Genomic DNA, 72,089 nt, shown 5'->3' with positions numbered 1-72,089 from the left:
GATCATTCGGTTTGCAGTTACTTTTCCAATGATCTAAATCTTTAAAAGGAATACAATTCTCCATATTTTTTTTATCTTTATTTAGTGGGATTTAAGGAATTTTATTTTGTATAGTTTTATTTAATAGCCGTTGAAAAGCCATAAAAAGGAGAAGAAATAAGTATTCTACCTAACTTATTAATTATTATGAAATAAAAATATGATTCGTGTGGAATCAATGGAATTTTATTAAGCTTTTACAAAGAAAACATTAATATTTCGGATTTTTTTCAAGACCCTTTTTATAAAAAACGACATGTTTGTTGTAAAAAATAAAATACAAGATGGGGAAATAAGAAAAGAAAGGGTGAGGAGGGGCATATATAATCCACGAAAATTATTTTAATTCAACTTAATTCCAAATTTTTACAAAGTCGGATTCTGGAGCAATAGCGCATAAAAGATTTATTTTGGACCTCGTTCAGAAGCGGTTTTGGGCTTTACCACAGAGACTCAGTACAGGTCATATTTTGGCCGAAAAATATATACGATATCATTCTCCGTAAAAATTAGTCAGGTATGTTTTTTAGAGGCCTCATTTTATACATATCCCCATTTGCGGGTCTTCGACCCTCAATTAACCGGTTTCGGCCGGGTCCCTCTATTCATATTCATGTTTTTATTAAATCATAAAATTACATTATATTACACCTAGAATAAAAATTATTATACATATGAAATCAGACATATTGCAAATATAGTTTCCCAAATAAAATTTCAATGAATGAATTATACGAATATTATGTTTTTATAAATCTCGTATTATCTCCCAACTTTGGATCAAATAAACAAATATCGAGCTGAATATGCGCAACATTTTTAAGGGCATGCCTCCAATTAATCGTGTCTCATATTTGCCCTCAACCTTATCTTTTATAAATTTAATTTACTAGTTCTTCTTTCACAATTTACTAATACGTTGCAAAAAATAGATTAGTGTATGTAGTTGTTTTTACAGAGTTGGGCAAAAAGTTACAAAGAGTGTTACTTTACATAACATATCTCCCTTTTTAAAAATATAACGAAAAGCTTTTGTAATCATTATATTTGTTAGTATAACTTAAAATAACGCTAGTTTTTAGTTACTTTTAAAACATTACTTAAGATTTTTTTTTAATTTTAAAATTTTGTTTAAAATAGAAATATATTAAACTTTAAAATAGAATGTCTGATTATATTTGGTAACAGAAAACAAAAGAATCCAATAGAACTGCGAATAGGATTTCTTCATTTTCTAATCTTTAAATTAAGAGATTTAGTTATATATCGTTTTTTATTTTCTTAAACAATGACAACCATTGAAAAAGTGATTATTTTAGCATAAGAAGACGATGAGAGTATTTTGTTAAAACGAATTTTATAGTATAGATTATGAAACAGATTATTTAAAGTTTCATTTAAAATATTATACTTTTTTATTATAACATTTTACATAATATTAATTTAAAGATAAAACCGATAAAAATTATTTTTTAAATTCCAAAGTTGTAGTGTAAAAAAATAAATTGAGAATCCTATATTTCATTGATCCATCAAATATGCAGCATGAATAACTAAAAATATTTATTACAATACATTTTAGCCATCCCATAACCCTTATTATTTTGATTTGCAAATTTGTTAAAGACGTCGAATGCTTTAAAATGACAATCTTTGAATTTCATTAAATTAAACAATAAAATATTTTTAAATTACTTTTCGTTTCTTGATTAAACTGATTATTATTTTTTACCGAAAAATGAATCAATAAAATTGTTTATCGCATTTTTCTATTTTCATTTATTCTTATTTTTAATACAGTATTTTTTTTTAAATTTTTAAATTTTAATTTTATAAATTCTTAATAAACGCTTGATTTTTATGTTTTAAATTTATTATAAATAATAATAGATATACACATTTGATTATTTTTATATTTATTTTTGGTTTGCAGCTATTTCACACCACCCAAAAAAGGGAGTTATTTATTCAAACGCATCCATGATATTGACTCAAAAAATCAAAAAAAAAACTAAAAAGATTTTGTCCGACCAGATTCATCGAAAGACAAGAGTCGGTGAAACTCTTTATTGAACTATATTAAGTTGTCTTTGCAGCACTAGAATTTTATATATCAAGCAAGGAAAAAGATTCAGCAGATGCTGAATCTTTTACAGGCTATTATTAAGCCACAGTTTTTAATTTCAATTAAATGTGTTTATTTTTTATTTAATTATACATATGATTTTAGCAAAATGCTACAAAAAATTGATTTGGATTTAAGGGATATTATGAATAGAGCAAAGGATATTGTTGAAATATTAACAAATATCAGAGAGAATATGGATGAAAAATTTTATGAAATATATGAAAAAGTAAAGGAGATTGCTAATATGTTTGGAATTGAAATTTTTAAACCTAGAGTAGTCTCTAGATAATCCAATCGATCAAATATTGATGCATCTACGATGAGGATTTTTATAAAATAGAAGATTTAGTAGGTTCATATGATAAGTTACTTTGTGATGTCGAATTTTTGTATAAAAATCTTGACAGAATAGGGTATTATTTGAGACCAAAATATACTCTGCAGGCCCTTTCCATGTGTAATTGCATTTTAGCTTCCCTACCTAATATCAAAACATTATTAATTATTTTAGCTACCTTGCCAATTAGTACCTGCACTAATGAAAGGTCTATTTCAACTTTAAAAAGGTTAAAAACTTATTTAAGAAACACAACCGGTGAAAAACGTTTAAATGGATTAGCCCAATTGAATATTTATAAGGAGATTATTTTAGATAAAAATTTGATTCTAGATGAATTAGCAAAATCTCAGAGAAAAGTAGATTTCTCTTTTTAAATTCAAATCAAAAAATAGCAATAAAATTTTATTAGTTTTAATATATAATCAATTTTTTTTTGTAAAAAAAGTATTATTTATAAGATAACATCATCATATTTTTTTAAATTCCATTATTTGCATAAGAATTACACATATTTTATAATTGTAAAAAATTACTTTTATATAGAGTCTTTATACATTATAATTTTTAATATTAAAATCTTGTATTATATAAAATATCAACATTTTGAAAAATCCAAAAATATAAGCAATTAAGTGTTCAAAAAAAAAGGAGGTTTGGGGAGCGAAGCCCCCCCCCCTCAAAAAAATTTGCCTAACCCCCCCCCCCCCCCCATGATAAAATCCTGGCTACGCCACTGGTAACCCTGGTTGTGTGCATATCATAGCACCAAAAATCTTATAGACACATATTAAGCAATAATTACACTTGGTTCGAGTTATTATTATTTTGTATTATTTTAATGTTAATTAGACTCCGCATTATCACATATCATCAGTATTTTAATTAACCTGACTATTAAATCTTTGTAAAAATGGGAAAATTAAGATAATTCGTGTCATAATTTGTCATTGTCTTAATTTGTCATTGAATATATTTTCTAATTATTCAACTTTCTTCAAGGTATCAGAAATACCTTAGATATTTATTTCATCAAAATTCTTCGGATACAAATATTGCACATTCATTATAAGCTATTTATTCACCGAAAATCTTTCGACTAAACCATTTATAATTTGATTTATTGTAAGATGAATTAAAAAAATAGAGTAATCGGATCTTCGGACATTCATCTATGCATTCATCGCTATACATCTTCCTTGTTTGACTTATCGTTTTTAGCATTTCATTTTTTTATTCAGATGTTATCTGGCAGCTTTAAATCAGGAATATTTTAATTTTAATTTGTAGCCATTTTTAGAGCTTAATTTTGAATAAAGGCGAAGGTTATAAAAGATACCGTAGGCTTGGCATCTTGATCATTTTCCAAGCTGTTAAATGTTCTAAATTTTTAGTTTAAAAATATAATGAGAGCCGTCCTTTTATTTCAAAAAAATCAACGGATTTAACTACTTGCATAGATTCTCAATCAAAGATTTAACTATTGATAAGGTTGTTTTTACCTTGTAGAGATCGAAAGTAAGCTCTTCATTATTTAACTATCTAATGTCTTTTTCACGTGCTCACCACCTTGTTTCACCTATTTTTTGAAGACTTGGCTGCTACCTTTTGCCAAATAAATTATTTACGCCAAGATCAACTGCTGCCCTCTACTCTAAATTTACAAACTAAATTGTTAGCACCCATCTCCCTTTTTTAATATTAAATTTCTAATTTGACCTAGAACAACATTAATAACTAAAGATGTAAATTAATCAAAACTTGACTTTCATAAAAAACTCATATAATATAGCAATATCTAAATGATAATCCTCAAGAAATGTATTAAATGATATTCTAAATGCTAAAATAGGCAATATAATTAAAAATAACTTTTAATATATTTATAATAAAATATATAAATATGATAAGAGAAAAGGCATAAATATTTTCTGATAGGCCTCTTTTTTTCATTTTTTTAATGACCGACTTAAAAATCGACATTTTCTCGTGGCCTCGTGGGCAAAATGCCCACTTGGTCTTATGACTAGTCCTCCCCTGTTGTGAATTATAAAAAAAATATTTAAAACTTTTTTTCAAACATAAAAAAACGGGAGGAAAAGTAGATCAAAAAAATAACCTCGGCTTAAATATCATTTTAACGAATATATGTAATTAAATTTATAAAATGATTTTCCTGTAAAATATAAATGTTAGTTTTTTTTTAATAACCACAAGCTTAACAAGATAAACGAGTTATAAAATAATTTTGAGAATGGAAATTTGAAATATTGGCAGGTTACATTTAAGTTAAGGCTATATGTGGACCTACTTGAGTTTGCATCAGATCTGGCCAAACTTGATTCGATAGGGTTCAAAGACATTTTACCGGACTTGGCCATAATCGGACCTTTATTTAAAATTTATTTCGAACTGATCGGACTATGAAAAATTCTATACATGTTTTTATAAACATTATTTTAAGAATCAAAAAAAATTGTAGTGTCTTGGTTGGTCTTATTTCCAAACAGAAGTCTGTTTAGCCATCTTTTCTTTATAGCTTTCTCTAACCTGCCTAAGTGGAAAGAGGCTATTAAGATTTAAGTATAACACTCATTTAATTTATTTTAAATAAAGGCTGTATATATTAGTGATCTGCTCGGGCCTAATTTTTCAAGCCCGACCCTCCCGAAATTTTGAAAAAGAATTTTATCCAGTGCAGTTTGATCCCGAACGATGTTATTTGTTTTGAAATTCCCGAACTGAAACAAAAAAAGTTTATTGTCCACCCGTCCCGACTGAATTTATTTAAAAATATTCTGCAAATAAAAATATTGGCCCCTTGTTTCGTTATTGTTCCACGAAATTGATGATATTCTATTTAAAAATTTAAGCCCGATCCGGCCCGACCCACATTTGTTTTAATATTCTGCAATTTCTTTTACCGCAAATGTCGTTTATCAGTAATAAATTTATAACGAATGTAATATTACGAAACCAATTCTGCGGAACTTTAACACGAAGGCAATATATCGCTAACCATCAAAATTTTATTTTCGCAAAATTTGAACTGCGAACATTTTAGAGCGAATATATTATGGTGAAACTTTTATAGTTAAACATAAATCGCAAATACTTTTTAGCGGGGATTTTATTTCGAACCCATTACAGCATTAGCAAATATTTTAACCAGAAATATAGTCGAGAAATAATAAATTAAATGCGATTGCATCTAATAATAAAAAAACAGCATATTCAATAGTAATTTACTCAAATAGGTTAATAAAAAAACAACATATTCAATAGTAATTTACCCATATAGGCTCCCTAACCATCAACGAGAAGAATATTTCATTATATATTTGCTATTATTAAGTAAGTAAGAGTTGGCTTAGATGCAACCTTTTTCTGACATGATAAAAAAAATAACCTAAAAATTTATTCCTGTTCTTTCTCAATTATTGTCGTAAATACGGAGAAACATATTGAGTCCAATTTTAAACCATGTAAATTTACTTATCCACCCACCCACTTCTACCTTTCCCGATTCTATAAATTATAAAAAGGCTTATGAAATTAAAAGTAAATTTTAGCAAATATTATAAATACGTCATTTGAAATTTACATGATGATTATCAGAGACCTGGAGAGGTACCATTTGCACGGCCCGATCAGGATTTTTTTCAAAAATGTTTTTTGGTCCGGCCCAGGTTTTATATTTTCGGCACGGCCCTGATTTTGAAAAAATATATTATATTTATTTTTAATGTCTATAGCTAATAATGGCGATTTATACGGTCCGGCCCAGGTATTAAAAATTTTTTTATTTTTGTCCCAGCCAGGCCTGTGCACCCGAGCCCGGCCGGACTTAGGGCCAGGTCTGCAGGCCTCTGATGATTATTTTACTATTTATTTGCCTCACTTTCTTTAGATGCATTTTAGCCGCCGGGAGAATTTAAACCTTAGGGGATCTCATTAATAAATTTATTACATTAAGTTATGACTTCATTGTGAAATATTGGGCAAGACTTCGCATTCTTTTAACATATTTATAATCAGAACTAATAATCCCGATTTCTTTTCAGTTAAAGATGGATGTTATAAAACCAAGATTGTTATGGCCTGTTAAAAGTAGACCACCTCCACCTAACTAAATGATTGTACAATAATTACAGTTTTTTTTAACTCAAGCGAAACTAGGGCAATTTTCGGAAATTTATTAGAATTTCAGATTTCAGATCATAAAACTAACGTTTAGTAGTGTGGGTTTCATATTGAATTTGATTTTTGTATATATATTTTACAGTATAAATATATTTCATTTTTTGTCCTTGATTTTCGTAGAACAGTGACATACGAAAATAAGAACTGCAATATGAAATTATTTTGTATACGAGGCAACATAATATTATAAATTTGAATTGAATAAAAGAGTTAAAGCCGATGAAATAATATTTATTAAAAATCTTGAAAACTGAAAATTGCAATATTTACATATTTTTTTGCAACATATGTAATTCTTCTTAAAGCGCTATCTCCGAAACAGACCACTTATATACTTGGAGCCTGAAACGAATTCTGATTCTATCATGAGCAAAAAGAATATTTCAAACGTTCGAACAAAGCAAAAAATTATAGGATAATAAAAAAAATAACCAATCTTATTTTGGCGGACAAAATATAATATATTCAATTTTAGAGGAAAAAAATTGGATATTAAATTTTTTTTTCAACCGTTCTAATTTCCTCCTTCACAATATAATATTTTTAATTTGAATTATAAAAAAAGTGCTAATATTTTTTCCATGTCAATAATCCCTGACAAAATTTTTTATTTAAATAATTTAATTTTAAAAAAAAACTTTAAAAATTAATTTTTTTTAGAAATAAATAAATTAAAATTTTTAGCTTTTCCTCCTATTATCAAATATATAAATAATAAATTAATCTTGGTTAGTATTAATAAGATAGAGGTAGAAGTCGTAAAATTAACCAATAGAAAAAACACATAGGAAAATGAAATACGAAAAATAGGATACATTTCTTTCTTTCTCTCTTTTTGCCAATTTTTCTTGATAATAAAAAAATATTTATAATAGTAAAAATATATAATATTTATGGGAGTAAATAACAATGAATCAAATGAATGACATAATTTTAAAAAACAAAGTTATAATTTTATAAAAGGAAATTATTCATTATTTATGTGCCGCCGCTTTGAAATACGCTTACATACTTAAAAATTAAACAAGAAAACACACAAGCCAATTACATATAATATATGAACAATTATATATAATTTTAATTTTACCACGAGCGTATTATGGAAAATCAAAATTATAAATGATTCAATGATTCTAGCGATGTTAATAATATTGTGGTATATAAATTATGTTGCATAAATTTTTTTACTATAATTAATTATAAACTCAAATTCGTAAATATCTAATGAACTTAGCAAAAAAATTATTTTTGGTTAAAGGATTTGTGTTTGACCTAAAGGAATTTGTAAAAGAACACGAATATGTAGGGATGGGATATATAGATTTTAAAAAAGAGGAAGACTAAAAATGATACTGAATTGAGTTACTTGATTAGAAAAGGACATAATAAAATACATTATCTGGCGAGTTAAAAATAAAAATTAGCTACCTTTCGCCTGAAATTAATAAATAATCATAAAAATGGTTACAATAGCTTTAATGATGATAGCCAGCTTCTATAAATATAAAATAAACATTTATAATTTAAACAAATAAAATATTAACCCGAGTGATATTGATTCGTAAAAAATCGTTGCGATTTGTCAGAATATCACTCTGATATGCTTTGAGCACTGCATTTTTAAAACCATTGAAATACACATAAATCTCGTCTAAGATCCCTAAAATACTTATTAGTTCCTTTATCAATTGGCATGAACAATGATTAGATTTAATTTATGACATTAGCGCAAATAAGAGCTTCCTTTGAGATCTCAGCTCTAATCAAAGTCTGTACTCCTATGATACTTCCATTCATGTTTAACACCATCATAGCTTTGCCCAACTAAGAATTCTAAGGGTATATTCATGGAAACAAGTTTGCATATTATATATTTTTAGTATCAAGACCAGTCTTGTTACCATTTAAATATATCTTACTAACAAAGCTATTTCTTCTGATTTTGAAGTATCACATGTACCATCTATTCTAATTGAAATACACCTGTTAAATTCAATTTCTTTTTTAATTTTTTTATAATTAAATTTTTCATGATTTTAATGAGAATATTTAAATTATTATACGACAATATATTGGAATAATTAGGATTATAATCCCTTTTGTTTATTCTTCATTTTTTGTGAATATAGGACAGGTTCCAAATCTGCAATTAGTTTAATAATGTCTTCAAAAGCTACTATTTCAAAGCTTTTCTTTATATCGTTAAAAATTTTGCCTACCATGTCTTTTTCTATTATGGTCTGTCCAGTCTGTTTATCATCTCTTATATTATGCCATGTACAATTATTAATTAAGCATTTGTATTTTTTTGGTTAATATTTTAGGGAATATTTTGAAATTCGATAAAATAATTTTATAAAACAAATCTTTTGGTTATGAATGGGTTTGGTAAAACAAAATTAAAATAAATTAAAAAAAATAAATAATTAAAAATTTTTTAAAAAAATGTACCCATTCAAATTTTAAAAAGCAGTTGATTAGAACCCCCCCCCCCTTGCTGTAAAGGCTTTGGATGGAATAAGATCTGGCGAGTAACAGAAGGTTAGGGATCACTGAGGGGGGGAAAGTATAATACAATAACATCATTAAAATCGTATGATGGTCGTATGTTAGGAGTTATTAGCATCATCACCATATAGGGTTGACCTGGGTACTAGACATCTGGAAATGTAGGCTCGACCGGTACCGGCCTGAACCTGGCCCAACCTGAAACCTATTTTTTAGAAAAAATTGGGTTCGGGCTGGCTATGGGTCTAATATTTAAGGCCGTGTCGGGTTTTGGTTTTTTTTAAAAATATATCTAAATTTTTAAATTTTATGTTGAATTATATATGCAAAATAAAAATATTAGATTTTATTAGACGCCATATAACATATATATTTTATTTTGAGTAATCATAAAAATCAATTTCTATATTTAAATAAATTCGGGTCGGGCTCATATTTTTAAATAAATTCGGGTCGGGCTGGTATTTTTAAAAAAATTTTGGATTCGGGCCGGGCGGGCAAAAAATTTTAAAATAATTTTCGGACTGGGCCGGGCTTGATAAATTAGGCCCGATGCAGACACTACTGGGTACCCTTCTTTTGGTGATTTCTATAATTCTTATCATGCAAATTTACATCCTCCCTCCCTTCCACCTATTCCTTCTTTATATACAAATATATATTTTCTTAAATTGATTCAAATAATTAAATTTAATGAAAATTAATTTTTATTTTGTCTATTATCCCTAATAGAGCAAAGGTGTTGAAATATTAACAAATATCAGAGAATATGGGTGAAAGATTTCATGAAATATATGAGAAAGTAAAGGAGATTGCTAATAGTTTGAGATTAAAATTTTTAAACCTAGAATAGTTTCTAAACAATCCAATCGTTCAAATATTGATGCATCTACGATTGAGGATTTTTATAAAATAAACATTTTTAATCCCCTTGTTGATACATTTTTATTTCAATTATAGGAAAGATTTAATAGTCATAATCTTATTTTAAAAAGCTTTTATTTTCTTTTGCCGATTAAGTCTAAACTGTTGATTACACTTGAAACACGAGAGGATATTAAGAAAATCTCAGAGTTTTACGCTGATAATTTAGTAGGCTCATTTGATAAGTTACTTTGTGATGCCGAATTGTTGTATAAAACAGAATAGAGTATTCTTTGAGACCAAAAAATGTTCTGCAAGCCCTTTCCATGTGTAATTGCACTTTAGATTCCCTGCTTAATGTCAAAACATTATAAATTATTTTACCTACATTACCAATTAGTACCTGAACTAAAGAAAGATCTTTTTCAATTTAAAATAAAAACCTATTTAAGAAATACCACCGGTGAAAAACGTTTAAATGGATTAGCCCGATTAAATATTTATAAGGCATTCTAGATATTGAATCTAGATGAACTAGCAAAATCTCAGAGAAAAGTAGACCCCTCTTTATAAGTTCAAATAAATTGCAATATGATTATATTAGTGACTGGGGTTGCTCAAACCGATTTTTACAAAAATGGCTATATCTCCTGGTTTTTTTATATAATATAAAAAATAATATATGATTAGATACCAAAACTATACTCTATTAAGGTGCCTTATGAAAAATTTTAAGAATATAATCAATTTTTTTAAATTTTATTTTTTTGTAAAAGTGAAAATTTTGTCCAACAAGTCCCAATAGCGGGGTGAGGCAAACCACTTCAAGGGGGTGCGGCAAACCACTTCAAGGGGCTTCCTAAACCATTGGTTCAGGCCATAATATTTGAAATGCATTTTATTTATTATTAATACGTATAGAATAATTTTATTGTTTTATTGTTCAAAATATATAATACTTATAAATTGGAGCTAATTAATTGAAACTTAATTTTGGTTAATTTAATAAACATTTTAGACATTAAAAATAAGGATTTTAAGGAGAGATTATGATTTCTTAGCATAAATCATAAATACCACTCATAAAACAGCTATGAAATTTCCTTTTCAAGATTTTGAAATTTTTTTCATTATTCCCACAAGCTCTAAATTGACAAATTATGATTGAAATAATATCTAGATATAATAATACTCATAAAACTTTCCTAAATTATAGAAGAGTGTTTAAAATTTGCCATAAAATTTAATTTACATATAAATGATTATATATTTTAATAAAAATAAAAATTCTGTCATGTAAAAATCTTTTTCATCAAAATTTTATTTCTATTTTTAATTAAATATTTCATAAGATTTTTTGTCTATAGATGTAAACTAATAAAAACTATATTAGGATAAAATTTTAACCTTCTGGTATATTTAATTTTAAAATGAAATTAAGTGATTTGTTAAACCCGGGGTTTACCTAACCCAGTCTCCCCTATTTATAATCAAATTTTTTCGTAAAATGAATTCTTAGTTATATCATTTATATAATTTTTGTAATAACTCTTAAAATTTATGCAATTAATACTATTTTTAATCAAAGTACTATGTATTATTTATATTTTGATAATATCGTTATTTTTTTAAATACGATTATTAGCATAAGAATTACTTATATTTTATGAATTGTTAAATTATATATTTTTTTTAAATAGTGTTTTAAAATTTTTAATATATTATAATCTGTATAAAATATCAACAAATTTATTTTAAATAAAAATAAATACATGATTAAATAAAGAAAAGTTATTTATGCTTAAGTATTTTTATATAATAAATAAAATCTATAATGAAATACTCTCTAAATTTTGTTATATGCAAATATTTAAAATAATTTTACATAGTCTAAGATATTAACAACTGAGTGTTCATAAAAAATGAGAGGTTTAGATGGTTTTTAACCCCCCCCCCCCATGATGCCATAGGAAAATCTTAGCAAAATAGCAACAATTTCTATGATCCAATTAGTACTAAATGGTAATATTTATTATGATTTTAACCTTATATATTCTATAAAATAGAATTATTTCATATTAAATTTAGCTTAGTGGCCAAAATGTTTTAGGTATATAACTCAAACAAATTTGTTGTTTAAAAGGATGTTCTGTTCTTTTTATGTTAGACTAATGAAATTTTTAAGTTGCATGTCACATTGACTAACTATACTCAAATTTGCAATGTGAAGATCGTTATTCCTTCGTTGTGCTCATCAAGATCTCGGCGCACGAATTTCTAAACCAATTCCCAAAAATCTTGAAATAAAATTTAACAACCATGAACTTAGATTTGCTCAATACTTTTGAACAGCAATATTATCCCACCTTATAAATGCACGAGATGCTACTATTATGTTATCTCAGCGAGACTGTTTACAATGTAGTCGAAGAGTCACTCGTCACACTCTCTGCAATTTATTTATTAAATCAGCTCTGAAATCCATATCTTCCCTCTACGGCTTACCATAGGTCATTTATCTATAATCGGAGATGGGATTAGTATAACAAGGCTTAATTAGCAAGAATGTAAACTTGTAGCCTGAGTACCTATCGACCCTCTCGCGTCCTCAAACATAGATAGGAACGTCTCGCCGAATATAATTATCCTCATGACTATCTCTATCCTAATTCTTTACACTTTGACAATATAGACGCAAGCACAAAGTTTTATAAAAAAAACTTGGTAAACTAATAACCCTCAAAACTGAAGACCCGAAAGAGGGTTTTTACTTCAAAGACTCGCCATTCAATTACTAAATCAAACTTTTTTTGTTAGGTGAGCTAGATTCTTAACTAAGGAATTATCTCAAGGTATATAATTGCTTTTTTTACTTTCATGTGTTATCTTATTATTAACTTATTAAAAAAGTAATATATATAAACATAAAAATAGAGAATATAATATTGACAAAATACCAGTAATTTATGTTTTTCTTCCCAGAAATTTTTTTTTACGATAATAATTTAGCAAACAATAAAAAAAGGGAGATTTAATATTTATTGCAAAGCAAAAATATGTAGTACGTTAATGGGGAAATTCGTATCCTAAATATTTTAAGTTTCGGATTTATAGTATATACTCGAGAAAAATCATTTTACAAATAATGAATTTGTAAAAAAATTATTCACACGGTCATGTGTTTACGGAATCAGAATTTTAATTAAATAATCATAGGATTCTTACAAATTAAAATTCTTATTTTAAAGACAATGGTTAATATGCCAAACTAAGATTATTAATATTTTTAGACTCATTATTTTATTTTTAAATGGGATGCAAGAAATTTCAGGAGCATAATAAACACACTCGAGGAAAGAAGGCAAATTTAAAATAAATACAAGTGCTCAAGCGATGGGAAGGGGCTCTTAAAATTTTTTGAGAGAAAGGAGGGATTTCTGAAGTTGGCATCTCCTAATTTTATTTGGATAGAGATTTTAAAAAATGAAAAACATTGGCAGGCAGATCAAGTATTTGAAAATTTCTTATATTTTTTGCAATCTCTTTGGAATAATGAATTGGATTGAAATTTTTGAAATAATTATTCCTTCCCCACTATAATTAGGTAAACTCAATCAGAGACACTCGATTATAGTTAAGATAAGTTGTTTGATAGATAAAATTCATTAAAATCGGGACAGTTTTCTCAAATTTTCAAGGGTACAAATGAGACCGGAGTTTTCATTAAAATATTTTTTTTAAATGAATAAAAAAATGTAAAGGTAAGTAAGAATAAAGGTAATAAAAAAGTTAGAATATAATAAAAATAAATAAAAAATTATCATCAAATACCTGCCGCCTTCGATTAAATATAAATTTTATTATTTTTTTTCTAGCTCTTCCTCTTTTTATAAACGTTTTTTTTAAAAAATTTATATAAATTATTTTTACATAATATATAATAATAAATATAACTTCTTAAAAAAAATATTTTAAATTTTAATGACGGATAGTTATTGATCACATTTTTAAAAATATTAATTTACATTAAAAATATTGTTCATTTAGAAAAAAAAAGTATTCAAATAAATTCAGTTATTATCGGTAATCACATTTTTTTCAAATATTAATTTATTTAAAAAAATTTATTGATTTTGAAAAAAAAAATTTATCTAAAAACTAATATTTTTAAATTTAATAAAAGCAAATTTGAATTATGAATTTTAAAGAATTTAAACATTATAATAGGGAAGAATAAATAATTATTAAAAAAAATTTTTTAAACTTTATTTTATTATAATTATTATTCTTTCGATAAAAATTATTTTTAAAAATTATTTTGCTTTATTATTTTAATTATTTTTATTTCACATCCATTCCTTCAAAAAATTTGACGTAAATTCCAAACCGATATTTTATTCTTTTTTTAAAAAAAAATTGATTTTTAGACTAAATCATGAAAGGGAGATTATCTGTTCCAAGGATTTTCCCAATCAATCTTCTTCCTACCTGAAAGGAATCATTATTCATTAAAGCATCTCATTAAAATTTCTTAGATTATTTCCCAAAATAAATAAATCGATCAAGAAGAAAAAGAAACTGAATAAAATTGGAGCGAATATTTTTGTAGGGAGAAAAAAATAATCATAAAAACGAATTTCGAATTTTCTTATGATATATGACAATCTGGACATGGAGTGTGCGATAAACGATGAGCAATGCGCCGATAAATTGTGCAAAGGTAAAAATATGTTTTATAATAAATACAATGGAAACTTGTCTAATTTTATATTTTATAAAGAATCAATTTTGACATCACCTTGTAAATATTATTTTTTTAGCTTTAATATAATTAAATTCTTTTTTTAAAAAAAATTGGTACCATTTTTGTTTATGAACAATAATCAAGGATGCAAAATAAATAAAAGTTGCCCAAAAAATTTTCTCTCCCCCAACCTAAATTTGGTTTAAATTAGAATTTCTTTCTCATCAATGAATCAAGTTTATAAAAGATTATTATAGATATTATATTCCTATAATTAAAACGGGCTTTAAATACATTTATTATCAATTCGATTCTACGGCCGGATTTAGGTCCATAAAAAAAATCGGACCAGAATTTAGTTTTCATTGATCTATTATTAATGTTAAAAGATTTTAATACTTATTTTTAAATCCCCCTCAATTACCCCAAAAATGGTTTACTTTTTCAACTGGAATATGAGAATAACTTCGTGGGCATTGTTAAGGAGGGGCTATTCAACATGACTAAATTTAATTCGAGCAACCTTAAAGATACTTTCAATTTGATTCCATGTTCAATATTACAAATTTGTTCTTGCTTTCGTCAAAGGTAGTGTTATTAAACGGCAAGATTTGAGCTGATTTTTTAAAACGACGAACTTAATATTTTATCCAATAAAATTTTGCCCACGGCTGTAGTTCAAAGGTGTGGACATCTATTATCAAATCTCGTGGCTTAGGTAATATTTTTGTGGCTAAAATATTGAGTTAGCCGTTTTTTAAAAATCGGCTCAAATCGAGCCATTTAATAACATTAGCCAATACGACCTTCCTATCATAAACTTATTGGCATACTAGCTACATTGGCAATAGACCTTTTAAAAAGATCAAAAATTCCGATTCCGATATTTTCAAAAAAAAAAATAGGCTCGCGATTCAGGATTGACATTTTTTTAAAAAAAGGATCATGAGACATTTTTTAAGTTAAATTGGTGAGAATATGAATTTGTTTCGGATAGAATTAAATTACAAGGATATATTTTTAGAATTTTTAATTTTTTTTATTGCACAACTAAAAAGAAAATGTTTTAGAATAATACGATGATAAATAACATACTATCAAGTTATTAACAAAATGAATAATAATTTAATTGAGGCAAAAAGTTTTCCTTGCTGTTCAGATTCTTTATAATACATGCGACATTTTGATGTTACGAATAATTCAAATAATTTCATCAAATTATTGATTCATTTGTTATATTCGAATCGAATATTTCTTTATTCCAGGCGCGTAACCAATGGGGGGGGGGGGGGTTGACTTTTCGATTTCGGCTAAATGGGTTAATAATTATAGTATTTTATAAATTTTATGTATAATATTGTATTTGATAAGAAGTTATAAAAATTAGTTTTTTAAATTATTTTCTAGTCAATATTTTATACACACTACAATTAGTATTTTCAATAAAAATTTTTTATTCTACTTATATTGTATGAGAATTTAAGCTGAGGCTATTTTTAAGCAAATTTTATTTAAAAAATGACACTAAACTTTATTTCAATTTTACATTAAAATTTTTTTTTTATTAAATATAATATTCCTAACTTAAAATGATAAAAAAAATTGTGATATAACCTTTATTTCTTCTTTAAATCCATTAGCGAATTATAAATAAAGGTTAAAAATATTAATATAATTATTATTGAATTATGAATAATTTAATAGAATAGCTCTAACATATGACCGGCCAGAAAGCCAGGGAAAATCTGGCCCAAGGCCAGCTAAAAGGAGTTTTGGGGGCTTCGCTCCCCTCCCCAAAAAATCCCCCTTATAGGAAAATCTTGGAGACGCCACTGCTTTATTCATATTCAAAAAACGAATAATATACTATTCATATTCCTTACTATTCGATTCTTTTTTGAATAGGCTTAAATATAGAAAAATAATTTTTTGGAATAAAATGAAAAATTAGATACTTTGAATTTGAATAAAATTTATTGGACATTGTAAACTAAAGCAGCCCCTCCCCCACCCCTTATAAGAATGTTTTTTTTTTAAATTTTCACATTGTCGCGAATAATTTTAATAATATATTATATTTAACACAAACGTTTTCTTATTTTTACATTAACAATATATGATTGATTAAAAATTCTAACAAAATTGTCATTATTCTTTTTATTTTCCACATTTTTTTATGTATCATCAAATTTATAACATTTACAGGTGAAAAAATGACAAGAAAAACTAGAGGGCTCATACATATTAATGTCTTTAAAATATTTTTTTAATATTATTTACATTTCACGTTTTTTTAAATACATTTTATTAATTATTAACTCTTAGGGGCTAGGTTTTGAAAAAGGGATATGGGTCTTTTATAAACCAAAAATATCTCAAAAGCTTAAAACAAAAATATTGAAATGACATTATATAATAACAAATAGCAAAGTCTTGCACAATTAACCACCTCGACATGGCAACGATTATGATTAAAGTCGAAATTAGTTTTTGTATTATATTTTTGAATTTGCCTAAAATTTATCTCATTATATTTATATCTATTATAGATATCTTTTCCAAATTTTATCGCCAAAAAATTAATACTAGTTTTAGCGATTGCTCAGATTAGAATTTATACTATACCAACCTTAGTATATATATTTATATCTAAAAATTTCAAAAAATTTTCCTTTTGTTATACTATAATTGGGCTTATAAAAATAATAAAATAACCTTTTTTATGTCTGTTTAAAAATTTTTTAAAATAACTACTTTTATTGTAATGTTATCAATATTTACATACCGATACAAATACAATAATATGCATTTTGATTTTCCTACTTTATATGATTCTTCGAGGTCTACAAAATTGAAAATTTTTCTTAAAAGTTTATATTAAAATATAGAATCAATAATAATGAATGTTATAAATTTAAATAAATTTATAATTTGATTTTGTTAATGAGATCAATTCAGCAAAACTTTAAGCAAATAAATTTTAGAACGAAGGTAATATCGCGAACCTGATTCAAAAAGTTTTCGCAAAACATTTAAAGCCAAAGCAATATCGCAAATATATTAAAACACTTTATCACGAACCCTTTACAGCGAATTTCTTACGCAATTTATTTGCGCGAAGTCATTATCACGAAACAATGGATATATTACGAATGCATTTATTAAAAGATAAACAAAATTTTCAATTATAATTTAGATATACGTTCTTAAATCATAAGTGCAAAATTTTTAAGGACATTTCATTTCTTATTGTCTATTAAATAAGCATTAGAAATTTCTTCTTTGTCAACCACATCCATCATTAAATGCTTGAAAGTAAATTGATGCTGTTTGATAATCCTTATCCAATCATGACTAAATAGAGGTGTTTTAAAATTATTAAAATTACACTTTATATATTATTAGACAATATTGTAGGAAATTTTAAAATATAATTGTTAAATGTTTGAGCTACATGTGTTCCTATATCGAAACATGAATGATAAAATTATTTAACAATTAATTAAATAAAACTTAAACAATATTAGAAAAATTTAAAAATGTAAAATAGTTTAAATTTCGCCTTTTAGAAAATACCAATTCAAAACAACAAATAATTATTTAGCCAAAACATGCTAGCGCTTCTGCTTAATTTGTAATCACCATTACTCTCTTCCTTTAACAGAAATACAATTAATACAAATCAGGAATTGTTAATAAAAAAAATATCTATTAATAAAATATAACAGCTAATAAATGTGTTAAAAATGATCAGTCAACAAGGGAAAAATTAGTAAATTAAAATATTAAATAAAAATGTAATAGATCAAATAAAGTTAAGATTCTACGATATCGGATTTTATACATAAGAGTGGGTATGACTTTATTACACTAATTTAGTTGATTTTTTTTTAAAACGACTAAAAATAAATTACTATCCATGCCTCGATCTGGTTTCAAATATAAAATATTCCATATTTTGTTATGCAACACACTTCTTAACCTTTTAGATTGGGGGGAGGGGGTGGTCTGGGGAGTCAGTTTCTATGTTTAAAATGTTTCCTAGTTATTTTTTGTACCAAAAATTTACTTATAATATTTGTTAGAAAATATCAGAGACCGGCAGAGGTAACATTTGCACCGCCCGGCTCGGATTTTTTAAAAAAAAACACTTTTTAGCCCTGCCCGGATTTTTTAAAATATATTACATTTATTTTTAATTTTTATAGCTAATTGGAGATTTAAAATATATGGTTTTAAAATATACCGGCTATATTTTTTTAAAAAAAAATTTAGGCGAGGCCCTGCCCAAGTATTAAAAAATTTTTTTAGGCCTGACTCGGTTTGGGTATAAAAAAAAATTAAAATCTCTATAATATATTTAGACTATATATTTAAAATAAATTATCTTTCTTAAAATTATTATATTTATTATTTTGTATACTGCAGGACTGGCCATGAAGGAGCCGTAAAATGGTATAGTTTGTAAACACTAGGCTGGACCGATTTTTTAAAAATAAATCTACATTTTAATAATATCGGTTGAAAATGTTGGAAAATTATATAATAAATCATTTAACATTCAATATTTTCAATTTTCTAAAATGATTTAAAATAATGAAATTTATTTTTTTTAAAAGATGAACTTTGAATTATTTAAATTTTTTTTTGAACACCAAATAAGAAAATATATATAAAATAAGATTTTTAGAATAAAAATAACTATATAAATATATCTATAATTTGGTCGGAGAATTAAATATTTCGAGTTCACCTCAATCAAATTAGAACGATATCTGTATGTATTCCTTACCTTTTTAAATATAATTTGGAACAAATGGAACTAATATTTACTTTCCTAATCTTATATTTTTTTAAAAGGCAAGAAATTTGAAGAGGAGGCGGGGAATGAGAATTAAAAAAGAATAAGAAACTTTGATAGGGTATACACAATTTTTTATAAAAGTTATTTTTATCTTTGTTACGAAATATATAGATAGATAGATTTAATTTTAAACGACCCATTTCTGGGAAAAATTTTAAATTTAAATTAAATTTTATCTTAATTTCTGTTTAAGTTTATATCTATTTTTTTTACAATATATTATGAATAACTACAGATTACAATATTTTGATAATGAAATTCCACTTCATAATCCAATTTCAATTTTATTTTATCGATAAATTTTAATAGTGAAAAAAATTAATTAATTAAAAAAATATAGTTTATTTTTAAAACTTTATGTTTATCTTTTATTGGATGTTATATTGAAATTAATAATTTATTATACCTGAATAGTGATAAAAGTAAATAATCAAAATTATAAATTGAAGATGGGTGAAAATATAGATAGGACGGATGTATTGATAAGTTTATGAGAGTTATATCCGTTTTTTAACTTTTTTATAAATTAAAAACAAATATTTCTATATACTTTTTGTAAAATTAAACATAAATTTACATTCAGAAGCTGAAAAACTCGGAATCTAAAATCTCTTTATAAAAAACGCACTTGATTGGGCCAAAAAATAGTGTAATTTTAAAAATCCCAAGATTTCAAATTAAAATCTGACCAGGCCATTTAAAATAAAATTAATTTGAAATATATCAATTAATTAACTGGAAAATTATATAAGAAAAGTTTAATTATTTAATGCTCATATTTTCAATTTCCCATTCAAAGAATTTACAAATACAACCAAAATTTCAAAATAGAGTAATTTAAAAATTCAGAACAAAAATAGAAATCGTGGCCCAGCCTAAAAAATTTCGGACCTGACTTGAAAATGTAGTGTTTCAAATCCGGGCCTGGTAATGTAAAATTTTAGCCTTTCCAAATCTCTGAGATAAATAAGCGAAACTTGTGAATAAAAGAAGCGAAAATGTAAAAATTCCTTCTCTACCGCTAATTTTTGAATTATGGGGTGTATTCCGGGTAGGACACCACCTATGTTTATACGATGCATATTTAATATAAAATATTTTTAAAAAATATACGGGTTAAATATTAAATTGCTCAAAAGATATTTTTTAATAATAGTACATTTTATTTATCTTTGTTAGTATTTTATTTTTAAATTTCCGCATTATAATAATTTATTCATTTATTTCAAACGATAAATCTGAACATAATTCAGGCAAATGAGGCTAAAATATTTTAGAATTTTGAATATTAAAGATTTTATATGATTCCTTAACCCAATGATCAACGTCAATATTTAAATACAGCAATAACACAAAATTCTGGCAAAACTAAAATAATAAAATGTTTAATTTTTTATTACCAAGATATAGAAGTAAAAAATTTGTTATATAACCTATGGTATTAATACTGATAAATAGAGCAAGTTCATTTTATGTATTTAATATTGTACGTAGGGGATTTAAGCGCTATTAAGCTCAAATCATCCATAACATGGATAGGCCTAAAACGAATTATTTGTTATTTGATATTCTACGAATACGAATAACACAATTATTCGATTCGAAATTTCGAATCGAATATAAATAATGAAGAAAATTATTCGAAATTATTTATATATAAATATTCTTTATTATTCGCAAATATTTTATTGCAAGTAAAATAAAAAGAAGTAATTAAATTTTCCTAGTGGATATCATTTCGTTTTATTTTATTTCCTATTATCAAATATCAAATCATAACAAGTTATATTTGCTGAAAAAGTTTAATGGAAGAGGAAAAGCTTCAAAGTAAAATATAATTATTTTATTTTGATTGTTTCTCTTTAATCATTTTTGATGTTATGAACAAGTCAAAACATTTTTATAAAGTGTGCCTCTTTCCCATATTCTCGAGCTCCTGGCACATAAATAACTAAATTTTTTGACTAGTTCTTATTATTTGATTAGGAAAATCCTTTTCCCATTTAGTAACCTTATTTTTGGCAAATTTTTAAGACAATCTAATTCAGATAGTGCATTATAATATCTTCATCCTCTATTACATTGTCATAATCACCTTTAAAAATTATATTAATAATTAAATAAAGGAAATTTATGCTACTAAAGTATTTTTAATAAATAAAATCTATAATGAAATACTTTTTAAAATTTTGTTATATTTTATATGCAAAAATGACAATTAGTTTAGAGAATCCTTAAAAGTGTCATTTTTAAACATCTGTAAAAATTTTTTTGCAAAATATTTTATAAGCTTTAGAAAAATTTTCGAATCGAATCGAATATTCGACGAATCAAAACGAATAGATTTTATTATTCGTACGAATACGAATAGCGCAATTATTCGATTCGATTCGTTTTTTTGTAGGCCTAAACATGGATTCCATATCACGTTAGTATTACATTACTACATATATAAAATTAAACATTATATCTCGTTTGTCAAATTAAGATGGGTTTATTTTATTTTGGATTAGCGAATTTTTATTTATTTATTTTATAGCATTGGCAGATGAAACATTTTCCAAATTATATTTATTTTATTTCATTTAATCGGTTTTCATCTCACCATAAAAAATTTTCATAGTTTTTAACAGGAAATTCTCTCGGTTATTTTTATACAACATACGCCAAGAGCTTCTCAAACAGGGGAAAATTTTTAAAAAAACTTTCTCTTGAGTTTCCGAATTTCATGATTTTTAAAATTAATTTACTATAAAAAAAAATCAAAAACTTTTTTTGATAAATATTTTATAAAACAAAAGATTATTAGTTTTTTTTTGGGTTGATTTGAAACATTGAATTGGAAAATAATTTGTTATAAGAAATTAATTTGCTGTTTCTTAATATATATTATTTTAATTCATCTTTATTCATAATATGAATATTAAATTATAAGTAGATTATATATCATCAACATCATTTGCAACTCTGATTTGAAACTCTTCTAATTCCGTAAAATAAACAAGAGAAAATTTTAATTTTGAAATTTTAAATTATTGATAAGGGAAAAATTTAATTCTGACATTGTGATCTCAAAAGTAAATATAAGATTTATACGAAAATTAAAATTAAGAAGTCATGTAATCAAAACCTAATATTAAATAATATAATTGTCATCCTAAATATTATGTATGGTAGAGAACTGAAAAAGTCTGGACTACTCCTGCCAGTTAAGAATTTGCACAAGTTGCCCTGATTGTAAAAATACCAAAAGTGAGGCTAGGCCAGTTAAAATTTTACGAAAATTCGGCTTGGCTTGTTAAATTTATTTGTACAAATTTTCTGGTCGTCACATATTTAACATCTATATCTAATTTTTTCCTATTGTCAATTAAGGTTCATATCTCTTCTTGACTATCCATTTCTACAACTACCGTTTTATAAATTGATTGTGTTTGATATCTATATTGTGCATTTGTAAGTGGATCATATTAGAAATTATTTGTTTAATATTTTGCGAATTTACTATATTATTTATTAAATGCTTTAGCAGTTTAGTTAGACAACTCAAAATAGAAAGAAATAAGCATAGTGTAATTTATTTTCAAATAGTATCAATTTAAATATTAACTTTAAATTCAATAAAATAAATCTAAATTTTACGTTGATCTATTAAAATTTAAGAAAAATCAGTGATTTGCGAAGCCCTACCTCATTATTATATATTAATTGCCGACCCGATCCTAAAATTTTTATGCTGTTGAATTTTTTACCCGGCCCATATTTAAAAAAAAAATCTGACCCGTTTTAATATTTTTTTAAATTTTCCGGACAAAGCTATAAATAATATTCATAATTAGCATTATTTATTGAATTTTGTAACATTGTCTCATAATAATTTCGAAATAGATTAGAATCTTATTACCTCGATATTTATTTTATTTATTAAAGCAAAAAATATAATAAATTTTATTAAATAATCCGAGAATCCAAAAGATATTTAATTTCTTTCCATTTATATCTTTTCTAATAAAAAAATTAATTTAAAATTATATATATTTTTTTAATTTAAAAAAAAACAAAACGTATTATTTAGATAAGTTAAGTTAATACGTACCCTAATTTATTTATAAATTATAATAACAATGAAACAAATTAATGAAATATGATAATGAATTTACGTTTTTTATAAAATTTATATTATTTGTCTGGTTTAAGAAATCTTCTCCCTAGTAATTAGGTTGGCGGTAGCTCGAATTTATCAAAAATGAAATTCTTCGTTAATTTATATTTAGCTGGATTATGTTAAAAGGCTCACTGAAGTCAAACACCACAGTTCATTAGAGATGTATTATTTAATTTTTACTTGTACTGTGATATTTTATTTATAAAATGTGGAGAACAGGACACCCTAATTTCCGGGAGAGGGTATGGTTTAGTCATCGGGGATGGGGGAGTCACCGTCATTGGCTCAGAAAGATCTGGAGAGGCTCTGGGAGGACATTATAATTTTTCAATTTAAAATAATAGTAATAATTTAAATGATTAAAATTATTTTACGATAATATCTAATTACAACTATACTCAGAGATATGGGTGAAAATTACTTAAAAAACATGCGATATTTTTAATTTTTACTTATAATTTTCAAAAATTGATTACACAATTTTTTTTAGTCAATATAAAGATAATGGAGAAAGAAAAAGAGAATAAAAGAAAATTGAGAATAAGAAAATTTGGTAAAAGGCAAATGTCTTAGTTTTGATTTTCGTTTAGTATAGTAAAAATAAATATATCGTTGTTCTCATTTTCTAAAATTTTACGAGAGACAAAAAGTTACTAAATTAAGTTCAAATTTAATAAGAAAATAAGCTATTTAAATAATAAATTTATTCTTTATAACATGAATAAACATCAGTTGCAAAAAATATAGAGTGATTAAGAAAAATATTTACTAGACTCGAAAAGCTCGGCCAGGATAAATTGTTCAAAATATTTTACTGGCCGGACTAAAATTTTGTCATAATCTTTTTTAAGTAGTTGATAGTTAAATAAATTTATATCGAATTCCTTCATAAAATATTATTAGAGGTCGAGCCAGGTAAAAATAATTACCGGTCTAATTTTTGCCAAGAGGTTTTAAATAATGATGAAATAAGTCATTTCTACTGGATATTAACTTACGAGCTTTTAAAAAATGATAGAAAACATATTAATAAACCCATAATTGGGAAAAATACTTAAATATTTTTATTAAGACGTTTTTGAAATGAAGGAAGCTGAGGTATTATAAAATTTTAAACGAGAGATCCTGACTTATAAGAACATATTAATTAAATATTTTCAAAATTAAGAAAATTTAAACATTTATTTTTTGAATTATTAATTCTCCGCATTTTATTGCCATAGTATATATGATATAGATATAGCAGTGTTATTAAAAGATACTTTTCAAATGGATCTAGATATAGATCCATCGGCTAAAACTTATCTAGATACAAATACACCGTCTAAAAATAAGATACCGATACATTTTTACAAATGTATCTAAATGTATCTAGATTTTATTATATTTATGTAAGGTGGCATAATTCCTAATTTAGGATTCTATTGTTAAAATTTAAATTTTAACGTGAGCTAAAAAATTTATTTAGTTGATATCTCATTTATATACATAATTTATCATTATTCATAACATATCCTCCATAGAGTGCTATACATAATCTGATATTAAATTATTTTATTTTTTTCTGAGGTCATCTGTTTATAATCAATTATAAATTTCGATTGCTCATCAATAAATCTCTATTTTCTTCCATTTGTATCTAAGTCTAATTAAGTTTGACATATAGATTAATTTTAAAATATGCTTTATAAATTGGCCAAGAAAATTCAATGAACCAGCTGATGTTCTGTTGATTATTTCTTCTGTTTCTTCATCATCACTTTTAATATTGATCTGCTATATAAAAAAATATAAATAATAAATATAATATATGATGTTGACGTCTGTGCAAAATAAAATTCGTCTGGTTTATTTTTATATTACAATAAATTCGGACATAATATTCAATAATTGAATTCAACTATTATTTTTTTTGATAAAAAAAACGTAAAATCGAAATATATATAAATAGATAAAGATGCTTCTAAAAATATATCCAGATACAGATGCTTTCTATAAAGGTGTATCTAGATACAGATACCACATTTTAAACCTAGATATGTGTATCTAGATAGTTTTACAACTCTGTTATATAGTACACATGTTAAAGAATTGTTGGACTATTTATACCCCACCCTAAGGATTAATTGCATCTTTATATTTTATTTAAATTATTTAATTATATTTTGATTTCGGCTGTTCAAAAATATAAAAATTAAAAAGCTATCTAATCTTTTTATATAAAAAAAACAAATTTAAACGGATTTCGTAAATTCTTAATGCAATTTAAAAAAAATAAAACAAATTGAGTTGATATAGGATAATATTGAGAGAGAAAAGAAGTGAAGAGTAAGATTTTGAAAAACAAAAAAAAATAAAATTGACAATTTAATTACCTGTTATTCGTTAAGGTATAAAGAAGAAAAAAAATATAATTTTATTAACATAATCTATCTATTAATAATTATGAATGATTCCAAAATAAAGGTATCATTTTATGTAATTATATTTTTTAAAGAATGCTTTCTTCATCTTCTAATTCTTCTTTCGTCATAATAAATAAAACAAGATTATTTTGCGACATTAACTTTTTTTAACAATAGAAAAGAAAATTTCCATGTATATTTTTTTAAAAAAAACCCTGTCATTATCTCTCTCGTTTTTTTATCTATCTTTTTTTCTATTCTTTTTTTTAAATATGGAAATATGGTATGATTATAATGTATTCAAATGATTTATTATGAAAAATAAGGCTTATTTTGAACACGTGATGAGAAAATAAGATTATTGGGTGAAAGTATAAATTTTAAACTAAGTGAATTTTAATTAAAGAATAGTAGAATGGGTAATGATATATAGCATTAGTATTCATATAGCAATTTGATTAACAACAACCAAATCTATTAAACAACGAGCAATTTTACACAAATGAAGTATTTATATTTTAAAAAATATTTATTAACCATATGGATCACGCAGTCACTTGTAAAACTCTATATATTATATCACGTAGTACGGAGCCATCTAGTTGACTTCAGAAATTAAACCTGGTCCTTGCTGGATTCGAACCTAGGTCGAGGTTTATAAAGTAATTCTTCTATCAACAAAAATAACAACTGAGCTATAGACGCTACTCAAAATGAACACGTTTGTATATAAAGATAAAATTAATGCGCTATCTTATATTTTAATAAAACAGATAAAATATCAATATAATTATTACCCTAGTAGAATACTATGTTATTTTAACTTCTAATGATAATGCACATCGTCGAACAACTAATAACGACACACAATGTCTATTTTTTTAAATTTTAAAACCCCATTATCTGGAATTTTTACCTAGCCTAATCTCCTACAAGAGGTTGGTTTCACAAAAAACTGATCCTGCCATGGATCGAACCAGAATATTGGGCCTCATTCAACGATAACTTTCTAGGTTTTATTTTGTATATAAGGATAAGGATAATTTACTGAGGTTGTTATAACCACTGCCGAGCATGATGCACGAAGTTAAATCATATGACGAGAATAATGGACCAAATAAGGAGAAATAAAAATAAAGTTGCGAAAGGTGATCTTGGTCTCCTATTCCTTTCTTTTATATCAAAAATAATTACGACATGAGAAGGATAAATTCATTATTTAGTGTTTTTTTATCATTTTCAATTGCTAAGTCCAAGTGAAAACTCTTCTTTTTTGTTTAGAAAAGAGAAATTGTTAGAATACCTTAATCCCTCAAGATATTTAAAAGAAAGGCAAACTAGGATTAATCACAAATTACATGCTTAAACTGTTAATGCCATAAAAAATGAATAGTCTTTTCGAAGAATTATTACCTTCTATTTTTTTCTTTGGAGATTTATTGATATTGTGGTAAATTTTAAGCCCAGGCCGAATTTTTTCTAAAAAATTATATTTTTAAGCCTAGCCTATTTTTATTTGACCTTATTAATGTTGTAAAAAGGCCCTTTTTATGTCGATTTTAAAAACGGCCCGGTTAATATTTTAACCCAAATAATATTATATAAGACTAGAGATTTGGTCCTGCAGTATAGTTTGGACGTCTATTCACCAAATCTCGAGGCTTAAATATTATTATTTTGTAAACAGGCAGTTTTAAAAAATCGACCTTAATCGGTTTTTTTAACAAGATTAGACCCTCCCTGTTATTTAAAATTTTTAGCCCGACTTGGGTTTAGAAAAATATTTCAGGGGCCGGCCTGATATTTTCAAAAATCATTTTGTTTTGGCCGGCCATATTTTATAAATTATTTAAAAGGAAAATTGAAAATATATTTGATAAATGATTTCCCACTAATTTATATAATTTAAATGTATTTTATTTTAAAAAAGCATGAGAAGCCAAATATTCTTTAATCATCCATCATGTGATTTTTACACTGGTTAATTGTTTAAAAACTCGGCTCTCCAGCTGGAGTTTTATAAATGATACAAAAATTAGTTTACCTAAATATATAGGGAAAAAAATATTTATGATTGTCTTTTCTTCATAAAATATTATTCGACATTTTAACGTATATTATTTAACGCCCCATTTAAATATATTATTGGCCTTCCAAAAAAGTTATTAATGCAAAGACAATCTTTAAAACAGGTTGGGAAGGGGGGGGGGATGTTTAATACATTCATATTATTATCTAGCCACACATTTATGTTTTGTTCAATTTTTTCATAATTATATTTAGCATATATTATTCCAAAAATGAATCATCATTTTTTTTATATATAATTTTAAGAGATAGATATTAATGACTTAAATAAAATTAATCTAAAAAGTGATTTTATCAATTTAAATTATTTTTTTGACTTATTTTATTTTATAACCTTTATTTATATATTTTTTATGTCAAAATATTATTATGTCAATGATAATTTTATTTATGACAATTTTCATTTTGTAAATTTGTTTTAACAGGTCATGGTTTTTATATTTAAAAATATAATATTTGTTATTGTATATTATCATATTTTAATGTGATTATTTGGTTATTATGATTATATTAAAATTAAAGGTTTCCAAATAAATTAACTTCTTTGTATATTTTATGAATTTAAAAATGCTATGGATCGGATTTTTTCCACATAGTTCGGTCGGGTTGTGTTAGTGGTTAATTTTACTTATTATTTTTAGTAATAGAGAGACCTAAAGAAATATCGATACGAATTATATTTAGGACAATGTTGTAAGCGCGTTATTTTTTAAAATAGGTTTAACGATAGTGCCCCATATTTTTTTGAAAAGAACCTTTACGGTATCTCGCTACCTTTAAATTAAATTAATTTTAAAATCTAAATAAATATTTTTTGCATTTTAAATACATTCAACTCTCTGGTCAAAATAATTAAAATATGTCTGAAAGTGATAAGGATGAGACATATAAGAGTGATGATAACAATATAATACTAGAAGATGATCTCGGAATTGATAATATTATTATATGGCCTTTTTCCTATTTCTAAATTTAAGAGGTTTCACTAAGTATTAAAAAAAATAAAATAGATAAATTTTATACATCCAATAAATATAGTAATTAGATATATAAATCTTTGAACCATAAATATTTATTCTTTGAGATATTAAAAAAAAAATTTTTTTGTAAAGTAATCCGAATTGCTTTTTGTAACTAATAGTTATTAGCCTGCTTTTCTTTGAGAATTAACTTTAAGGTAGGAGTTGCTTTTTTTGAAAAGTAGTGTTGACAGACTACTTTTGAAAAGTAGCCCTTAATAACATTGATATAGAGGATTCAGGAGCTAACCTGCATGCTATGTATAATGGCAGATACTCATAATTTCTGAGTCAGGAAAGACGCTAATTTCGAAAGAATGAATATTATATCACATCATATTCTATATCTATGTCATGGATGTTTCTGAGTTGTCCTTAGTTTAAAATTTTTAGATAGAAAATAATTTTTGTTCTTTTTTTAGAATTTTATTTTTTGCCTCAAAAATATACCTTTCGTGTTAATCAAAATTTATATCCTATATTTAAAAGTGTCTAGGCTATCAAATAATATTTGTCTAGGCTTTTGCCTCATATTTAAGGGGTGCTAAGTAGATATTTAAGTGAACTTAAAGGCCTCCGGATAAATAGTAAAAATTAAATACAAATAATCTATAAAATGAAAGATAATAATTGTGGCCGTATAATATACTGAGCAAATTAAAAACCTAACAGCTGGTATGGGATGGGTGAAGTGCACAATATACACGAATAGACTTATTTCAGATATCCCAATAATGCTAATCATTTATTACTACTATCAATTATCTTATTTTTTTATAGTTTATAATACACTTTTATTGCATTTATATGTTCCTATAATAACAAAAAGTTAATATATTGTTTATGTTTTATCATAATCTGTGTAAATTGTTTTACACCAGGTTTTCACCATTTTCCCTTGGTAATGGGATAATATATATATAATTTGTCACTATTAGCAAAGATGATGCTAGCTCCTACTATAAAGAGGTATATAGCTAGATTTTATTTATTATATCTAATGATTAACGAACTAATGGCTATTTTATTCATATAATAACAATTATAGGAAATTATATAACGATGTATGAGTATGACAAAAAACAAATTAATTTTCGATTTAGATAATTTTTTATGAAAATGTTCTTTTAGGATTTAGATATAGTTGAGCAAACAAAATGGAGATGGTTAGTCTCAATCAAAGCGATGTCTTTTTTTGAAATATTTTATTCTAGTTTTACAAGAGAAATTTTAAAATGGTAAGTAAATATAACGGCAATGAAAATTTGAAATCGCTATTAATTCATAGAATAAATTAGCAGTGTGTTTATTTCTGCTGTAAATGTGATTAAAAAAAATTTGAATATATATGCTATAAGATGAGGAATCAGTAATATTTTTTGAAAATATTTTAGCCGGCATCTAGATTTTTTGGCTTGGGGGGGGGGGGGGGTGTTATCTTAAATTTCATTTAATAACTAAACTAATAAGAACAAATATTTTGAACGGCGACAAAATGTGCATATTATTATTTCATTTTAAACATAGATTTATTTTTAGAATAAAACGTGTCTAATATATAAATATAATTATTATATAAAATTTTAAAAATGAATTTATCAAAATGATAAAAAAATATTCTTTTATTTTTTTCATTTCTAAATTCTAAAATGTGTATGTTTTATAATATATATCCTCTTATAACAATGCTTCTGCTTTCTCAAGGAATCAGATTAAAATTTTTAAAAAACAAGAAACGTTAAAAGTCGGAAACATCATATAAATTACTGTAAGATTTCTGTTCGTAGGATTTAAAGCAATGATTATAGAAAATTATTCTAAATTCTAATAATTTATGAAATCTATTTGTAGCATTTTATGAATTATACGAAAGGAAATTGGACGAATTTCATAAATTATATGTCGTTGTTGAGTCAAAAGCAGAGTTCAATGAATTTAATATTTGTCTACCTTGATTCTCAGCAAGACAAGCCAATCATTACAATATTAATATAGGGATAGTTGAAGAATAATATTGAATACATCTCTTTATCTCTCTCTTGGATACTTTTATAATTAAAAAAATCTGCAAATATTATTACCGCAGAATTCTTCCGAATCTGTTTCAAACTTGTTAGGGAAAAAATTAAATATTTGGCAGTTAAAGTGAGAATGTTAAAGTATTCCATGATGCATTATTAGTTTAATACAAACTATGGGATAAAAGGTTAAATATGGTTGATAATGTTCCAAGATATGCTATTTTTTTAGACTTTTTCCTAATTTATAGAAATTATTATATATTTTTCTACTAATGAAAGAACATTTTCTTCTTTAACATTAATAAAAACATACCGAGCCGATTTTTAAAAACCAGATAAATATTGCTTAAGACTCGAGATTTCGCTAATAAATGTCTCTTCAGGTTTATGTAATAATATTAATGCATTTTTTTAAAAATATAATTTAAATTTACATATTAAATTTTCAACGCTAAAAAAAATTTATAGACCTTTTTTACTATTTTCGAGACATTTTATTTTATAATGGTTCATACACCTATTATGTATATTTAATATATTATAATTAATTTATATAAAATTGTCAATATTTTATAGTCACTAGTTTTAATTAATTTATGAAACTTAAGGTATTCTTAAATGGCTCCTCCTATAATAATTTTTATAAAAAAAATTAACTTACCACCCCCCCCCCCCCTCCCACAGAGAATTCCTGCTTACGCGCCTGCAATTTATCATATAATTTTATGATAATGAATAAAAAATATTAAAATAAAAATAAGAAAGGGAAAATATGAATCGCGATTTCGATCATTATACTCAAATTTGAAATAAAGATATCAATAATTTTTGAGTTTTGGTTAGGAAGCTTCACATATCACATTTTTAATATTAAGCATTAAATAAATTTATTAAATATTAACCCACCCATTCTCACTTCCTTAGTTATGTTGTTATAAAAAAAATCGAATTCCAATTTATTTATATTTTACCCTTATATAAAATTAATAGAATTATCACTGGAGCAACCAGGTTTGAATATTAACGTGATCGAAATACTTATATCTCTTTGCAAATTTTCGCCGACCGGACATATTAAAGTGCTGTCCATATTTGATCGTGACAAGGTAAAGCAAAATAAAATCCTAAAAGGTTATTTTTTTTTATTTCAATACTGTTAAAATAATATTTAATATAAAATACAGGATTGATAAAAGAATTAAATTTAAATTTATAAATGTTAAGTTTCACCCTTTTAAACCAACCGAATTATATTGCCATTATTTAAATCTGAATAGGGTTATTTAACTAATCTCTGTTTAAAAGGGGATAAAAGGTTGATGGATTGTATAGTTATAACTTTACCTAAACTTGAGCTATATTGTAAAATATATACTACAAAATAAAATCGTTATAAAATAACATTTAATCTTTCTCAATATTTTTAAACTTTTTATGTGAAGTTTTATGGCTTGGTTCATATTAAGTCTCATTAATAAATAAATATAATGTTTGGCAGAGAGGAGGGGGCAGTAGCGTTAAGGAAAGGGGCGTAGAGACTCGAGTCCTATAAAAATTTGGAGAGGCCCCTTAACATTTTGGCAATCTTGGATAACGTTAGCTAAAAAAGGTAATTTTGAAAATAATTTAAAATATTTTTTTGAACACCCTAAGATTGTTAAGGCTAGTAACGCCTCTGGTGGGTGGAGTTAAGTACCCTAAATACCTCAATGAGCAGCCATGTTTTTCAGAAACTCATAATATAAATAGAAATCCGAATAATATTTTCACCATTTTAGGTTATGATGTTCAATTTATTAAATGACCAACGAGAACTTGCTATAGGGTTTTGCAATGATTAATATATCAACTGTCCAACCTATTTTTGATCGGGTTTTTTATAAAAATGATTTTATAATTCCACTTATGATTTTATAAATTTAAAATAAAATGTATAAATAATAATCCATAAAAACCACTTATTATAAAGTGTGAGTTAAAAAAAATAAACTTGAATAATTTGATTTATAGAAATAACCTTTGTACCTTAGAGAAAAATAATATATTTTATTTTTAAAGGAGATATCTTATATTAAGGTCAGCGTGTTTATAATTTGATATATAAGGATTTCGTTTAAATTCCTCCATAATATTATATTAAGAGAGTAGAAAGTGCAAGGCTAAATAAATGATCATCTTAAAGAAGGCTTATAATAACCCCCCCCCTCCCCCTTCAAATTTTTCTCTAAATCTGTAGAAAATATTGTTAAAGAATTATTTATTTTTTAAAAAAAAGTAAACATTCGATTTCAAGGTCATTCGTGATCATCTTAGAGATCTTCATCATAAATTGAAGATTTATTTAATATTTATTATAGCGTTTCCAAATTAATACCATTTCCCTAAAAATATATATTTCAAGAATAATATCGTCCAAATTCTATATTATATTGTAGGTTACGAAAGTTAAAAACATTGTAAATTTTTATTTAAATACGGCCAAATGTAAACATGGATATACGTAGAAACACAAACGTGCAATTTGGAAACGATATATATAAAACAATATTATTTGAGCGAATCCCTGAATATTTCAAATAAAATTTGCACTTTCCCAAAAGCTCAACTTTTTTTGCTATAAAAAATATTTTAAACACTAATTATTTTCCCCCCTTTGTAAGCGTGAATAAATATGTATTGAATCTAATAAATTATAAAAAAATAATCCTTTTCAAAATGATGATTCTACTCGATTATCTATTAATTACGCGACAATTTATTGACCCGCTCTTCCCACCTTTTGACACCTTTGCAACTTTTTTTTTGCAAAAAAATAGAAAGAGTATAATTATATCTTTCATTGTTCATTTAAAAAAAGTAGTAAAATAGATAAATATATATCCGGTTTACCTGTTCAAATTATCTTTATTTTTTTTTAAAAAAAAATCATAATTTTTTATTAAAATCTTTAAAAAAAAATTTACACGATTTTTATAATGGTTATTTTTCTCTTTAAATTATCAAGAATATAAGTATTTTATATAAAATGGTTATAAAAGTTTTCAATTTTTATTCAATAATTTTCTTAAATTATATATATACCTGTAGTAATTGAAGAGTTTTGTATAACGTTTTAACAATTTTTTTAGTTATTTACCTTTATAATTTTTGGTTTTTTTTTACTTTTATATTTTGAAGACTTTATTTTCAACCCTGTATAATACGATATCATACAATGTGTGTGATATATATTAAAGATCTGCAAAAGTAGGCTCGGTCGTTCGGGCAGGGCCTATTTTTAAATAATCAGGATCGGGCTGGGTCGAGCCTAATATTTTTTAAGAAAATTCAGGCCGGGTCTGGTCGGGCCTTAGAAATTTTTTAAAATATATCTAAATTTATCAATTTTATGTTGAATTTTTTATGTAAAATAAAAATATTTGATTTTATTTATAGAAATTAGACGCCATATAACATATATCGTTTGTTTTGAGTAATTATAAAAATTTATTTCTATATTTAAATAAATTCGGACGGTAAATTTTTTCAAAAAAATTTCGGGTTCGGGAAGGGCTGGGCCGGGCAAAACTTTTTTAAAAAAATTTCGGGTCTAACCGGGCTTGAAAAATTAGGCCCGATGCAGATCACTAGTATATATATTAAAAATTATAAAATTTTTATATATAAGAATAAAAAAAAATATATTAAAAAGTATTGGTCTTTGATTACTCATCCTTTTTTAAAAAATATTTCTGAGTGATATTAAATCATTTAAATAAGAAAAAAATAAATTTTATATGCATAAAAAGAGTCCATAATTGGTTCATTGAACAAATCGAAATTAAAAGAATGATTAACCATATCACTTCATATTTACCTTTCTACCATATTTTTTTGAAATTTTACAGATAGGGCATCCTTATAGCTCTTATGATTTGTCACCTTCTTCCTTATCCTAAGCGTGCTCGAATAAAAAATATTTTATTCCCTTCTAATAACTTATTTGCTTCTCTCCCGGGCCGCCATTTTTTTTATATAGAAGAGATTGATTTTTTAAAAAAATGGGATAGCAAAAAGTTAAAAAAACCAGGACCGGGAATACATTGAATCCTGGAAAATAGCTAGCCTTTGATTCTGTTCATTAAACTCTAAAAGGGTTGAAAAATGCATAATTATACCATTTATATGTCGTATTGGGATAGGGAATCCATGAGGATTCGGATTCTTTCAATCTTGAATCAATTAATGAAAACTAAATGTATTCTAGCACGTATAAACCAACGCTTTAAATTTCAGACAATTTTGCCGTTAACTTTAAACTAAGTTTAATTTATCTTCATTTTTATAAAGTATTTTTCATATAAATTAAAAAATAACAACATTATTAACAAAAATTACAGGGTAGTTTTATACATTATGCAGGACTGCATTTTCGACCAATTCAAATTTCCCAAATTTAAAAATTATACGACATACATAATATAAGCAGGGTTAGAAACCTAAACCATAAAATGTTCTGGTTCTAGTTCCTTATATGTAGGTTCCTGTTCTTAAATTTGACTCAGTTCCCGTGGGTTCAAGGTTTCGGTTCTGAACTCTGAATATAAGACATATTATTTTTTTAAATACCAAATAAAACATAATTAAAACCCCTATTTTTAAAATATAAAATATCAATTTATTTGACTTTAAAATTGTAAAAAATTTTTAATTATTAAAAATAATTTTAAATTTATTGAAGTTTGCCTTTTGGGGCTCACTAAAATATAATTTTTATTTGTTTCAAATTAAATTATACTGTGGTTATTTTTATTAAAATTTAAATATTTATTTTAAAGAAATCGAATCTACTTAAACTTAATGAATAAGCTGAATGCGGGTAAAATAAAACCAAGATAAATTGGCATGGTCTGCAAAAACAAATAAATAGGAACGGAATGGCAGATAGATTGATGTAAAGAAAAAAGAAGGGTATCGGGAAAGGAGAGGAACGGTGTTAATAAGAGAATAATATTTATTCTACATTTTTTTTCAAAATTAAACTCTTAAATGTGGACAAGCATAATGTCCTTAAGAAATGCTTTAATTTATTTTTCTAATCTCGATCATTTACATTACATTATTTGTAATAATAATATAATAGATTATGGGAAAGGTTGATGAGAAAATAATAGGAGAGTTGCATGCTCATTCTATGTTAAATAAATTATATATGTAATAAAATAAGATTTAAGATAATTGATGGATGAAGCAAAATTTTTTAAAAAAATTTTTTAAAAAAATAGTAGATAAAAATTTTAATTTTTTTTTTAAATTATGAAATCTAATAATTTTTTATTGAGCCTATCTCTTTATAGTAAATGATTATGATGACATTATTTTTTTTCCCCATATAAAAAGCAGGTAAAGCTCGGTATTATTTATTAATTTCACCTGAGATGAGACGAAATAAGAGAGAAAGAAATCAGAGAAAGACAGGTAAATATATGAAAATGAATATTAAAGGAAAGGAATATATTAAAAATATTATTTAAATAATTAATAATGTAAAATTAATAAATAAATATTTGATATTGTTTGTGTGTTCGCGAAAATTGTTAATTATTAAGTTCATTGTAATGTAGTTTAAAACAAAAAGAAAAACAAATTCCTAATCTTATCTACCTCATAAAATAATAGAGAAGAATTATGAATTTACCTCTTGAAGTGTTTAATCAATTGCTTTTTATAAAATAATTTTAAATTGAATATTAACGTCTTGTTTACCTGATTGATAATTAGATTTCGAGGCTGCTCTGATATTATTTTAAGCAATACTTTTACTTGTTTTAAAAATGTTATGAAAATCGGACATCGCAACTTATGCTTTTTCCTATATATTGAGATATCGGATTTATTTAGTTTATTTTGATTAATTATATTTATCGTGTAATAACGAAGATTTTTCTTTCTAATTTAACTATTTTTTTAACAAAAATCAGGTAGTTTATTGATTCATAACTAACCGACGATTATATTAAAATAATTATCCATGTCACACTGATATTATTAATTCATTAAAAAAAAATCGAGTTTCTGCAGAGATTTATATTTTTCATTCATAGTCATTTTTAATTTTAAAAATAATTTGTAAATATTTTTTTAAAAAAATTAATAATTCTCTTTTCATTATGCAAAATTCTTTGGAATTTATCATTTTAAAAGTACCATCTAGGAAACTTCTTATAAGATATTTAACATAAAATTATTATATAAATGTGAATTGAATAAGATTGGGATATGGAATTCAAGGAATCTCAATTTTTTTAAAATCATCTACCGAGAATTTTTAAATTTAAAAAATAGGATTTTTATATGAAATCTATTCCTGCATGTGCATAGTACTTACATTTTAATTTTCAGATAATTTTGCCGGGAAATTTTGAAGTACTCTTATTTTACATCAATTATTATATATAGATTTTTCATATAAATAAAAAAATACACAAAAAGTTTAAAGCCAAATTTTCTGAAATTCACGGTGTGTGAAATATGTTTTCGATCAAATTCGATGATTCAAATTTACAAATTGTAGTCAATGAATAATTTAAGATTGAGAGATTCCACATCTCCCTTAATTCCATATCCCAAAACAGCATATACAAAAAAAACACATAATTAACTAACATTGTATGTTTCAAATAAAGTATTTTTATTTTGTCATTTAGTATTTCCATAAGAAAACAAAGATTTTCTGGAATAATTAAGAGATTTTAAAAAAATTAGGTTCTCTTTTAGGGTATTGCTTTGGAGAAAAAATACCAAGAAACGTCTTCTTTCATATAATTTTTTAACAAGAATTAGTATAATTGATAAAGTATATTCCATCTTTATTCGCGAAACTAAATGTTCTCTGAGGAATGGAATGTAAAAAGGAATGGAATGTAAAATATTTTATTTTGTTAAAAAACTTAATCCCAATCACTTTGAAATAATTTTTGATCCTGACAAGATGTTTATTTTCATTAATTAAAATAAATATTTATATATTTCATGAATATTATTATAATTTTATCATTTTTCTTTTTGGTTAGTTAAATCTAACCTTTTTTCTCTCAAAGTTTGATTGTAAAATATTTTGTAACACCGGGCAGGGCATGAACGGAATGAATTACATCGTTAACTTAAATAAATTTATTACATTAATTAGTATTATAGAATCATAAATTCAAACATTTATGGTATATTATATAATTTCTTTTCATTTCGATTTGTCAGTATTATTCGTTATGTATCTTAAGCCGTTTTGCTTTTTCTATTCTCGAAAAAAATAAAGCAAATATTTGCCTGTCTATATATACCACCCAACTTCATATATATTCGTCCACTCGCAATTTCAATTTTTATTTATTAATATAGTGTCATATATGGGACAAAGAAACCATGAGGATTTGGAATCTCTAAATTTTAAATTATTTACCGAGGGCGGTTTTTAAATTTTAAAAGTCTGATTTTACTGAAAATGCATGTAAGATATCTTCACCATTTGGAATATCATTTAAAAAAAAGAAAAGATTACCGTCTTTTAAATACACTTATTGGATCCTGAACAATAAAATACACTTTCCTTTTTAGATGAATCCCTCTTGGAAATGAACTATGGTATTGATAAGGAGAGTGTAACAGAAATAAAAATGAATCCTTTCACATTGATTGATTAAAAAGAGCTGTTAGATATCCAGGGGATTTAAAAATATAAATGATGCTGGAAATCTGACCTTACCCCATGATTAACACCTTAAATTATTAATAAAATTAGATCAAAATTTTCCTAACCATCAATGCCTTACTTCCTGATAGTGTTGTTAAGCGGCTCGATTTTTATAAACGGCTATCTCAATATTTTACCCAAAAATAATACGCAAGTCTGGAGGGAGACTTTACTCAAATGTACATAAAAAGTTGTACATTTACAAACGAATTCAAGGTTTGCATAATATTTTTTGGCAAAAATATTGGGTTAGCCGTTTTTAAGACACGAGCCTTTTGACAACACTACTTTCTGATATAGCATTTATAATTCAATATGATTGAACATCATATCATACTGCAAAATCCAAAATCGACTAAAATGGTTGTCTGAGATTTAATATTTTGGATGGCCAGCAATGATGGGATATCATGGAAAAAAACAATTTAAAATCTGCCGAAGCTAAAGAAAATTATAGAATATATGAAATTTTATTATATTGGAATCATACGGGGATCTCATAAATACAATGGACAATAAAACTGTTGTAAAAGCAAATAGGGATGTAACCAAATATTAAATTCAAATGAACGACTATTTATGTATGGACGTAATTTATAAAGCCCTTTTATATTTTATTTTTTATATAAATCTAATTTTATATTCTCTATTAACATATTAAAATATTTTGTTTAAATTATTAATTATTATCTTTATCGAAATTTTAAAATGTATAAAATTGCAAAGGACGAATATGCAAATTCAAATATAATCGGATTTATTCCTTATAAATAATTTGGTAGGCAGCTCATCTAAATATGAAATCATATCTTTATCACCTGAGAAGATGTATGATAATTCAGCATTAAAATATCTTATTTGATGTTTTTACTAATATATAAGATCAGAACTGAAAACGTTCTTTTAGATTATTGGTTCTTGCATTTATTTTTGCACAATCACCAAGAATTTTGGTCTAAGGCATATCTGAGTCTAGCGCCTATTTCGGTTCCAAATGTAAATTAAATTTGAACTCTTAAAATATGAGGACAATTATCTGATGTTTAAATTTCTTAGATTTTATCTTATTTTTAAAGTGTCTAACCTTAAAATTACAATGTCACATATTCAAAAATTTTAATTAAAATCATATATTTGGGAATCGTTGAGAATTTGAAGGTTTTTTAAAAACAGATGATTCGTATAGGTGGTCGTATAACAACCGACTCATTGCCTGATCGAAAGAAATAACTCATTGAACCTATATATTTTATTTGGAAGTTTCCATTTTTATGTGACTTTTTACCAGACCAAATGCCTTTACTGTTAGATAACTTACATAGAGCCAAGAATAAAATAATAATTTAATAGGATTTTATCATGGTTAGTAAAATTGTTGAGGGAATGGATCATATAACACCTCAAGGTAAAAGTCTTAATTCCATTTGAAAAGGTAGATTAAAGCATTATATATATCTTTTAAGTTAAAAAGAAAATATTTTTGTAAAAACTTTATATAATTGTTTAAAAAAATTCCGTTAGAGCCTGGCTGAAATCGTAGCTTTATGTTAAAAAAAATTGATTTTTTTTTATTAACTAATTTAAAGGTCACATAATATAATTTTGTAAAACAATAATAATAATATTCTAATTAACTCCCTTATATTAAATGCGAGATTGAATAAAATCCTTGGGAAAAATGAAAAGATTTTTTAAAATATTCATTTAAATATGATTTATATATCCCCCTTACTTATACTTATTGATGTGCACTTGTTAACTTGTTGTTTAAATAAAAAATTTAAACAAAATTGTTTTACTCCAAAATTTAACATGGAAACGCGAAAAATTGGTAAAAATAACAAAAAATTAATTTAATCTATAGGTAGACATGGTTCGTCAGAATATTATTTGCAATAAGAAGGATAGGTTGTTAATGTTTACGTATGATTAATAAATTGAATTCTTTACCTTTTCTTTTATGTAACAAAGTTCATCAAAAATATTTTTAAAAAAATATTTTCACTAAAGTTTTAGCAACATAAAATAAAAATTGAAAATGAATTTGTAGGAGTTACAAGGTTATAACTATCGTTTTCAAGGACTTGTGAAGGTACTCATTTCGCCTCATTCTTCTGCGCAGGAGAAGCAAGCACTCATCACATTAATAAATGCCCTAATTACATCGCCCCACAACATTTCCAATAAAGTTTCGATTCGCGACGAATTTTTAGGTACGTGTATATATATATATTTTTTAAATATTCATATAAGTACCCTGCAGATCGACCCGAAATCGGGCCCGCCTGGAAGTTGGATTCGGGTTAAGAAATTATAAACAAAATTGGGCCTGGTCGGGCCTAATAAATTTGGTTCGGCTTATGCTCAATTAATATTAATTTAAAAAATTGGGTTTAAAAAAGAATAAAAAATTTGGGCTGAGCTCGGGTAAAATAAATGGAATTCGCAGGGTCTATCTTATGATATCATTATGTTATCCTAATCCGTAAGGTTTTAGAATGATTATCTTAAAATACGGAAAAAACTAAAATTAATGATAAATATTTAATTGCCTTTAAAACTGAAATCGATGATTAATACCTGTATTTAAATATTTTTTTTAATATCTAATCTTTCGATCAAACACTGAAGGACTCAGAATTCTGGATCATTTTAATCATATAAAGTAAATTTCTTCATTCCATTTTTACATTTTTTTTTTAATATGATTTTGAATTTATTATGATATCAAAGCATAAAAGCACCGATGCCACATTTTTAACCGTTTCCTAAGTCGGTAATAATACGGTATCAGCCCGATAACACCGATAGGAAACTTATAGTATATTGAAAGAGAGGCAAAGTTATAGTTCAATAATTATCATTTTTAAAAATTTAATTAGCATTATTTTATTATATATAATAAAAGTAAAAAGAAATAGGAAAAATTTGACATCACTTTCTTCTTCCTTATCAGTTTAGACATTTGGTACCACGTGTCGGTGCATCTCTACACTGTGCCCCAATTGATCTCATACTCTTTTTGTTTTGGCAATAAATCTGTCAATTCTAAAAATAATTCAAAATTTTATAGATTGATAAGGGGAAATTATCAATATTTTCTGCAAATTCCATCAAATTTTATCTACAGGCTTCAAAGTTACGCACATTCAATGTTGGATAAACAAAATTCGAACTTTCCAACATGTAAAAATTAATATCATTTTTTATTATTATTAAACTTTACAATTCAATAAAAAACATGAAAAATCAACATTTAAAATTAATTTGAGTCAAATGTTGTTCCTCAAAACTGATACTCAAAATTCCCGCCATTAGCTCGAATACATGCTCTAAGGTGTCGCCATACAATGATCTCATGATCAACAATTTATTGATCAAAACGATTATTTTGAATATCAGCTTTAAAGAACAATATTTGATTCAAATTAATTTTAAATGTTGATATTTTCAAGGTTTTTTTCGAATATAAGTTTAATAAATAAAATAAATTACATGTTGGAAGGTTCAAATTTTGTTTTCCCAACTTTGAATGTGCATAACTTTGGACCCTGTTGATAGAACCCAATGAAATTTGCAGAAAATATTGATAAATTATCTCTCTACCAATCTATAAAGTTTTATTGAATTATTTTTAGAATTGACAGATTTAATCCCAAAAACAAAAAGGGTTAATTGGAACACAGTGTATAATAGTATGAATATTTCCTTTAAAAGCCTGGGAATTTTTTTAAACTTTTAAATTGAGTATTTTTTGTATTTTTGAAAATATTCTTATGTCGACAAGTTCAATGATTATTTTTTAAAACCACAATTCATATTTTTATTAGATTGACCCACTCTAGCAACGACAGTTTGCTATCTCAAATCGCATCCTTCAAAGCGCAAATGACAAGTGACGAGCAAAATATAAATTTTATTAAGGATATCGACATGAACAGTCCTTTGGAAGTTTTCAATATTATTCTTCGCCAAGTTTTAATTATTTTTGTTTATATAATTGTATTACCAAAAATATATATGATAAATTATATTATCATGTTAAGCATTTTTTCAATGCAGCCCAGGTGTCTTCCCTAGGCTTTTCATTTTACCAGACACGGGTGGCGCTCGTTTTAAAATTTAAATGCTACAGCATTATTTTCTTACATTTTTATGCTTCTAATCTTTTCGTAACTAACAAGTTATTTGTTAGGCTGCATCCAAAACTTGCTTCAAAACCTTTGTAACTTTAAGGCACTCGAACGTTAAATTTTGAAAATTCAAAAAAATATTTGCCCACTTTTTTGATTTTTCATTTTAAAAAAAGGAACATTATTTCATTATTTTTAAAGCAGTCTAAATAAATAAAAGAAATGATAAAATTAAAGGGCACGAATTATTGGAAGTATTGCCTAGCGAAATCTTGAGGAATCTCTTTTACAATAAATAATTTAGAGTAACCCTAGGTTACAGACCTTCAGCTGTGACCTTCTTCAATTACAATAGAATTAACTGTAATCTCACGGTAAACGTGAAAGGAAGACACAGATAAAAATGCATCAAACACCAAGGTGAGCAGCAACGCCACTTTTAAATTAAAAAAAATATACCTTTTCTTAAAAAATTTCGTATTTTCAACATTTTATTATTTTGCATCCTATCCAAGACGGGTTAACACCTTACCATTTGATATATTCTTTGTTCCACACGTAAATACTTAATTTGGGACTATACAGTCTCAATCTTTTTAACCAATGTTAACAGCAGCCTGCTTTAGAAAATTTTATATACAACTATTGTTCCTTTTTTATTGGGGCCAAATTATGATTATTATAATATTTTTTTAGTTTTATATATATATATATATATAGTTAGAGCGGTGCACCGGTAAAACTATCTGTGGCCATCGTGATGCTTAGAAATCAAATCGACGCCAGCTTTTATGCCACTGTCATCAAAGGCTGCGCGAATTGGGGGCAACAACATAATTTTTTTAAATAATATATGCATTTATTATATTTTTATAAATTTTTTTTTTTTTTTAAAAATGCTAAAAAATTATTAAATAAAAATAAATTGTATACTAGTAATACTATATTTAATACTTTATTTTAAAAAAATTAATTATAAATTCAATTTTTCAATTTTATAGTCATCATGTATATAGAAATAATTTTATTCAAATTTACCAGACATAGATAATCTGAATATAATGTCAACCCAGCGATAGAGAAAGCTCTTTCATTAAGTGTGCAAGTTTCTGGAACACAAAATTTTTTTATGTAGCAGGGAAAGGTGCTGAAGTTTGATCCTCTTTAAAATTTTGACTATCTATATCCTTCGGAGGACGCCCTCTGATGTTTTATATTTCAGAGTAGTTTAGGCTGGATCCATTTTCTTTTTTTATCACTTTCTGTAAGATTAATCTCACCTGTATGTTTTTGAGTTAGGTATTGAGTTAGAGTTGTAGTATAAATGTGATATAATTTTTTCTTCTATACATTGATTGTTCCACATATTAAAGTGTGGTCCCATGTATCTTGTTATTGTCAGTGTCATCACTAGCCTTTACAATCTCTGTTAACATTTTCAAGATGACATTTTTTAGCTAATATTATTTACAAAATTACTTTTTGTAAAAGTGTTTTTTAAAAAATTTAAATTTTTCAAAGGGCTTGAGCATCTCTACCCCTGCCCCTTTGCGATTATCCATGTTACCCTTTGACCCGCGGCTAATAACGTTTTTATAAAACTAAGATAAACATTATTAAAGCTGCACGGCTTATTATATTGTCTTATCTGGCAAATCAGAAATAGAATTGATGATATTATATTTCTAAAAATTATAAAAAATAGATTAAATTTTTTTATTATTTATAAATATAATATTTTAAAAGTGGTTTAAAAAATGAAATTTTTATAAAATTTTTTATAAGTTTACCAAATACTATATTTTCTATAGTTAAACTATATTATTCAGATAATTTTTTCTATTTAAAAAAAAAATAAAATTGACGAGCACATTCATCAATAATAAATCCATTGTTTTATTTTTGGAATGGGAAATTTTCAAAACTGTGAAGAAATACTATCTACTCACAGTATCCAATCATGGGAGTTACCATTTTCAACAGGGGATTGGAAAATGGAATTCCATTTAATTCATCTATTTATGGTTGTCAGATAAAAGGAATAAATGAGGCATATATGGAAGAAAATATGGAAGAAATTTAAATACCATTATTAAATTTGTTATTATGTGATTGTCATTTTAAATAAAACACGCCCCACTATAGAACCGTTTTTTATTTTCCCCCAAGACGGGACGCGTCCAAAGGCGTTACCTAGGAATACGCGTCCCCGTCTGTCCTATCCTAACTTGTGGTCTTAAAATTTATCAAATTATTTTTATTTATTACAAAGTTGATGATGTTTAATTATGTTTCATGAAAATGGATTACTTTTATGTTTAAGCATAAATAATATGTTAATGTTTTAAATGAATGTATTTTATAGATTTTTAATTATTTATTTATGTATAGCTATTAATTATAGAGTTATATGTCCATTTTTGGTGGAAATTGAGTTAGGACCTAAGTAATTGAAATATTATTTATAAAACACTATTGTTCCATTTAAGCCACCAGTTGATGCAATTTTTACTGATAAGAGATTCCTTCTTGGTGAAAACTTTATTATTATCAAATAATTACTTATTTTGTAAATATTTTATATTGTATCGGTATCGAATTACAATATTAGAATATGTATCAGTGTCAGTTCCAATATGTTTTAAAAGTTTTGTTAACAAGTCTAGTATATTTAAATTTGAATGAAAAAAAAATAAATTAATTCTTAATATTATCCATTAGTATTTTTATTTATTTCACTTTAAATTATCATAGGTCGCTGGTACCCCCCAAGAGATTGTCTTGTTAACTATCCTTCAACACCTTCTCCTTATCAATTCGGACCAACTGCCCCCTCCTCTCGCTCCTGTTTCTCTCAATAAGAGCCTTCCAGTTTGGGAACGTGTTTCTAAAGCGGTTATAACGACCGTTCAAGACCAACTGATCTCACCTCCTTACCCGGTTAATTCATATAGCTTGCATAATTGCCCACCCGCACCCCCACCTCTACCTTCTATTCCAGCCTTACAACCAATTTTACCCATAACCACTCCTCTTACTGACATAAATCATAACAGACCTGTCCCGCCTCCACCTTTACCCGCTCTATATAGCCTGCAACCCTTACGATCATCCAATGTTACCCTTTCACCCGCAGCTAATAACTGTTTTATTAAGCCGCCTGCTGTCGACATCTTTCTTAAACAGCAGCGCTCGAATTATGGCCCTTCTGATCCACATCCATATGACTCTTCCCCCTTGACCAAAACGTTATCCCAAACACAACAACCGTCCATTAAAGACCGTCCGCTACCCCAACAATTGACACCGGCCCCCCGTGCCAAACTAAAAACCCTGAACTGGATTCGTATTCCTCTCATGAAGATCCTATCACACCCAGAGGGCAATAACGTATGGACATCCCATCGTAAGCATAAAGACTTGGCCCGTTACTACGATATCGACTTTAGCTCCCTCGAGGAACTCTTTGTCTCGCCACATCTAGACGATGAGTACGATGGCGGGTCCACGGGCAAAGGTGGAACCAGGAAAAGCGACTCCCCTATGTCAAATCGTTACTCTGAAATGAAGAGAATGAACGAAGTTAATATTTTTGATAAAGATGAGATATGTTGTGATTTTATATTCCTTCCTTTTTATATCAGTTTGTAATAAATTGGAGCATAATAGTGTAGCAAGGAAATCATAGAATTTATAATTATGTATATATATTTCTAAAACACTCATTATAATAGAGATATATGAATATTTGACTTTGTAGGATGACATAGATGTCCCTGATAAAAACACTCAAGACAAAAAGACGGACATTAATATCGGGAACCACAGGATAAAAATGCCCTAATTTTAACAAATTTTTAAATGGTTAAAGGGGGGATTTTTTAAAAAAATGATAAAGGACGTATTTTTGGTAGATAAATATGCAGTCTAAAGGCTATATGTTGGCAAGAGTTAGTTATAAATACTCTATATGAGATGGTTAAGGTTAGAATAATCTAAACCTTTCTTAAATTACTTGTTTACAATTTACAAAAAAATAATGCAAAATAAAATCTTAAAAAATGTATTTATAATATTTATATTTAAAATAAAGGATTTGCCTACATATCTTATATTCGCCAGGGAGCATGTTGTTTTTTATAACTATCCTAAAATATATTTCTTAATGGAGATAGAACCCTATAATAATCAAACAGCAGCAAAGCATAATTTTACACTTAGCTTACTTATCTCGATATTGGCTATAAGGTCTGATATATGCATGAAATAGCTAAGTTTTGAATAGAAAAATAATAGAATAAAACAAAGGTGATCATCTTTTGATCATGACACCTATTATAAAGAAATTTATTTTTTGTCCTTGTATTTTTGTTCGGGATATTTAAGTCTAGGATTCGTTTGAAAATTATATTTTTCTCTATTATTTAATGCTCGTTTACAATTCAGGAATAAGAATATCTAAAGTTTAGAAATCATAATAACCTATCAATTTTATAATTAATATACTTATATAGATATTGTTATTGGAACCCAAAAGAAATCTCAATATCAGCATTTACCTCAAACAATTTAAGAAGTATGAAAGAATAATAAATATATTTGCGCTAGTGTATAGTGGGTAGGGAAGTAATCACAATTTAGATAAAATAAAATATCTATATTTTAATGGTATTCCATTTTACACTAGTTTATCATGCCTTTTATCTCCTGTTTTTATTTTATCCATTTGTAGCCTTTCTTAGTCTTTTATCTTAGTCCCCCTTTTTAAAAAATATATAGTGATATGATTATAATATATTGTAAATTTGAAATAAAAAATATTCTACATAAATTTTGTATTAATCAATAAATCTTATAATTCTTCTGAATAAATATCACTTTTTAAAAAATAAAATATACCTTTTTTTAAATTTTAAAGGTAAACTTATGCATAGCATAATAATTTAATTTGACACTCACATATTTTTGATTAGTTATCTTTAATCAAATTTCAATTAACTAAATTAAATTGAATTTCTATAACCTATTTTTCAGAAAAATAGAAAAAATTTATTATTCAAAATAAGATTCCCTGATATTAAACTATACACTATTGTAAAATGAAAATTATACATTAGCGCCATCCAAATTAAACTAAGTTTTATGCCTTTATATATTATATACCATTTATAACAAGTTTTAGAGTATCGTAAAAGAAATTTTTTATTTTTAAAAAAAAATTAAATAGTGGATACGAAGAAGTTATAGCGAATATAGAGGGCGGTAAAGGAACAAAAATTGGCGTAGAAAAACTTCGCGGGCTTTTGAAATTAATTCCCGAGACCTACGAAGTAAAATAAAAAACAGCACTATTACTTTTAATATTTGATTTTTTCCTATTATATTTTTTTATACGAGTTATCACTATATCTTCCATTATTTTATTTATTTTTAATAATCAAATAATCAAATATGGCAGACATAATCTTCTTTATTCCTTTTTTTAAAAACATTATAGACCGAAATGTTGAAAGGGTTCGAAGGCGATTTTAACAAATTAGGTGTGGCCGAAAAGTTTTTAAAACGATTGATTCTCATTCCCAAGTTTGTACATTTAAATCTTTCTTTTACCCCCTATTTTGATTATTTATTATAGAAAAAATTTATTCATTTTTTCTTTCACCCCTAATATTGTTAAATATAGTGGCTAGGTCTCAAAATTATAAATTTTTTTATCTATAATCACCGGATAAATCTGAATTCATAATGGGCGTTGTATTACTGATTTATTTTATTTAATATTAAAAAATTTACAATAAGATATATTTTGATTATAAATATTTAAAATAAACAATATTTATATTTAAAAATTAAACATATATATTTTATATGCAAAAAAAATAATCCTAAATTAAAAATAAATTTTATCGTAACGAGAAGAATAAATATATAACCCTAAAATATGTAATATGCCGCAAAATTAAAATTTAACTTTTATAATTCTCTCGTCCAATAATAAAATTTTTGGATTCCCTGTAAAATTTAGTTGATTTATGGAATACGAATTAAAATAATATGAATATAATATTGTAAGCTATTTATAAAATATATTTTACATGTTTCAATTTATTTCGTTGTTTACCTATCACAAAAGCTACCAATTGAGGATAGAAGGCTTGCTGCTAAAAGAAGATTTTATCAACAATTTGGATGATATTTTACCTGCCCTAGATTCGCTAATTTACACAGCTCAGGGTATAAAAGTTTAATTATAGTTGTTATAGAAATTGTAAAATCTCCTTCAAATAACCCAAAAATTCTATTACTTTTTTTTATTTTAGATATCAAAAATTGTTCACTCTTGCACGAAATACTATTGTTGACGGTATACGTGGGAAATTTTATCAACTCCGTAATTTTTATCCTATTCATAAATTTTATATTTCGATAATTAGTTTTTCAAATCTCATAATAATTAGGGAATTTTGAAGTGGTTTTTTTATAATCATATGCCCCTGGAAAACTGTCATTAAAAGGAGAAAAGCCAATTTTTAATACTTATATAATTCCTAGCTAGCGTCTTTTAATTTTGAAAGATCTGATTTTTCTTGAATCGTATTCCAGAATGTATACAATGAAAGAAAAAAATATTTATTCAGTGTGAAATTGTGTGAAATTCACAGGGTTGGTGGCGATAAACTATCTATGTTGAAATACGATTCGACAAAATCAGATGTTTTCAAAATTGAAGAGAAACAGCTATAAAAGTTTAAGAATTTTTACTAAAACCCCGGATAGAAGCACATCCACTAATTTGCTAAACCTCTACGCCGTTTATATTTCTTTTCTTCCCGTTTAAAACATGATAACAAATTTAAAGGAAATTTATAAATATAAAAAGTTAGGAATTTAGATATTGATTAAATGTTAAACAAACTTTGAACCAAACAATTTTTATAAAATTCGGTATACAAAACCGAGAGGTATTACTGACCAAAACCTAAGATCGATGGGGCCAATTTAATGGAATCAACCATGTCTGATTCTATCTAAACCGAACTTTTGACCATATTATTCATTTAATTTTGCCTTGGATAAACATAATTCGCGTAGGGTGGTTACGCTGGTAATGCTGCTGGCATAAGGTTGACTTCACTGCTTAAAATCTCGGAAATCAGAGGCAACAACCCTAAAATTGGTTTGATCCATTTTGTTGCCGAAGTAAAAGAAATTAATTATTCTAACTAACTTATTTTTTTTATTTGAGCAACAAGCCTAAAAAAAAGAAAGAAAGAAAGAAATTGCAATGTGAGTTATGATATTATTTTAAAATAATCAAAGTAAATTTTTAAACAATGTTTTTTATGTTATAAAATTAAATTATTTGAAATCTTTCCCTCTTTAAAGCAATTAAATAGACTCAATATTCAACCATCAAGATTAGCGACCGAAATAAAATTTTTGGAAAAAGCTCAAAAGTAAAATAAATAAATTAAAATGGCATGCTATTCTATTGTATAATGTAGAGACCTTCAATCCCGACGCGGAGTGAGCCGTGACATTATGATTCTAAAAGTCCGGGTCGAGCTTGAAAATAAAAATAAATTAAAAAACCCGAGGCTATTTTTTTCCCTAAAAAACCTGGGCCGAATTTTTTAAATAAATCTAAATTATATCAATGATCTAGTTGGAAAATTATATAATAATTCTTTCGACGTTTACTGCGTATATTTTAATTTACAAAATGTTGCAAAAATTATTTAAAATGAATTTATAAAATCAGCCAGACAAAAAAATGATCCTGAGCTGGCTTAAAAAAAATCTGAGCTGGACTAAAAATATTTTTTTGAAATCAAGACCGAACTTGAAAATAGGACAAAATTCAAATCTAAGACGGGCCTAAATTTACGAGTCTCTGATATATTTCAAAACTTTTGTAAAATTTTTTAATATGATTTTTGTTAAGAATTAACATGGAATCTCTGATATTGGATATATCATCTCTGACCACGAAATGTGGAAATTTATCTTCCCAACTGTCAAAAGCCGATGGAGACCTTAAAAATATGTTGGAAGATTTTCTCAAGGTTTATAAATGTTTTGTGCACATACACTCAATATCATTCATATAATGGACCTAATTGCTAAATGTGATATTTAAATTTTCAGAATTATTAAAAGATAAGCATATTAATGACTCAATCAAAACACTATTTTTTTTTAAATTAAAAAAAAATAATAAATGATGAAAAAAAATTATTTAGTACTAGAAACTTACAAAATTTTTGTTTTTATAGTGGTTTTTAATAGAGGATTTATGTTCTTGTAAAGGCATACTGTGATATTACCCCTTCCTACTTATGATAGGTCTATTTCTTTGACCAAATCATTTCCCTATTTTATTAATACTTTTCGATGATCCTTATTTTTTCTAACCCTTTTTCTTTTATATTGTATTTAATTTCACAATTGTAGTTATATGATATTTATATTTTTTTTTAAAAACGTAAATTTTAGTATGCTAAACAAGAGATGGATTCGATCCAGAAAGATTTGGTAGAAATAGAAAGATGGCGCATCATTTTGGCTGATTTTTTCTGCGAGGACAGGGCTACTTTCAAGCTGGAAGAAAGTTTCAAGATATTTTATAACTTCTTAGAGAAACTCAGGAAAGCAGAAGAGGTTAATAATGTTTCCGTTGTATATCTATTTTTAAAAAAATTTATTCGGCATCTACTATCATTATTATCTTTAGGCTCGCGACACTGTTACAATCTAAATCTACTCAATCAAATTTATTTCATTTTGTGATGTTATTACATATGATATACTATATGTATATGATTATTTATCACATATTTTAGGAAAATATTATAAGGAAACAAATCGAAGAAAAGCGCAAAGACATGAAATTAAAAGAAAAACCTATCCAGAAACCGACCGACCTGGCTATAAAAAATAGTAATTATTTCATTTTTATTTTTTGGTGATTAAGTATAGTTAATATAAAGTTGTATATAAAAAAATTATTCCCAGTAGAAATTAATTTTTCTGAAAAAATTAAAAATAAGAATGATGGAGATGGGAAATTCTTTTTCCTTTCTTTTTTTTAACCCTTATTTCCCATTCCAGTGTTGCAAAACGGCTCAATTTTTAAAACGTTTAACTCGATATTTTAGTCAAAAATATTATACACGCCTGGAAATCTTGTCCATAGATAGCTGAATGGTTTGGATATCTAACGAAATTTCAAAGCTTGCGTAATTTATTTTTCTAAAATATTGAAACCGTTTTTAAAAATCCAGCCGTTTAGCAACCTATCCCATTCAAGATCAAGTTTAAAATGGTAGTTTTCAATAAAACCCTCGCGCGCTTTTTCTTCTTCTCTGTTTAATGGTGACTTTTAGTTTTACTCAGGTTGGCCAGTTTTCCCTCTGATTTTTTTCCATTTTGACAGTCTTGAGCATCAATATTTGTAAGATTCATTTTTCTCATATCCGCCGCTATCACCTTTATCCATTTCATCTTGGGAGTTCCTCTAGATATTGATCCTCCTACTTCGATCATGGTGCATCTTTCCCAGTCATCTTTTATCTTACGTTCTACATGCCCAAACCATTTTAGTCTATTACTTCGCATTACCATTCCAATCACTTCTAATTCTTGGTCGCAATTCCTTATTAGTTTTTCTCTCCCTCAGGGATACCTCATACATCTATCTAATCATCCTCTCTGTTCTTTTCATGGGTTTCCCCCGCCGCAATAAACTAAACAACTCCTCGCACAGCTTATGTAATTTTCCCCTTTAACTTCAGAGAGACATTTTTATTTGTTAGAATAGACGACATTTCTCTGAACTTCTTCCATGCGTCTGACCCTGCAGCAACAGCAGAATCTACACCACCATCTACGTTTAACATATCACGCAAATAGCAAAACCTATCCACTTCTCCCACGGTTAACCCATTGCCAATATCCAAACTATCATTTTATAAGTTATTAGTATTATGTACCCCTTTTATGCACGTTCTATGAAAAAAGTCATTCTTGCTAACATCAGACTTCTCTTTTTCCCACTACATCTTTTATGCACCTATTTCTGGCATCTGGGACATTAGATTGAATTTCTAGTAACTCCTTTCCCATATACACCACATGGCCAGTTGCCGAATTCTTCTATCTTCAGATTAGCCCCACCAATCATCACCTTTGTCTTTACTAAATTCATTTTCAGGCCCTTTGCTTCCATAGCCATCTTCCATTTAATATTTTATCCCTCAATTCTTCCTCACTGTTTGCCATTAATACAAGGTCTTTTGCACATGATAGCACCTAGGAAGTCTTTCACGCATCTCTTTAGTCTCCACATTTATTAGATAAATAATAATGGACTCAGCAGGGATCCTTGATGAAGTCCTATTTTCACTTCAAAGCTTTTACTATCTCCATCATCCACCCCTACCGCAGTTTGTACTCCCACATACATTGTCATTACTGCCAGCGTCTAAATGGCAGAAAATTTGATAAAGGTAAATCCCCCTACAAAATCTTACCCAACTCCCTAAAATATTTCGCGGCCTTCCACCGCCATATTCGTCAAACCACGATGCTATAGTTATATTAATAAAAAAATCTTTTATAAGCTACCATTTATAATCTTATATCATTTATAATCTTATAATAAGCTACCATTCATAATCTTATAACAAAATTTTATTTCATCCTTTCAGGCCTATTTAGGTTAGAAAAAACAATTAAATCTCTAATTCTTGTTTATAATTAATCGGCAATTGAAAAGCTGTTTGGGCCACTCCATTGGGATTGATCATTGAATGAGAAGAAAATATAATCTGAAAATCTTCAATAACTTTGGATTGCTATTATTAAATAAAGGATATAGTTAAAATTTGTAAACCTATCGAAAATCTTAAAATTTTAAAAGATTTATTATATTCTTAATGAAATTTATTATTAAAATTTTTCTTGAAAATTAACAAATAAGAATAATATTAATATTTTACGTATAAAATTGTACAATATTATAGTAAAAAAATTAATAAGAAAGCTTAAAATTTAAAAATAAAAAATTTATAATTTTTTATTATTTGTTAATAGACAGATCAATCGTTTCAATCATTCAATTTAAAAAGAATATAATTCAAGTCAAAAACTACGCCCCCCCAATCTATACCTACCCCCAATTGCCTACCCTACCCCCTCAAAAAAATCTACCCACAAAAATATATAGGGGAAATGTACCATTAATGGCCATGTTTGAAGACTGGCCACCTCCCTTTAACTTTTTATCTATTGGACCAATATCTCTCAAAATTGGTCAAAATGTGTATATTTATGATATGTACCTTACCTAAGTTCATTTATTGAATATAGCAATTCAATAAAAAAAATATTTCAAATAAACTGTTTTTAGTACCTCTTTCTGGAAAAATCACCTTATACATTTTTTTGTTTGGTGAAAAAGTTACTAATTTAGATTACTGATATTTTATATAAATATTATCATTAGTCATTTAGCATTATTCACACAAAAAATTAGACTTTAAAAGCTTTATTTAATAGACATATAACGCGCTTAATAATAATAGAGATGTGGATATTGACTGGCCATGTATTGATTGGCCACAATTCGCACATTCACATATTCATATTAAAATGAAAAGCTCATGCAAAACAACATTTGGTGAAATAAAATGATGAACGAGATTAAGAATGTTTAGTAAAATGATAATTAAGAAATTAATTTGCAATATTATCATTAAATAGATGTGGTAATAAATTGAGATTTTAATACTAATTAAATTAGTTTATAATTAATTTTCTCTATAACTAAAAATGTAGAAATATCAATATAGTCTTTTACAAGTATTTCATATTGTGTTATTTTATATTTATAATAAAATTCTTAAATAATATATTATGGCACTTTCACATAATCTCATTTAGCTCATAAGATATTATACATAGAGCTTTGATTCAAATTTTATTATAAAGATTAATATTTAGGCTACATATTGATATAAAATTTGTTTGGTTAAACATAAATTTTAATACCTTTTTTTCAAAAAAGCAAAAACATGGCCATTCATGGCACATTTCCTACCTAACCCCCAAAATGGCAATATAATATTTGTTTCTTACCCACCCCCACCATGTAGACACTGAAACCAACTATTCTTCCAAACCTAATTCTCATGGCCCATCTAGTAACCTCGCATGGCACCCTGACAAATGCCTTTTTCAAATCAGCAAACGCATAATACAGTTTCTTTTCCTTTGCAAGATACTTCTCCTGTATTTGTCTACAAAAATTGCATCTGTTGTGCCTTTCCTCAGTTCATCAATTTTCGTTTGTTCCCTTTTCCGCTTCTCTAACATCCTCTCAAATACTTTCATTGCATGTTCCAAGAGTTTAATAGCTCTATAAGACCCGCAATCTAAAGTATCACCTTTCCCCTTGTACACTGGAATTTATACTTTTTCACCAATCCTCGGGGGATAGTTCTCTCTGTGATATTAAATTGGCTAAATTCATTAACCATTCAATCCTTAAGTCATCAGAACCTTTAAATATTTCGGATACCACTCTCGTTAAACTCGCTGCCTTATCTTTTCCATTGTTCTCTTACTGTACCTGATACCTTTGCACAACTAAGATCATTATCCCATTCATTCTCTTCGTTCAACCTTCCATGTAGATCTTCCAGGTGTTCTTAATATCTTAATACCGCTACTATCAATAACCATTTTTCCTTCCATGCTTTTCAAACATTTAACACCTACCACATCCTTCCTCTTTTTTGCAATCCTAGCCATATTTCTTATTCCTACGCGCATTCCATTTTTTAGCAAAGGGCTTTTCCTATTAATTTCTTCTCATTTCCTTTCGCCACCTTGTTAATATAGTTATCATTATTTTCTTTAGTATTATACCATTATTTGAAACACCTCCGTTTCTCGTCCACAGCTGCTACCTCCGGATTCCGCCACCATGTCATATGTCTAGGCAGCCCCTTTGTCCATCTACATACCTCCCCAGTTATCCTCACCCAGACTTTCATCATGACTTCCCACTTGTCACCCCCCCCCCCTCCCCAGATGCTTGTGTTACCTCCGCCTTTCTTATCGCTAATGTCATATAATTGACATCTAACACTCTCTCCTTCAATTTCTAAACCTTGTCTTGGCACAAACTTTCTTTAGTGATCCTGGTGCCTTTATATTCGGTACTGATCAATACAACAATCGGGATTCCCTTCCCGACATCATCCCTTTAGATGGTTTTGACACTCGTCGAGGAGACAGTGATCCTATTTTATACCCAGATCACAGGGAACCTTTTAAAACTCTATTAGCTGCCAAAAACGTTGCCACTGCCCGCCACGATTAGGCTGAAGGTAGGATTTTGGAAGGATTAATAAAATATTGATTAGTTTTTACTTAATAAATATTTATTTTCTATTCATCTAATTTCTTTCATATTTTAATCAAAGGTTTGAATACATCGTATACTGAGAGAGCATGTTTTAAAAACGACAAATCCAAAGAGGATGAGGAAGACAATAAAAGCTCCGAGAATTCTTCAATATTTACGGAACAAGGTTTGGCATATATTTTGTTATATAGATCACTTTAAAAACCATTTTCCTCATATATGCTATAATTTTTCTTAATTAAATTACAAATCATATTGTTTTTTAAAATATTTTATTTTAACACAATATTTCACATTGCATTTCCCAATGGTTTAAATATTTGGTAAGATGAAAAGAAGGACATGTATTTTTTATATAGAGATAAAATATTTTTAGATAATGATAGTTTGAGATCGGCCAGTCCTGGTTGTTATAAAAGACGGATGCGTAAACATTTTCCTCCATCTAGTAGCGAAGACTTGATGGAATTTTTGTCCAATTCCCACTACTCCAACGTCAATCATTCTTTAATGTACCTTATTTATAAATTTATGTTTGATGAATTATTTTTTATTTTGCTGTAATGTTATAGTATAATATATTATATAAAAAAGAAATATACCACTATTATTATTATTATAGAAGAACTGGAAGCGGTTCTTCCTCTTCCAGTAAATCTGTTGCCAATACGACTGCTCCATCTTTTCGTGAGTCGCAATCAATCGTCTCAAGTTTACACACCAGCGATAAGGACACTATATCATTACCAATAGTGGTCCGTGGACCACTTAGCAGAAGACTTACTAATCACCATCACTCCCATGGCCGTCAACTCAGCCTTCCCGAGCATCATAGGAGCAGAGGCATTATAAGTATTTCTGGGACAGGAGGCGAGATCGGTAGCGCCAGTGGCGTAGGGGCGGAATGGGTGCCATTGGGTGGCAGCGCTCAGAGGGATAGTGGTTTTATCGATCAAAACGGTCAAGACGATGATGAAGAGGAGGATGAAGGTGGGGACGTGTCGCGTGACGAGACCGTGGTGGACAGCCAGTCTCTAACAACCGAAGAAGTCGGTGAGTTTTTAGGACGTTATAACGGCTCTATATCCGAGCGTTTATTGGAACAATTAGTGAAAACAGAACAAATCGAACTGACCGAGCCTGAGCCTCTTATCAAAAGAGCAGAAAAGGTTTTTATCAAGGATAAATTTCCATTAAACATTGCTGACTCCAAAACAATATCAATGGGTAAAACGCCTGAATTCAAAGATTTTTACAAACAAGTTCTCCTCAACAAAGTGAACAGGGATCGTGAGGCTTTTTCGGACAAGCAGTCGCTTAAGATGGCCAATACTGCCGAATCAAAAGGGCTAGTTCCAGGATTAACGAAAAAACATTTTCAAAAATCAGCCGAAAAATCTTTTTTCCCAAAAGTTTCCTCTAAAAATGTCGTTTCTCGAACCGTAAAATCGGATGTTCCCATATTATCCAGTCTCACATCTAGCCGCGTCGGAAAACTGACGACATCAATAAGACCCCCTATACAACTATCAAAAAAGACCGAACTATATCGGTCTTCAGCTGCTAACATTAATCATGCCTTTGAGCTAAACAAAAGAGATCGTAATTTAAAAAAACATGATACCGTCAATATAACTTACGACCATGAAATTAAACACTCCCTACCTTACGATCGCCGTAAAACGGAAAGACTTGACATGCTTAAGGGATCCAAAACGACCCTAAAAATTTTCCCGGTTCCACCCGTTATCGAGTCCACAAACGCTATTCACTTGAAACCTCATGGACGATTAAATAATCGCCCTCTAACGAATACAAAAACGGGTAGAATAATGTCTACTTCTTTGAACTGTAAGCAGCACCGAAAAACGATCTCCGATTTCGATAGTCACGAAGTCGTAAAAACTCGGGTAATCGCGAGAACGGGTCTGTCATGCCCTGTCAAAGTGAAATAAATATGCTTATTCGTTTTTCTTACACAACAGAATTTTAATAATGATCAAAGAGTTTTCATCTTAATCATATTTATGATCTGAGCAAGATTAGTGATATCAACAGGTAGCTAAACTTGTATTTATCAAACAAAAAAAGTTAGAGAAATAGTTGCTGAATTTAAATCATTAACTAATTTTTTTGTAATTATTTTTAAACTATAATAAACTTAACAAGATCAAACGAATACTATATAAATGATCGTCATGTATACAGTTCGAAAGAATGAATCTTAACATAACTAATTTATTACTCGATGCCGTTATTCGTATTTAATTTAAACAATTATTTTTCCATATCAACCTTTTTATAAAATAAATAATTTTAAATGAAATTGCAGCCAACGATATTAAAGTTGCACTATACTTTCCTTCAAATTATTGACATTTAAAATAACACTAGCTCACCAAAGGACAATTCGGCGTATTTGAGAGCCTAGCGATATAACAATTATTGTTGAAATTCAAACTTTTTAAGAAATTTAAATTATATTTTCTATAATATTTATTATATTATTATATTTAAAAAATTATAACATTTTATATAAATTTTTAGATTTGTTATAATATACCATGATATTTTTGAAATATTAAAATTGTTATGAAAAAAAAAAATTGTTTCTTTAATCTTTAATAATCAATTTATTATAAATTACCTTTATATTATTATAAATTGTTATTAGTGAATGCCAAAATAAATTTGAATTTTTATGCCAAGTATCTATTAAAATTAATTTTATGAGAACATCGAGAATAAAATTTGTAGAAGCTTGGCATATTTTTGTGCCTGATTTAGCTCTTTTGGGGAGTGTAGGGGGAGGTTTTTAATACGTCCAATCACTCTTCTGGAGTTTGAACAATATTTTATAATATATTCTTAATTTATTTAATTTTAACTTCATCTATTATGGTTCTTAAATTCAAATATTGTTTTATAGTAATATTTTACTCAACAATGTGACTGTTTCAGTGGCGTATCCAAAAATTTTTTATAAGGGGGGGGGGGCCTCGCCCCCAAACCCCTTTACCTGGCCTTCGGCCAGCTTTTACCCTGCCTTCGGCCGGGTCTTATGTTTTAGCTATTCTATTAAATTATTCATAATTGAATAATAATTATATTTCTATTTTTAACTATTATTTATTAATTCGTGTTTATGGATAGTGCAAGTCTATTTTTTTATTATTTTAAGTTAGGTATATTATATTTAATAAAGTTTTTTTAAATGTAAAGTTGAAATAAAGTTTAATGTCATTTTTTTAATAAAATTTGCTTTAAAAACTAGCCTCAGCGTAAATTCTCATACAATATAAGTAGAATATAATTTTTTTATTGAAAATACTAATAGTAGTGTGTATAAAATATTGACTAGAAAAACAAGTTTTTTTAACTTCTTATCAAATACAATATTATACAAAATTTTTTATTAAATACTATAATTATAATGTGATTTTTAATTTTCGTGGGAATGTTGACAATTCATCAATAATTTCGTTTGTCGTTGGAACCAAATCTCTGTGGATATTTATCAGAGCTAACCCATTTAGCCGAGATTCGGAAGTAGTACTTCATAAATATGTTTTCAACCTTCTCAAATTGGAAAAAGTCCTTTTATTCGTACATGTTGTAATAGGCAAACATGCAAGAATATAAAACAATTTCAAAATATTAGGAAATTGAGCCAAGGTTTTTTTAAACCGATTGAGCGCATCAATAGCATGCTCAGGTAAAATAGCTAAAGGTAGTAAATATACCACAATTCGAATTCACTGATTAAATTTATTTCAGTATCAATATCATATGAATAAAATTTTGCTAAATATTTAATTTTACCAATAATGGCATTAGAAAACGAAGAAGGATCTTTGGGTAATAAAACTTGAAGATTGCTAAAGACTTGTTTTTATTTAAAAACCGTATTTTTATTTGCGATAAAAAAGTATCTAAGAATGGGATGAAAATGGATATTTTATAATATTCTTTAGTTGAGCCAATATTTATTTTACATCTCAATAATTGCCTAGGTGCTAGACGAGGTTTAATTAGTGTTATATCATAAAATTTAGCCTTCGATTCAACGTCTATAAAAATATTATGAAAATATTTATCTACATTCATTCTTATTGTATCTACCTGTTCATATATATTTTCCGCCAAATCAATAACCTGAAACAAATCTAAATTTAGTTTTTGTAAATTTCTACAAAGTAATGAGCTATAGGAAATTTATTGATGCAACTAGCAGCAATGATAAACTCTGATTGATCAATTGAATTCAATAATGATATCGCTTCTGACGACACATTACTTTTTTTCATGCTCAGCCTTATTTAATTTTTGTATTTCTATTTCTTTTGTTCTATAAAATGGAAGTAAAAATGAAAAATATTTAAAAAATTATAGACACTTATTAATTCTATCTCACTAATAATTTTGAATTTAATAAAATAATTATATATAATAATAAAATAAATTACCGTTTGATTTCAATCTCTTTGACTGAAAATTTTTCCATTTTATTAATATTTTTGAATAATGTTAATGTACTCACAAGGAAAGGAAATTTTAATAAAATTTATTTATAAAAACTAAGTTTCATGTTGGAAAATTGATATTCAAATTATTTGTAAAATTTTAATTGGGGGGGGGGGGGGGGGGGTGTAAATGCTATTTATGAAAAGAGTCAAATTTGCGATGGGGTTAGGGGGAATTTCCCCCTTTCCCCCCCATTGGTTAAGCGCCTGGACTATTTTTTATTGGACCTCAAAAAGGGTTGATAGTTTTTCTCAAAAGATAAGCTTCCCTAAAATAAACAAACGTTCTACAGGAGCACTTGATGTAAGTACCACATTATAATAAATCAGCAGTTTAAAACTTGTAAACAATATAAAGATAATGAGTTTCGGTTAGTCAATTCTGATTTTAGATAGGAAATTTTTGAAAAAAAATAATTATATTTAATATAGTGAGATATTTTAAAATATTTAAAATATTTTTAAAAGTAACTAGTTAATTTGTCGTTGCATTGACCAAAATATAACTAGTTACGGTTACTAGCTATTTAATAATATTTCTAAAGTAACTCTATATATGTAATATTATTTCAAAAATAACTAGTTAGGGGTAACTAAATTGGAATTCAAGGTATATTAAGATTATTTGCATAAATTGTTCACATGTGTATAATACCAACGAAAATCGATTTTCGATAGATTTTATTATATCAATTAAAATTAACCTAAAATTTTCTGAAATTCATAGGATAGGTACAATATTATTCCAACAAAATCAAATCCTTAATAAAAAATATTTGCTATAAATTATTTAAATCAAAATTCCTGTATGCACGATTTTAATAATAAAGATGACAATCTGGGACTTATATATAAAAGTGTTTCAACTATGCAGCTTTAACAGCCAAAGCCTAACCTCTCCATCAATCTATTTAAAAGCTAGAATATATATTTATCTATACTCTGAGAAAATTTTATTTTTTAAAATATAACAAATATTGTAAAAAAAATGAGACTTTTAACGTTTTGGTCCTCATTTTTGTGAATGAAGACTACCAATCTTTTTTTTTATTGATAAAAAGTGTATCTGAATTCGTTGATTGAGAGGTGTCTACACCTCCTGAATTATTTATTGCAATAACTTCAAAGATTGAAATGCTTCTCCCCAGTCTTTGTAAATAAAGTTCAATCCAAGAATGATAATTCATACCTGATAAATTCAGTTGATAAAATCTTGGTCAACTTGGAACTCTTATATGGCTCATTATTTTGTCACCCTATAAACTGTTTTTGACACCTTCGAAATCCTTTTCACCTTTAAAAATCTGTGAGCAATAGTACTTGCAAATATTAGAGAGACTTCATACCTTTCGTTTAAAAAAAATGGAAGCCGTTTACAGTTGCAATTTGTGAACGTGTGATAAAAGAAATGGCCTAAGTCTCAATCCCCATTACCCCTTTACTACAAAGGTGGAAAAAATCCCTTAACTACAAAGGTGGGGTCTATTTTACCCCAAAATTTTGAATATATATTAAAAAATTATTGGAGATAATAAATACAAAATCTTATAATAATAGTTACTTCTAAAAAAAAGTTATGCAAATTTTCCTAAAGTTGCTAAAATAAAAAAATTTTTCTGAAACCTTCCTCTAATTATAGTTTTATCAACAAAAAAATGCAAATTTTATTATATATTTTATTAAATCAATGTTGAATAAAGATAATTACATAAATTAAAAAAATATCAAATATTAATCATCAAATATCATGTAATTTTTTGTAATAACATTCACGACAAAATGTTTGCATATGATCTTTACAAATGAATTTTGAACAATTTAAAAAATAAATGTTGTTTTTACGTCCTTCACTCTTGGACAATCATAACATCTTCCCTTTTTATTTGATGGAATATGCTTTTCATCAATTATATTGAGAACATCCCCAATGTTGTCACGTAATATTTACATATACTAGGGTTCTAAGATCTGATGATCATATATGGAATTATCAGTTCCATTTCTAATAATTTTATAAATTTTTATATTCAATAAATTATTAGCTTTATAAACTATCAGTGCATATGTTATTGATATATTTACTACAGTATAAAAAATGGTCAATGGCCATCTATTGGATTTTCTGAATATATGGAGGATAGTTGATCAGTATTAACTCCAGTTTTTGTTAAATTATAAAACGTTATAATTTTTGGTTTTTTTAAACTCATCAATTGATGCATCAATTTTGTTATCATAATGTATTGTAGAAAGCAACACTATACTTATACTTTTTTGGTATGTATGAAATTACAGTTGTATTTTCTCTAAATGCAAATAAACTAAATATATCTCTTATCATCACTTGACTCACAATCTACATAAAATTCTATAAATATCAAATATTAAATAGACAATACTTCCAGAACTTGATGATATTAAATTTTCCATATGCATCTTTTATAGTATTTAGCTCCACAAGAAAAATAAATAGTATAAAATTTTAAAAATTTGGGTCACAATACAACAATGAAAAATACTAAAAAAAATTTTTCAATTTTATATATTAGTTTGTAATATACAATAATATTAATTTTAAAAAAATTTGAAAAATAAAATTTTGTAAGTACAAAGGTGGGACCTATAACTACCCCAAGCTCAACAAATTGCAAATATTTTAAAAAATATCAAATCAATTATCATGAAATTTGGTAGATATGTTCCTTATAACAAAATATTAAACTACTATAAAAACCAGGTCAAATTATCTTCAGGATTTTTAATTACCAAGATTATAAAAGCCTTGTGGTATTATTTACCCCTTGTAGATAAGGCTAACACTTTTTGTTTAAACTGAACTTTGAATATTACGCGAACCATTTTTCTCATCGATGGTAATAAGGTCTAGACATCTATAATCGGAAGGCCTAGTCATTATTTTTCTGGCTAAATTATTGACTTGATCGTTTTTAAAAATAGTCTCAAAACGAGCTATTTTCCAATATTATTTCGCTATATTCAATTTTATATAATAAATATACACACAAATTTAATATATTAATAATTAATTCTAAAATCTTAATCTTTTGATTTAATTTTTAAATTCATATTTAGAAATCTGCATAATCTAGTTTCCAAAAACATTTAAAAGATAATAGAGATATTGAAAAGTACAATGATGATATGTTATTTCCTTTTCCTGATATCTCATACATTTTAATCTCGATAAAAAAAAACACGGTATAATTTGTTATATGAATGTTTGTTCAACCAAGTTTCATGCTGAATTGGCAATATATTAATTTGATTGAATCCATAGGACAACTTAATATGCTAATGATAACGTTACTATACCTTACCAGGATACCTTAGCTAGATCAAAAAGACCACCTACTATAGAAGATTCTTTTTGAAAAAAAATATAGTACTAAAAATAATCTAGACGCTATATTATAAATCTAAAAAAAATTCAAATTAATATTTTTAATAATATTTTATTTTTTTATATTAAATTAAATAAGAAAGATTATTTATTCGGATTATACATTCTGATCGCCGCTCTAGAGTTGGCGAAGCCACTAAGGATATATTATTAAGATACAATAAAAAAAATATATATTTAAAATTTCAATCATATTTTTTTTTATTTGTGGAAATAGAGATAATTAAAAAGAAATTTCGAAGTATTGTAAAAAGTGGGGGACGCTACTTTATTGAAAAAATAGCGGAATCCCTTATAAAAACACGCTTTGAAATACTAATTTAAAATAAAATCAGTTTTCCGAAAATAAAGAAGTATTTATGAGATAGTTTTCCCCATGTTGTGTTGTTAAACGGCTCGTTTGAGCTGATTTTTAAAAACAGCTAACTTAATATTTTATCACTAAGTATATTACGTAAGCCTGAAGATTTCCCATAGTTGGCTTAAAGATTTGGACATCTATTAGAGAAATTTCAAGACTTAGGCAATGTTTTTGTGGCCAAAATATTGAGTTAGCCGTTTTTAAAAATCGACCCAAATCGAGCCGTTTAACAATAGTCCCATGAATCTTTTTCTAGGGTTCTTCTAGACTGAAATATTAATATAACATATTTTACAAATAAGATTTTTACTATTTGTTTTAAAAAAGTTTAAAAATAATTATGACTTTTTGTCACTTCTCTATGGCATATTTTTATTGAAATTTTAATTGACTTGTTTATTTTAACATGTTTACAATATATATTTTTACCCATTTGCCTTAAAAAAATTCAAAAAAGTTCAAAAATAACGATTATGACAATTGTCACTTTCCTGTAGTACATCTTCATTGAAATTTTAATTTAACATATTAACAATATCTATTTTTACCCATTTGCTTTAAAAAAATTCAAAAAAGTTTAAAAATAATGATTATGACAATTGTCACTTTCCTGTGGTACATCTTCACTGAAATTTTAATTTAACATGTTAACAATATCTATTTTTACCCATTTGCTTTGAAAAAATTCAAAAAAGTTTAAAAATAATGATTATGACAATTGTCACTTTCCTGTGGTACATCTTCACTGAAATTTTAATTTAACATGTTAACAATATCTATTTTTACCCATTTGCTTTAAAAAAATTCAAAAAAGTTCAAAAATAACATATGACAATTTTCACCTTTCTGTGTTACATTACATCTTCATTGAAATTTTATTATAAATTTTTTTTTAAATATAAATTTTTACCCATATATATCAAAAAAAGTTTTTAAAAAAATAACGATTATGAAAATTGTCGGTACATCTTTATTGAATTTTTATTTTAATTTTAATTTAACATGCTTACTAACTTATTTACTTCAAAAAATAATATCATAAAAATAATAATTTACATAACATTATAAAATATGAAGATCTTTGAAGATCGTTGATCTAAAATAAATCTTTGAAGATCGCTGCTCAAAATTTTTCAAATAAAAGATCTTAAAATTTTACGAATCTTTGAAGATCGTTGCTCAAAATTTTTTAAAAATAAAAGATCTTCAAATTTTAAGATCTTTAAAGATCTTACTCAAAAATCTTCATACAAGATCTTTTGTACAACTCTGCATCCTTCAGTGACAATTAGATTGGCTAAATTCTGAACCATTTAATTCCTAATTCATCAGAACCTTTAAACATTACTAATACCACTCGCGCTAAACCCGGTACCTTTCCTTTTTTTTATCTTTATCAATGCTCTCTTAATTTCATCTTTGCCAAATTTACACCCTGGACCTTCTACATTTGCACAACTAATATCATTATCCCAATCATTCTCTTCGTTCCAAAGCCCCTCCATATAGATCTTTCAGGTGTTCATAATACCACTACTATCAATCACCAATTTTCCTTCTATATTTTTCAAACATTTAACACCTACCACATCCTGCCTCTATTTTGCCATTCGGTCCATATTTCCCATTCCTTCCGCGCATTCCATTTCTTTAGCAAATTTCTGCCCTTGTTCTTCTTGCGCTTTCGCTACTTATTTATTGCCATTTCTTTTCGCCGCCTTGTAAATATCGTTATCACTGTTTTCTTTACTATTATACCATTTTTTGAAACACCTCTTCTTGGCCACAGCTTTCGTTACCTCCGGATTCCACCACCATGTCTCCTTATGTCTAGGCGGTCCTTTTGTTCATCCACATACCTCCTTAGTTGTCCTCACTCAGGCTTTCTTCATGGCTTTCCACTAGCCATTTACCCCTGATGCTTCTGCCACCTCCGCCTCTCTTATTGTCAATTTCATATTGAATTGATGTCTAATACTCTCCTCCTTCAATTTCCTAACCTTCAGCCTTGGCAGAAACTTTCTTTGAGTGATCTTGGCAGCTTTAAGAGTGAGATTTCCTATAACTAGGAGGTGCTGATCAATACATCCCTCTCCCGGTAACATTTTCAATTTTTTACTATCCTCCTATCAGATCTCCTTACTAACAAATAATCCCCCGCACTTTTATCACTACCCGACTTGCAAAGTTGTACATTTGCTCAAAATAAAAAGATCTTAAAAGATCTAGATCTTTGAAGATCGTAAAATTTGAAGATCTTTTATTTTTTTAAAATTTTGTGTAACGATCTTCAAAGATCTTCATGATATTTATTTTTTTACCCCTTTATTAAAAGCCCAGATGTTTTTCAATTTTATTAATATAATATTTCTTTTATGTTTTATACTTCTCCTCCTGCCTTGATGAAAATTGAAAAACATCTGGGCTTTTAATAAAGGGGTAAAAAAATAAATATCATGAAGATCTTTGAAGATCGTTACACAAAATTTTTAAAAAATAAAAGATCTTCAAATTTTACGATCTTCAAAGATCTTGCTCAAATTTTTGAGCTAGATCTCGCTCAAAAATCTTCAAAGAAGATCTTTTGTACAACTCTGCCGACTTGTATGTCACTAGCTTCTCTGATTCTTTCTTAAACATCGTATTAATAACAATCATATCCATAGCATTACTAAAATACATAATTCCTTCCCCTTTCGGATTTCTCATCCCGTAACTAAATTCTCCATGTACTCCCTCATAACCCTCGATGCTCGCTCCCACATGTGCATTCATGTCAACAGCCAAGATAATCCCCCTTTATTTGCCAGTTTCGATGCCACTTCTAATAGACTGTCCCAAAATGTATCTTTCTCTTCTATACTTCTTCCAACCTGAGGAACATATGCCGAAATAATATTGCATAGCTTTCTACCAAAAATTATCTTGATAATCATTATCTGGTTATCTTGTCTTACCACTTCTATTACTTTGTTCACTTATTTCTCTGCAACCAATACGGCAACGCCTGCTTTACCATCATTACTTCCTTGCCAGAAAAATTTATACTTTTCACATGTCCTGCCAATCCTTCTAGCGCCATTAACTCTCCATCTGGTATCTTGTATGCAACGCACATCTATATGACTTCTCGGCCATTTCTCTCGCTCTTCATGCTCCCAACATTCCATGTCGCAACTTTTACTCTTTCCCCCATAAACTGGGTTCTACACTTATTATTAGGTCGTTTATGGCCGTCATATGTTTCATTTTCACCAATCGTGGTTTCACCAGGTTCCCCGTCCTTCTTTTTGTCGTAGGCGGAGGAGGAGGCCCACGGGGTACTTTATGCTCTATCCCGCCCATGCTTTGATGTAATTATTAGGAAATTTTGGAGCAAGGTTTTTACAATCGGATGCCCTTCCTGGCATCAACCCCTTGAGGTGGTTTTTACACCCCATCTCTTATTCTAGATCCAGACGACAGGAATCATTTAAACTTCCATTCGTAGAAAGACGTTGCCCCTGTTTTTCTAATATTACTGATTCAAATTTATTATTTCCCTAGTTTCTTGAGCTATTTTCAAAGAAATATTTAGTAAACTTTCATTTAGAAATCACTTTTTTCTGGTGGAGGCACGCTATATTTTTTTTTAAATAGTACCAATCCCCCCCTCTCTCGATTAAACCCTTGCAAATTAAAGGTCGTTGATAGTGTTGTTAAACGACTCAGCCGAGTCGGTTTGACTAAGATTCAAGTCGAGTTTTGAGTCGATTAGTCGATTTGTTTTTACAACCTGAGTTATGAACTTGAGTCGTGAACTCAAATCTAAACTCGAGTTTTGAACTTGAGTCGGAACTCGAGATTTAAACCGGAGTCGTGAACTTGAGTCGGAACTCGAAATTTGAACCTGAGTCGTTAACTCAATAAATAGGTTAATTTAAATTTTGTGAAACTTGATTATTTATATAAGTGTTATTTATTGGTCAATTGTGTAAAACCCAGATCCGTAGCTTGGGTCTAAAAATCGACTAAAATAGCTATGAGCACAAACCCAGAGTACAGACCAGGAGTTCAGACCAACGTATTTTAAGTTGTTTCTTGACCAGGTATATAAATTTATTAGCGGTAGTCAAGCCCGACTCAGCCCTAAATTCTTTAAGGTTTTGCTGGCCCGACCCGAACCCAAAATTTTTTAGAAAGTTTTGCCAGCCCGGCCCGAACCCGAATTTTTTTAAATTACCGCCCTGGGCCCCGAAAATTTACTTAAATATAGAAATTAATTTTTATAATTACACAAAATAAACGATATATGTTATATTGGTCTAGTTTCTATAATATAATCAAATATTTTTATTTTACATAAAAAATTGATAAATTTAGATATATTTCAAAAGATTTTCAAGCCTGCAGATCTCTAATTAGAACTATTGAATAATTAGCAAAACAAGCGTCACTTCTCGATGACAATTACTATGTAGGTCAGAAATAATTTTATCAGCACCAAATATTGATATGATGATGGATGGATATCAAATAAGTATATTTCTACCTTAATATGATGTATATGAGTTTGACCTGGTAGCATGGGTAAAAAATTAATATGGTTAATCGTATATTTGTTCGTGAAAAAAATTTTGCCAATCGCATTTCTCTTCATGGGCATGTATAGATCTTAACATTTTATTTTTAACTTTTGTACAATATTAAGAGAAAAATATCGGCTAGATTTAGGGTTTAATTCGGGTTCAGGAATTTTAAAATCTATTTAACGGAAATTTTGATAACATGAACTTAATCGAAAAAATTATTTCCTAAAATTATTGTTTTTTGTTTGGAAATAAAGAAGGATCCCTCGTAACATTACACAAAAACCGTTTGAAAAAAGCGTTATGTATGGAAATTCTTATTTATTATCTAAACTTTTTCCTGATTTAAATATGGAAGATTATAATCTTCAAGAATAGTGTTAAATGATTCGCTAATTAATATGCTAATTTCGAGTAAGATATTTAATCATATCTATTTTTTTTAAAAACTCCTAGAATTTATGAGCCTCAAACTATTTTTCTCCTGAAATATTGTCCTGACTTTGTTTAAGAATTTTAGTAATTTAGATTTCTTCAAAACATAGTACAGGAATTATTAAAAAAAATTATAACTCAAATTTTGTCGTGTTCAGAACTACGCTTCGAAGTTTTTTCACTTTATTGATTTAAATCTTTATAAATCATAAGTTAAAATTTTACGATTACAATACAAAAATCTAATAAAAAAACATATTATAATATAAAAAAATATCGTCTTCATCTTTCATTTGCCAAATCTTTTTCTTGGAAAGCCTTAAAATATAATATAAAGCTATATTAGAAGAATTAAAAAATCATTATTAAAATTTTACTAATTTTTTTGGGGGGGAAGGGGGGGAAGGGGGGGGGGAAGTAAAATTCTTGTCTAAAGTTTAAAAAATAATTAGGACTAAAAATTTATGTTAATATGGTCTACACAATTACAACAAAGTATATATTAATAATTACATTTATTCCAATAGATCTACGTCCCAATAACTCAGGCACAGGCATTGTTTTAGGGATTCTGAAGCCATCCTATTTCTTTTTTTTCATACAATCAACAGCTTTGCTGAAGGTCCTCTCACTTGCAACACTTATAGTTTGTTGCGCTAAATAGTCCCTAGCCATTAACGACGTAGTGAGAAATATGGAGGCATTCTTTGCCCACCAATCCAAAATATTTGTCGATGTTGGTGCAACGTGTTCCTTAAGATATTCCACGATCTTATCTCTCATGGGGTCTGGGTTATCAATAGCATCTCTGAAAATAAATATAAGAATACAAGGTTAATTATATTACTAAGTATTTATATTTACTTTCGCAACTTATTATACATAATAAGTAGGGATCATAAGCCGTTGCTTGGTATGATGGCCAATAAACATTGTGTATTAGTTTGAATTCTTCATCATATTTATTAATTAATATAGATTTGGGCATATATTTTAGTTTTTTTAAGGGTCTAGGAAACAAGATATGTAATTCGTAAGAGTACCAAATAAGTCTTCGTAGGCTTTACAGAAATTAATTTAGCCGCTTTTATGATATCCTCATTTACGTGTGAATTAAATGTTTCATTTGAAAAAATTCCCGATCGAAGGGACGAATAAAACGGCCATCCCAATGTTTTATTTTCTGATGAAACTTATATAATATTGAAAAATGGTTTAAGGAAGTTTTCAATTTCCTTTAAATATTTTGCCTCATTGGCATTAATATAAAATTCATCTTTGGAAAGACATAATAGTTAAATTTTTTAAAATAAAATATATTATAAAAATAAAATTTAAGATTATGCTTAATTTACTTTATTTATTGTAGTAATCTTAAGATACTTAGAATTCATCACAGTAACCATGTCGAGTGGTAACCTTGTGCCAGCAGAGATAACGATATATTTTTGCATACAGGTGAAGTGTTTTCACCAATTTATGTATTTTTTCTAATTTTTGATCAAAAATAATTAGTCCTTCTTTCACGATTAGAGATAGGCAGGCGCGTACGCAGGAATTTGTTCTGGGGGGGGGGGGGGGATAATAAATTTTTTTAAGAAATACTATTGTTATTTAAAAATATCAAGCAAAAATTTATTAGGACTAATAACTATTTCTAATACACAATTTTAAATTATATGAATTATAAAAAAAATATATATATAAACCGGCACATAAAAAACTATAAAATAAATGTTAATTAAAAAATATAAAGTGAATATAACCACAATAAATGTTAATTAAAAAATATAAAGTGAATATAACCACCATATGAATGACCCAAAATAGAAATTTGAATTTTTTGAGCCTTTAAAATTTATAAAAAATTTTAATGTTGGAAATATAAATATTAATACACAAAAAGTTTCTTAGGAATAATTGTATTTTGTATTATATTTACAATGTAAAATCCAATCTTCGTTGGGATTGAGATAATTTTTCAATTACTCATCCTTGCTTGGCGTCAAATGCCTATAAATATTTAAAAGATCCAAACCATTCAATCCACTTTCAGAAGTTGTACTTCTTAGGTATGTTTTCAGAGAACTGCAGGCCGGTGC

At 26.8% G+C, this 72,089-nt stretch overlaps 1 protein-coding gene across 1 annotated transcript; it reads left to right on the top strand.

Moving 5' to 3' along the window:
* Positions 1-14,423: 14,423 nt before the first annotated feature.
* On the top strand, positions 14,424-59,197 carry LOC135931663 (formin-like protein). The gene is made up of 19 exons (XM_065468921.1): positions 14,424-14,799; positions 32,376-32,491; positions 41,165-41,327; positions 41,746-41,779; positions 42,945-43,089; positions 46,002-46,829; positions 47,762-47,823; positions 48,475-48,577; positions 48,745-48,830; positions 49,381-49,481; positions 49,568-49,638; positions 50,340-50,447; positions 50,634-50,704; positions 51,193-51,313; positions 51,744-51,908; positions 52,091-52,187; positions 56,738-56,845; positions 57,056-57,191; positions 57,302-59,197. Exons 1-19 carry the CDS (start codon positions 14,730-14,732, stop codon positions 58,632-58,634), a joined length of 3,918 nt encoding a protein of 1,305 aa, XP_065324993.1. The 5' UTR covers positions 14,424-14,729; the 3' UTR covers positions 58,635-59,197.
* Positions 59,198-72,089: the final 12,892 nt, after the last annotated feature.

The sequence above is a fragment of the Gordionus sp. m RMFG-2023 genome, chromosome 1, assembly GCF_954871325.1.
Source record: "Gordionus sp. m RMFG-2023 chromosome 1, tfGorSpeb1-WG-v2, whole genome shotgun sequence".
Classification (NCBI taxonomy): Eukaryota; Metazoa; Nematomorpha; class Gordioida; order Chordodea; family Parachordodidae; genus Gordionus; species Gordionus sp. m RMFG-2023.
This window is presented reverse-complemented; position numbering and strand designations above follow the sequence as displayed.

Coding starts and splice junctions, on each gene's coding strand:
- LOC135931663 (XM_065468921.1), top strand. CDS start 14,730: ATGATATATGACAATCTGGACATGGAGTGTGCGATAAACGATGAGCAA. Junction 48,831..49,380: donor CGATTGATTCTCATTCCCAA/GTTTGTACATTT, acceptor CTATCACAAAAG/CTACCAATTGAGGATAGAAG. Junction 50,448..50,633: donor TGATCCATTTTGTTGCCGAA/GTAAAAGAAATT, acceptor CCCTCTTTAAAG/CAATTAAATAGACTCAATAT.